Source organism: Rhinopithecus roxellana, chromosome 8, assembly GCF_007565055.1.
Source record: "Rhinopithecus roxellana isolate Shanxi Qingling chromosome 8, ASM756505v1, whole genome shotgun sequence".
NCBI lineage: Eukaryota > Metazoa > Chordata > Mammalia > Primates > Cercopithecidae > Rhinopithecus > Rhinopithecus roxellana.
The window spans coordinates 13,656,056-13,718,617 of NC_044556.1; the positions used below are offsets into that span (position 1 = coordinate 13,656,056).

The 62,562-nt window shown below is 60.1% G+C and overlaps 2 protein-coding genes across 6 annotated transcripts; one reads left to right on the top strand and one right to left on the bottom strand.

Moving 5' to 3' along the window:
* The first annotated feature begins 614 nt into the window (after positions 1-614).
* On the top strand, positions 615-31,966 carry PIAS4 (protein inhibitor of activated STAT 4). Of its 2 annotated transcripts, XM_030936388.1 has the most exons (11): positions 615-804; positions 5,465-5,891; positions 16,218-16,302; positions 20,163-20,204; positions 20,584-20,674; positions 20,793-20,921; positions 21,004-21,109; positions 25,523-25,596; positions 26,154-26,314; positions 29,906-30,036; positions 30,149-31,966. In XM_030936388.1, the coding sequence occupies exons 1-11, from the start codon at positions 778-780 to the stop codon at positions 30,406-30,408; spliced, it is 1,533 nt and encodes a 510-aa protein (XP_030792248.1). In that variant the 5' UTR covers positions 615-777; the 3' UTR covers positions 30,409-31,966. The 2 variants fall into 2 exon arrangements, with proteins under 2 accessions (XP_030792248.1, XP_030792249.1); XM_030936389.1 differs by lacking the exon at positions 20,163-20,204.
* A 3,727-nt stretch (positions 31,967-35,693) lies between these two features.
* On the bottom strand, positions 35,694-59,293 carry ZBTB7A (zinc finger and BTB domain containing 7A). 4 transcript variants are annotated; one of them, XM_030935699.1, is made up of 3 exons: positions 59,118-59,293; positions 46,041-47,317; positions 35,694-40,593 (listed from the first exon to the last, which is right to left on the bottom strand). In XM_030935699.1, exons 2-3 carry the CDS (start codon positions 47,300-47,302, stop codon positions 40,101-40,103), a joined length of 1,755 nt encoding a protein of 584 aa, XP_030791559.1. In that variant the 5' UTR covers positions 47,303-47,317; positions 59,118-59,293; the 3' UTR covers positions 35,694-40,100. The 4 variants fall into 4 exon arrangements, with proteins under 4 accessions (XP_030791559.1, XP_030791556.1, XP_030791557.1 ...); XM_030935696.1 differs by lacking the exon at positions 59,118-59,293 and adding an exon at positions 58,660-59,092; XM_030935697.1 differs by lacking the exon at positions 59,118-59,293 and adding an exon at positions 57,409-57,706.
* Between the last annotated feature and the right edge of the window lie 3,269 nt (positions 59,294-62,562).

Below are 62,562 nucleotides of genomic sequence, written 5' to 3' on the forward strand. Positions count from 1 at the left end.
ATGGGCACTAAGCCACTTGGCTCCAAAGCCAACCAAGGAGCGCTTTGGAGCAGGAGAGGTCCCAGCTGGTGCAGATCCAAGGTTTCCCATGGGTGGGGAGGCAGGATGGGAGGGTGCAAAGACGTGAGGGCTGCACGATCTCCGAAGAATTTGGGAGCAGGTGTCCCGCTTTTCTCCGACTGGCGCCCCCAGCCAACTGGGTGCCGAGCCCACGCCCCATCTGCACACCAGGACCCGGATGTGCAGCGCGCGGGGCGTCGGGGCCCGTAGAGCGTGCACCACGCGGCGCTGCAAGGCGCCGCACTGCACGCACTGGCGACTGCTGTGGCGGAGCAACCATTCCCTGCCCGACGCCGCCCGGACTCGGGACACGCACCTGGCGGCCGCCGCGCGCAGGAAGCCACGGCACCTGGTTGCATTGTTGTCACTGCCACCGCCCCCTCCAGCCCTCCCTCCTTAGAGGCAACCCAGCACCCGTCCCCACCTGCGCAGGGTTCGTACCCCTTTAAGGAGTCAGACGCCGTCAGGGGTGGGCGTGGTCGCCGCGAGCGAGAGAAGAAGGGTGGGGGGGAGGGGCCGGTGTAGGGCAGACCTGATTGGCCCGAGGCCCGGGCGGCGGCCGCGCGCGCCTGCGCAGGACGCAGCAGTGCGCACGGGCGGCGGGAGGAGCGCGCGCGGGTGCTAATTGGCCCGGGTGGCGGCCCCGCCCGCGAGTGGTGGGCGGTCACGTGACGCGACGGCTGGGGGCTCCCGGCGCGGGGGACGCTGGTGGCCAAGATGGCGGCGGAGCTGGTGGAGGCCAAAGTGAGTGAGCGGCGGCGGCACCGGCCGGGGCAAGTGGGCGAGAGGGCGGGGGCCGGGCCGCGGGTCGAGGTCTGCGCCTTCTGTCCGGGGCCCCACAGCGCGGCCGGCCCGCGGCTCGCCGTCCCGGCCCCCAGACCCCGACCCCGGGTCTCAGGGTGAGGGCGGGGGGCGGGGAGGCCGGGGGCGGGGCCCTCCTGCCTCACCCGGGTCTTCGCTCTGGGGGTCGCTTCCCTAGCTTCAGGCAGGGTTCCTCCACCCAGCCCGAGCCCTTGGAGTCCCGGTCCCTATGCGCCAGGCCGGGGCCGCGCCTCCCGGTTGAGGCACCGTTCCCCCGGGCTGCGGGACGTGTTGAGCTGCTCGTTGCTCTCGGTTCCGAGCCGGGGTCTTTGCTCTTTGGCTGGTGTGTTGGGGGAGTGTCTGCGCCTCCCTGCCCGCAGGGCTCCCAAGACTGGTATCTGGGTCTCGTCCCCGCCCAACAGGCCGGACTGGGGTTTGCGAGTCTCCTGCTTGGAAGGGTCCCCTGAGTCCCGGATAGTGTCCTGCCACAGTCCAGGTGGAGGAGTCAGGGCCCTGAGACCACTTCCAAGACACTGCACGTCCTCTTAGGGTCTGGAGTCCAGGCTCAGGCTTGAGCCCCTCTTCAGCTCCTGCACTGGTCCCAGAACCCCGCCCCCTTCCCGACACCGTCTCTCACACGCTGGAGTGGGCGCTGGGGGAAGACTGGGCCCCCCCTTTCCCTCCCCATAGGATGGAGTCCTGACCACTTTTCTTGGTCAAAGACTTTTCTTATTCTCCTTTTTTTTAATCTTAAATCTTGGACTGTGCTTTTGGTCCTACCTCATTCCTCTCGGGACAGAATCTGAGGCTACTGATTCTGCTTCAGGGGGCTCTAAACCTCACCTGTGCAGCATCAGATACTGTCTTCAAACCTTGACTGCTTCTCTTATTTTCTGCTCTTGAGCGAGTCTGCTTTTTAGGTCAGACACTCTCCCTCCCTACACAGCCCCCAGAATCTTTATGCACCCCAGCTTTGGTTTCTAAGGTCTCCTGTCTTTCTGCCTATTCTCTTATGTTGATCTCTGGAAGGTCCCCACTGGGTCCAAGATTAGCCTCTTTAGAATAAGTTCTGCTGCTGCTGTTTTATACTTCGGGTCCTGTACAGGTCCCATGTCCCATAGATACCATCTCCTAGCTTGGAACCCGTTTTAATCCTGGGATTGAGCTCAGAGTATCCGCATTCCAGGGGATGTACCTTCTTGTAGGTGCCTGCCTAAAGCTCCGAGGGTCTAAAACCCTTAGAAGTGCCCGCAAAACCACGGCTTCCAGGGAGGTTAGGGGACCTCTCCCTCCCCCCTCCCCTTCACGTCTTCCCTCCCCACAGTCCTGACCTATACGTATTTTCTTCTCAGTCCTCTCACATTACCCACTGGGATCTGAAAACACAGTGCTCAGGGCTCTGTGATTACAACATACACCTCTCTTCGCCTCCCAACCCTACCCCTCTCCTCCACCCCCCACACACTTCTGTCCCTCTCTAGAGTTTTGAAAAGTGGAGACTCGCCCTGGAGATGTGGAGGCCTAAACCCGAGGTGGCAGACTCTGGGCTTGAAGTGCCCTGGAGTCCTGAAATGTAACCTCCGTCCGGGACTTGGAGCTGTGACCCTGGACTCCCCACCCCCACCCTGGCTGAGGGCAGGGTCTGCAGTCTTTTGTACCATCCAGGCCTTGAAATATGATCTGATGAACTTTCCTTGACCCTCTGGTGACTGGGTCCCCCCAACTCAATTAAATCAAGTTGGTCCTTCTTTCAGGTTCTCTAAACCGTGAGCTTCCATTCAAGGGGGCCTGGACCCCGGGGAGCCTTCTTTCTTCTTGAGTCCATTGCTACTCCTCCAAGTACCTTAAATGTCATTGAAACATCCCCTTTTTCACAGGGGCCTTCCCCAGCCTGTCATATTCATGGCTGCAGATTCTGTCTTTTGGGGTGCATCACAGACCTGCTCGGAGGGATGAATGTTGGGGGCTTGTTGGTGAACTTTGAAATCTGAGACTCTCAGCTTGAGACCTGGAGGCAGGTTTGGGGCAGGGGTGTCTGTGAGCTCCTTGAAATAGTCCACAGCACACATCTCCACTTTCCTGGAAAGAGGCGCCTTCCTGAGCTTCCCCCAGTGCTCCGAGGGGCCTGTGCTGGAGGAAAGGTTCAGCGCAGCTGCTGTGTCTCGGCTGATGTCTCCCCACGCGACTTCCAGGCAAGCCTGGAGTTGAAACTCTGGAAGTTGCCGGGGCCTGGCGCTGTTTATAAACACGGCTCTGACGGCAGGCAGGTCAGCTCAGAGCCAGGGCAGGAAGTGATCCTGGGGCATTTGGGGCTTCTTCCTGAATGCTTGTCCCCCCCGCATTCCCTCCAGTGTCAAGGGCAGGCTCCTCTGAGGTGGCAGCTGCCGGGAAATCTGAGTCGTGAACATATGGCCGCCTAAGGGGTGTGCTCCAGGAGGTGGGAGCTGGGGTTCCACTGTCCAGCCTGGGCGGGGCGGAGGCTCCCGGGGTGCCAGGATGTCAGCAGGTTCCTGAGCCCACCTGCCTTCGGCCAGGCTGCCAGTGTGAAGTGTCCACATGACATCGTCTCTCCCTGCTAAGGCCTTGGGCCACTTCCAGAAGAAACATCTTGTCCGCAAGCCTTTTTGTTTTCTACACAAGGTAGGAAGTCAGGCCAAGGGAGGTGAGGCATTTTTGTTTTCAAAGCATCACTGACTCTGAGGCCCAGCAGACCACGCAGGTCCCCATAGCCAGTGTGCTGGTGTGTGAGGGTCCCTGGCAGCGGACGGGAACACCCTGGGGAGCCCGGGGGCCTAGGGGCTGATGCCAGTCCCATGCATGTACTAGGGAGGCTCTGGGCCAGCCACTTCTCTCTGTGAGCCTTGGTTTCCTCACCTACACGATGGGTGTGGTCATTGTGAAATTAGCGACACAGGCCTCGCTGGTGCCTGGCAGGGAGCAGACGCTGGCATCCTGGTTCTTCACAGTCATGGGGCCGTGCAGCCCTGATATGGGAAGGGGCTTCTCCCGAGGCTCTTAGGGCAGGACTGGGCCACCGGCATGTGCGTCCCTATCGTTTTGAGCCGGGACAGCCTCTCCGTCTTCAGCAGGATCCCGGCCCAGTACAGCTGGAAGGAATCAGAGTTGACAGATGAGGACCCCGCCAGCGGCCCCGGCTGCTGCAGCCTTGGTGCTGAAATGGGCGGCTAGGCTCCTGGCCTCACCCTGGGGCAGCTGGGAGCTGGAAACCCCAGCGCTTCCTGGCACGGAGGCCGCAGTGTAGACTCTCCAGTGGGACTGCCTCTGGTGACCCTCAGGGTCTTTCGAGTGGAGTTTGAGTGATTTATCGGTTTCTTCGGGTGCCTGCCAGCTTTCCTTACCACCCTTGACACTTGAGCTTTTTCTCCATTCCTCCTGGAAGTTTCTCTTTCCCACCACATCTCATTCATCCCAGGCCAGCTTCAGGGCTGAGGGTGGGTGGCCCCAAAACCCTGCCAGCCCATCCCTCGAGGACACCTGGCTGCTACAGCCTGTTGAGCCCTCTTTCCCTTTCATGGTTCTACCCCTCGTGGAGGGGAGGCCACTGCCAGGCTACCCCACATCAAACACTAGGGTCAGCTGGGTTCTGTTGTTTGGTTTGATTTCGCTGGAGAGGCCCTGTCGGGGGATGAGGGCCAGGTCCTGCCAAGCCTCATTCGTCACTTTGGCCCAGGTCCCGCAACAGCCCCTGTGGCTGCTGCCTTCCCCTCGGACCAGTCCCCCAGGGACTCAGGGCGATGTCTGGAGATGTATTTGGTTGTCATGAACTGTGGGTGTTTAGCACCCACAGTGCCCAGGACGGCCCCAGCGTCCACAGGGCCGAGGGGACAAAACCCTGCTGGAATGATCGGTAGATGTTTCGGAGGCCCCCACAGGCCCGGCCCTGTGCTGCTGTCCGGAGGATAGTGTGGCAGCAGGGACCGCCCCTGGCTTCAGAGCCAGGTCTGGGTTTGAATCTTGGCACTGCCACCTCTGAGCCGACAGTTCCTCTTTTGTGACAGAGCTCACACACCAGCCTAGCAGGGGTGTTTTAAGGATCAGAGTTAAGTATATAATCACATGACCGACTCGGTTCCCGGCAGGTGATTAGTGCTAAGTAAACTGTGGCTACCGTTGGCGAGACCGAAGGGAAAACATATCTGTGGCTGACAAGGGTTGAGCGCCCGCCCAGCCAGTGCTTTATGTCGTTATCCTCCCGACGAAGAGACTGAGGGTCAGGGAGGCACTTGGTGTTTGCCGGCAAGGCACTGGCCGTTCACAAGTAAAGCACGATTCCCAGTTCCTGCCCTGGGGGTGCTTTGAGGCTGAAGACAGGGAAAGAGAACCTAAAATAGGAGGGGGCCTAGTCAGAGGCGCTTTTGCTGTGTTGGCGATGCTGGGGAAAGTTTGATGAAAAGGAGGGAGGGGACAGGGCTTGGCTGGGAGGGGGCACCATAGGGGCAGGGCATTCCACCAGCCCCAGCCAAGGCTGGCGCTTCCTGGCGAGTGGGTGTCTCTCACGGCCCCCGCATCAGGGCCTGGCCTCTGCGGAGTCCCCTGCCTCGCAGCTCTGCCCTCTGAGTCGTGTGTGCTTGCTCCTCCTCAGAACATGGTGATGAGTTTTCGAGTCTCCGACCTTCAGATGCTCCTGGGTTTCGTGGGCCGGAGTAAGAGCGGACTGAAGCACGAGCTCGTCACCAGGGCCCTCCAGCTGGTGCAGTTTGACTGTAGCCCCGAGCTGTTCAAAAAGATCAAGGAGCTGTACGAGACCCGCTACGCCAAGAAGAACTCGGAGCCTGCCCAACAGCCGCACCGGCCCCTGGACCCCCTGACCATGCACTCCACCTACGACCGGGTCGGCGCTGTGCCCAGGACTCCCCTGGCAGGCCCCAATATTGACTACCCCGTGCTCTACGGGAAGTACTTAAACGGACTGGGACGGTTGCCTGCCAAGACCCTTAAGCCAGAAGTCCGCCTAGTGAAGCTGCCCTTCTTTAATATGCTGGACGAGCTGCTGAAGCCCACCGAGTTAGGTGAGTGGCCGCCCCGGGGGACTGCGACGGGAGGCCTCACCTGGGCCTTGTCGCCCAGCCCAGCCACGCCGCCGACTTTGAGTTGATGTTCTCTGGTGCAGCCAGGGCGGGGAGCCACGGTGGCCAGGGCTGTCCTTCCCTGGAAGCAAAGGGACCATCTTTGATATTGGTCACCCCTTGTTGTGTTACAAGTTACCCTGAAATGGAGCAGTGGGCGTCCGTTAGCTCTCAGGAACCCATGAGCCGTGTTGCGGGGCGTTGGGGCTCGGGGGCTCTCATGAGGCTCAGTCAGGTCGGAGCCACCTCATCCGGAGGCTCGACTGGGGCTGGAGCAGCCACTTCCTCGTGTGGTGGCTGGCAGGCCACAGCTCCTCACCGGCTTTTGGCTGTAGTCCCCAGGTCCTCACCGTGCGGCCTCCTGCATGGGCTGCCTGGGCTTCCTCAGCCTGGTGGCTCCCTCACCCTAGGGTAGCGAGCGTGTACGTCCAAGCTGGGAGCTGGAGCCCTTTTTATGACCCAACCTCGGACACGCCTTGCCATCTCCCCCATGGAGTCCATTGCTCACAGACTCTGTGGCGCAGGCAGGGCCCACACCAGGCTGTGACTGCCAGGGCCAAGGGTGACCAGGGTCACCTGGGAACCTGGTTTCCCTGCTTATTCCCCATGGAAAGGGGGCTGGCCAGTGGCATCGGCCTTCCCTCCTTCCCCCAGGCTCTGGTTCCTCGCTGGCAGCCTGCAGGTATGGCCTTGGTCAGCGCGCTCAGGTCACTGCCAGGCTGTGCGCACCAGGCGTGCTGGGTGCTCCGGGCGATCCCAGGCAGAGGAGAGGTGCTGGGCTCCACGCTTCTCTCTCTCGTGTCTTTGTCTGCCAGCGCTGACTGAGCAGGAACTGTGTGTCAGGACCTCGCAGCCCGCAGCAGTGTGGACAGGCCCCTGGCGCCTCCCCAGCTGCCGTGACCATTCAGGCTGCAGGTGGGTATCAAGCCCGGTCTCTGCCTCAACCATAGCCCTGAGCTCAGGGCCAGGGAGGCCAGAGCAGCCCCAGCCCCCAGGGCAGGGAGAGTGTGCAGCCTCTGGGACTCCCAGTTAGGGAGCCGAACATCCTGGGCCTTTTGCGGACCTGCGCCTTGAGGCGCTCAGATTTTACCAGGTCCTCTGTGTGCCTGGAGGTCTCTTCTTCCTGCCTCCCTTCCCCTGCCCCCACTCTTTCCTTCGCAGTAAACGTCGGAGCGCGGTAAACGTGGGAGTGCCTGCTGGGTGGGTGCGTGATGGGCACCAGGCATGGGCATGCAGCAGGGACTAGGACCAAGGCCGCGAGGTTCCGGAAGCCTCTGCACACCCCTCCCACCCTTCTGACCCAGCGACCTGCCTGGTCCCTGCTGTGGCCTGAGGGCTCCTCTCCGGCACGCTTCAGTCCACTGGGTGCCAGCTGGCCCCCTTCCCCTGCCCGGGGGTGTGGGGAAGGGGCACTGGCCGCCTTTCCCCTCCCACCTACAGCCCTGGGACTTTGTGAGGTTAGGTTGGAGGGCTGTGCTTCCAAGTGAGGATGGAGGAGGTGGAGGAGGTAGGAAGATGCTGCCCCGGTTCCTGAGGCAGCCGAGGCTCCTCCCTCCAGCCTGAGGCTCCGCCTTGCAAGTGAGGCTCCGCCTCCATCTTTTTTCTTTTGCAGGAGGTGTCTAGCGGCAGCCTCCTGGGGAGCAGGTTGGCCCAGCAGCACCTGTCCTGGGGGACTCGGGGCCTTGGCCTGACTTTCCTGGCCTTTGCTGCCTCATGAGGGAAGCGGTTCCCCCGGCGGGTTCTTGGGCAGAGCTGGCTGTCTCTGAAGCTTGGGCCTTGGGAAGGACCTGCATCACAGGGAGGCTGGGCTTTCCCGGGAGCGGCAGGGCAGGCTTGGTCCAGGGCGGGGGACGGGGCTGACCGTCTTCCTTCCTGCACGGGGACCAGTAGCTCCATCCCACAGTGCATCGCTGTGCCCTGAGCCCCCAGGGACCCCGGTCACCTGATCTCCGGGAGAGCCAGCTCCCCTGTCTACACCAGTATGACTCTGATGGCGGCTCAGAACAAAGAGGCCAACCCCACCCTGCCTCTCCTTCCCACTGGCTCCCTCTCCATCCTAGGCCCCCAGGTGAACCCCTTTCTTGGATTCCCGTGCTCTTGGGGGACCCCCCGGTTAATGCCTGGGTCCTCAGAGGTTTCCTGGAGCATAGAACCTGGCCCCAAAGCCGTGCTTGCCTTGGTTTCAGGGCCTGAGATGCCATCCCTCCACCCCGACCCTGGGCTGTGTCCCTCCCCAGGGTGCGCTCTGTGGTGTTGGCCTTGCGGGGGGGCTGCCTCAGGAGGACCCAGTTCCACCGGCTTCCCCCTCGCCCCCGCCTCTGGCTGTGACCCACCGGCCAGCGTGAGGCCCACTGCTCTGGTCTGTTTCCCCGGAATAGCCGCCGGCCGGCTCCAGGATGGAGACTGCGCCAGGCGGACAGGAGCCATAAATCACGTGGCGCGGAATGCTGGGCTGGGGGAGGGGGTGACAGAGCTGCAGAGCAGGCTGCGGGGGCCTCGGGCCACAGATGATCGGCTCCAGTGGGAGGTGCCATGTGTGGGGACGGGGCTGGTGCCCAGAACAGTGCGGAGAATGGCCCAAGGTCACACAGCGGCATGCCTTCCCTTATTCTGAGCTGACTGAGTCCTACCTCTGAGCGGAGGCTCTGGCCTGGACCTTGTGAAGGCTGGGGACCCTGTCCTGCCTCTCAGCAAGGAAGCCCGCCCCACCCTTTCCCAGCCTGCACCACCTGGGGAGTCCGGCTAGGGGTCCTGACTCTCCTGTCAGGGTACATGGGAAGAGAGGCTGTCAGGAGATGTTGGGCGGAAGGAAGGACACACGCTGGCCGGGCGCAGAGCTGCCCCTCCAGGGCCTCGGCCCACAGCGGGCACCCCGAGGAATCTGCCTGCTTGCCCGCCTGCTGTGCAGAGTGGAGCCCCTGTCGCCACGGCTTCAGACGTCCCCAGAGCAGGTAGCCCTGGCACTAGCCAAGAGCCGCCGGTCGGGCATGTGCTGTGCTGTGTGCCCTTCAGTCTCTGAAGCCCTTGGGCTAGCATTGCCCAGGTCACAGCATGGTCCCTGCTCAGGTGCAGCACAGAAGTGCCCGGTGAGAAGCGTCTCGTGGCAGACAGAGGGCTTTCAGGGGCAGCTGTCAGTAGCAGGAGCCATTCACTCTACATCTGTGAGGAGGTGGCAGTCAGGAAGGCTTCCTGGAGGCAGCAGCTTCCAGTCCAGACCTGAGGGTGACTCCCAAGAAGCCAGGCAGAGAGGAGGGGGCAGGGGAGTGTACTCCAGGCAGAGATGGGGGGCAGGGGAGTGTACTCCAGGCAGAGATGGGGGGCAGGGGAGTGTACTCCAGGCAGAGGGCAGCGAGGGCAGAGGCCGATGGCCAGAGAGGGCTCATTCACAGGGCTGAATGGAGTCCATTGTGGCCAGAGTGTGGTGTGCCCAGGAGGAGGGACGCAGCAGCCTGGGCGCAGGCGGCAGAGGCTGGAACCCGAGAATGGTGGGCCCAGGGAACGTTGGAAGCTACCCTCCTTTCCCCGAGGGCTGCAGCGCCCCTGAGGTTCTGGTATGATTTTGGGGGTCAGTGAGGAAACTGAGAGGTGCAGGAGGCAAGTGGCCACCAGCCTTCCACAGCCAGGCCTGCTGCCCACCCAGGCCCACCATCTGTCCGTCTGCACACTGGGAGCCTGGGGGGGCACGGGGCATCCTGTGTCACTGTCCCGTGTGGGGTAGTCTGTCCCACTCGGCCCGCTGGCACTTACCATGCCTATGATTGGGGAACAAGGGGACTCCACCAGCTCTGCCCCAGGTCCTGGCCTTCTGGTTGAGGAGGAGGGATGGGCCCACTGCTACCAGCTGGGGGACTGCTGGCAGCCACCCCCACTTCCCACTGGTCCTTCTCCTATCCCCTGTGGCCCCCTGCCCAGCCCAGTTCCCCTGCCGGCCACAGCCTCCTGCTCTGCTTCCTGCCCACGGGTCCCCGTCCCATGGCAGCCTGTGAATGTTCTCGCTGATGGGTAGAGCTGTCAGCACCGCCCCCTGTGCCTAGCCAGGGGCACCTATTCCCCACCCCTCCAGGACAGTGCCCCCTGTGTCCCTCATATCTGACTACGCTGCCTCTATTCTTGATCTGGGGGACCTGAGGTGGGGAATTGGTGCTGGTAGCTCTTAGCTGGACAGGGTGGGGCTGGGAGTTAGAGAACTTGTATGTGCTGGGGAGGGGACAGCCTGGAGGAGGGGGCCAGCACATGGGCCAGCTGGAGGCGGAATGGTCCCATCCGATCAGCTTTTTTTTATTTTATTGTTTTATTTTTGAGATGGAGTCTCGCTCTGTCGCCCAGGCTGGAGTGCAGTGGCATGATCTCGGCTCACTGCAAGCTCCGCCTCCCGGGTTCACGCCATTCTCCTGCCTCAGCCTCCTGAGTAGCTGGGACTACAGGCACCCACCACTGTGCCCGGCTAGTTTTTTGTATTTTTCAGTAGAGACGGGGTTTCACTGTGTTAGCCAGGATGGTCTCGATCTCCTGACCTCGTGATCCACCAGCCTTGGCCTCCCAGAAGTGCTGGGATTACAGGCGTGAGCCACCGCGCCCGGCCCCGATCAGCCTTTTAAAATCTCCGTGTTTCATTTCTGTTTACACTTGCACAATGATGCGCCTGTCCTAGAAAACTGGAGTCAACAGCAGAGCAGCCCGGCTGGCGCCCTGCTGCCCGGGTGGGCCGCCTCGGCGCAGCGGGCCGTGCTTGCCGCCTTCCCCCTTTGCCTGTGTGATTGTAGGAGCGTGTGGCTGTCCTGGCTGCTGTTTTATAACCACCCCCATGCTGTGAGCATCTGCTCCTGGCATTAAATATTCATGTCAGCAGCATCTCGCGAGGCTCACTGGCAGCCTTGGGTGGAGCCAGCGGCTGGCCCTTGTTGGGCTCTCGGGATTGGGCCCGTGGGCTGCTTTGCACGCCCGGGCTGGAGGGCCTGGCTGAGCACCTCATCCCAGAACCGGCTCTGCCTGGCAGGGCCCAGCCTTGCACCTGGCCGCCAAGGTGCATCTGGTTCAGCGGCACCTGTGCCTTGGTCCTGTGGCCCATGGGTGCCGGGCAGCCCACGAAACCATCTCCCCCTTGGAGAACTTCATGCTTCAGTGGCCCGACAAGAAGGAGCAGCAGAGTGATGCAGGGAAACTGAGTCGATCCTTGGAGGGAGGTTTGGAGAAAAGCGGGGCGGGGGGGTGCAGTTTGTCAATGATGTGTTCAGGGAATCCTTTCCTTCTGGTTACGTTTGTGCAAAGACAAATAGAGGGCCATGAGGCTGGTCGGGAGAGGAAGGTTCCAGAAGAGGGAATGGCGTGTGCAGAGTCCCTGAGGCAGCATGGCTGGTAGGGCCCAAGCAGGAGGCCAGGGTGGTGGCCATGTGTGTGCCAGGGTGGGTGTGGCCCTGAACAGGGGTGCCGAGGGCCAGGGGTCTCCTGCAGAGCCAGCCCAGGGATCAGGCTCTGGCTGCTGAGACCAGCAGAGCTGGGGGCAGGTGTCCACATCGGGTGGCATTTGAAAGCAGAACTGACAGGACCGGCTGGGGGAGTGGATGTTTCCAGGACAGCAGAGACAGGGGCTGCGTGGATGCCACCTGGGTTTCTGGCCCCAAACAGCTGACTCCGAGGGCAGAAGAGAAGGTTTGCATTAGCCCCCTCTTCCTGAGGGCCAGCCATAGCCCCTTCCCCAGCAGAGGGGGGCCAGGTGTTTGGGGGGATCCGTGAGCGGCCTGGGGCGAGTGGCACAGCAGAGCAGTCAGAGCACAGGGCATCTCCTGGGCCCCCAGCAGAGAAGCACAGCCCGGCCTCCCCCAGAGGGAGCCCTCCCAGGGCAGGGACCCCAGAGTTTTGGTCTTCAGTGACTGGGCCCTTTCTGCCCCGGGCATGGGCTTGCTGCCTACTGGGGACCCACCCTCCTCCCCTCATTCCTCCTGAGACACTGAGGGGTGGAGTGTCCGTGTTTTCACCTCTGACCCAGCCTGGAAGCTCAAGGCCCAGCTCCGGTGTCGGCTCCTGGGAGGCCTCCCTGCCCGGAACCATTGCTCCCCAGCACTTGGGGCAGATCTGGGCGCGTCTACAGGTGGCCTGTGTGCCCCACCCTCCCAATTAGGCGGCCTTCCTCAGGGGCCCAGCTGGGCATCCACAGCCCATCACCTCTGCAGAGACTGGCTGTGCCCTCAGCACATAAACGGGAACAGGCTGTGGCACTGTGGCCCTTGTGGCGACGCCAATGCTGCAGTAGCCCCCTCTTCCTGAGGGCCAGCCACAGACCCGGCACCGGTCCCCGAAGAAACGGGTCAGCATGGGCCGGACATGCAGGCTCGGGCCACAGAGGCCCTGGCGGGGTTGGGATCCGAGCCCAGGCAGTCTGGCTTTTTTTTGTTTTTTGAGACAGAGTCTCGCTCTGTGGCCCAGGCTGGAGTGCAGTGGTACAACCTCGGCTCACTGCAAGCTCTGCCTCCTGGGTTCACGCCATTCTGCCTTAGCTTCCCGAGTAGATGGGCTTCCCGTGAGCCACCCATGAGCCACCACGCCCAGCCGGCAGTCTGAGCTTCTGAGCCTAAAGCAGATGTACTTTTTACATCGTTATCTCTTCTCATGGGTTTTAATTGAGAAAGTTCCAAGACGGTGCTGGCAGTTGAGGTCCGATCCCACGGCTCCGGTTCTTGTAAAGGCCCTGTCATAGGTGCAGGCCACACCGCTGTGTGCACTGCCATCCTGGGAGCACCTTTCTAGGACCAGGCAGTCTCCTGCTCATAACACAGTATGGCCTACGAAGCTGATGAACTCCAGCCTTTATCGGGCAGTTCACCATCCTTGTTCTAAAGGGCTTGCCCGTCATCTTGTCTCCCGGCCACTCCAAGGCTGCCATTGTGGCCAGATTCTCTCTCCCCCATGCTCCTCCGATACTTGTTTACACTTACAGACAAATAGACGTTTACTCAGATTCCTTCCCTCTGTTTTCATTACACCAGCGATGGCAGGGCATGCATGCTGCTGAGCGTTTTTGATTTACGTCTAAATGTATTTTTTAACGTAGACACAGTCTTGCTGTGTTGCCCAGGCTGGTCTCGAACTTCTGAGCCCAAGCAATCCTCCCGCCTCAGCCTCCTGCGTAGCAGGGATGGCAGCTGCACACCAGCACACCTGGCTCAGGCTCATTTAAAAACGGATTTTTAGAGACAAGGTCTCACTATGTTACCCAGGCTGGTCTCCAACTACTGTGCTAAAACGATCCTCCTACCCTGGCCTCCTAAAGTGCTAGGATTACAGGCATGAGCCGCCGTACCCGGCCTGCAAGTCTCTGAATGCATGTTTCCATTTATTGAAAGAAAATACTTTGGAGTGGGATTCCTGGGTGCTAGGTTAGGTCTGTGCTTACCTTTTAAGGGCAGTTTCCCAAAGTGATTGTACTGTCTTATAACCCCACCAGCAGAGAGTTTGCTCTACACCCTCGCCACCTTGTAGAGTTGCCAGTCTTTTCATTTTAGCCATGCTAGTGGATGTGTAGAGAGGTATTTTACTTTATTTTACCTAATTTTATTTTATTGATACGGAGCCTCACTCTCACCCAGGCTGGAGTGCAGTGACCCAGTCTTGGTTCACTGCAACCTCTGCCTGCTGTGTTTAAGCGATTCTCCTTAGCCTCCCCAGTAGCTGGAATTACAGGCGTATGTCACCATGCTTGGCTAATTTTTGTATTTTTGGTAGAGATGGGGTTACCTTGGCCGGGCGCGGTGGCTCAAGCCTGTAATCCCAGCACTTTGGGAGGCCGAGGCGGGCGGATCACGAGGTCAGGAGATCGAGACCATCCTGGCTAACACGGTGAAACCCCGTCTCTACTAAAAAAAATACAAAAAACTAGCCGGGCGAGGTGGCGGGCGCCTGTAGTCCCAGCTACTCGGGAGGCTGAGGCAGGAGAATGGCGTAAACCCGGGAGGCGGAGTTTGCAGTGAGCTGAGATCTGGCCACTGCACTCCAGCCTGGGCGACAGAGCAAGACTCCGTCTCAAAAAAAAAAAAAAAAAGAGATGGGGTTACCGTATTGTCCAGGCTGGTCTTGAACTCCTGACCTCAAGCGATCCACCCGCCTTGGCCTCCACAGTGCTGAGATTCCAGGCATGAGCTACCACACCTGGCCTGGGTGTGTAGAGAGGATTTATACCGGTCTTAGATTTCTCACACAAATCGCAGGGGCCTGAAATCACTGGCTGATATTTTGTGGAGGATTTTATATCTGTGTTCGTGAGGGGCATTTATGAATTCACCAATATGGACCTGCAGTTTTCTTTTTCCTTTTTTTTTTTTTTTTTTTTTTTGAGATGGGGTCTGGTTCTGTTGCCCAGGCTGGAGTGCAGTGGTGCGATCATGGCTCACTGCAGCCTCCACTTCCTGGGCTCAAGCGATCCTCCTGCCTCAGCCTCCAAGGTAGCTGGGACTACAGGTGGTGCGCGCCTCCACACCTGGCTAATTTAAAAAATTTTTGTAGAGACAGGGTCTCACTATGTTGCCCAGGCTAGCCTCAAACTCCTGGGCTCAAGAGATCCGCCCACCTCAGCCCCCAAAGTGCCGGGATTACATGCGTGAGCCACCATGCCCGACCTGGACCTGCAGTTTTCAGAAAAGGTTTTAATTATGGATCCAAATTCCTTAACAGGTAACGAACTTTTCAAACTTCCTGTATCTTTTGGTACCCGTTTTGGTAATGTGCATCTTTGGAAGAATTTGTCACTGAGCTGTCAGATTCATTGGCATGAAGGTGCACCTTTTACTCCCCTATTGGACCAAGAAGCGGTAGGGTCCGTACTGTGCTGCTCCTTTTGTCTCTGGTATGGGCAGTTTGTGTTCTCGCTGTCTTTTTGGTGTTCAGCTAGAGTTCTGTTCGTTTGTTTTTGTTTTTGTGTTTTGGGGGTTTTTTTGGAAACAGCCTCACTCTGTTTCCCAAGCAGTGGTGTGATCTCCACTCACTGCAGCCTCTGCCTCCCAGCTTCAAGCAGTTCTCCTGCCTCAGCCTCCCAAATAGCTGGGATTACAGGTGCCTGAACCACGCCTGGCTAATTTTTTTTTTTTTTTTTTTTTGAGACGCCACACCATACTGTTTTTAAGAGATGGGGCAGCCAGATGCAGTGGCTCATGCCTGTAGTCCCAGCACTTTGGGAGCCCAAGGCGGGCGGATCACCTGAGGTTGGGAGTTGAAGACCAGCCTGACCAACATGGAGAAACCCTATCTCTACTAAAAACACAAAATTAGCTAGGCGTGGTGGCTCATGCCTGTAATCCCAGCTACTTTGGGAGGCTGAGGCAGGAGGATCGCTTGAACCTGCGAGGCGGAGGTTGCAGTGAGCCGAGATGGTGCCATTGCATTCCAGCCTGGGCGATAAGAGTGAAACAAAGCCTCCAAAAAAAAAAAAAAAAAAATGGAGTTGGCTGGGCGCAGTGCCTCACGTCTATAATCCCAGCATTTTGAGAGGTTGAGGTGGGCAGATCACCTGAGGTCACGAGTTTGAAATGAGCCTGGCCAACATGGTGAAATCCCATCTCTTCTAAAAATACAAAAATTAGCCAGGCGTGGTGGCTATTCGGGAGGCTGAGGCAGGAGAATTGCTTGAACCTGGGAGGCGGAGGTTGCAGTGAGCCGAGATCATGCCATTGCACTCCAGCCTGGGCGACAGGGTAAGACTCCATCTCAAAACAAAACAAACAAAAAAAACAATGTTTTCTGACTGCGCCGCTGCTTGTCAGTCCAGTTGTAAGTAATAGGGTAGGGCCCAGGCTTGTGAGCACCATGGCCTTCATCCCGTCAGTACCTCCGGCGCTACCTCTGTCCGGGTGATGTGGCCACCCTGCAGGCACGAGGAGGGCAAGGGCCGGGTCCAGTTTGTACTCAGGAGGGAGGAGGGATGGCAGTGTCCTGCAGGCCTGGCTGGGTCCAGCTCTCCCCCCACGCAGCTGGGCACTTTGCAGCCTTCCTAAATAGATGCCTGCATCCCACAGGCTGCGAAGGGCACCAGCTCTCTGAGTGGCCCTCAACAGGACACAGGCCGTGGTGAGCGGCCCCGAGAAGGGGATGGGCGGGAGTCCTCCCTCATCCTCCTCCCTCATCCTCCTCCCTGGGCGGCCCCCACCTCTGCCCCACATATCTGTCCAGCCAGCTTCCCATTTCCTGTTTCCTAATCTGAAGAGGCGAAGGCCCGGAAAAGCAACTGGGCTCGGGGGACCTGCCAGGGACCAGACATGCCCGTGACCCCGTGTTTGTCTTCAGTCCCACAGAACAACGAGAAGCTTCAGGAGAGCCCGTGCATCTTCGCGTTGACGCCAAGACAAGTGGAGTTGATCCGGAACTCCAGGTGCGCGGCCCCTCCCGCAGCCCAGTGCCCTGCTGCCCGCCCACTTTCTCCTGGGCTCACTGGACGAGCCGGCAGCCACGTCCACCGCGGGCCTCGCTCGGGCTCAGCCCAGAACCGTGCTGCAAGGCAGTGGCTGGGTTCGCTTCCTTCCAGAAAACCCCGTCCTGAGTCTCCACTTGCTGGGCTGTGTGCCCACTGCCTGTACCCTGCAGCCCGCTAGAGAGAGGCGGACTGACTGTCCCCTTTTAACACGGTCTTGCCCTCTGCATGTGGGACCATCCTGGGCGCTGCAGGGTGCTGAGTATCATTCCTCGCCTCCATCCACTCCATGCCAAGAACACACCCATGTTGTGACAGCCACAGATGTCCCCAGACGTTGTCCAGTGTCCCCTGGGGCAGGATAACATGGGAGAGACCTCCCTGGGTTATTGGATTTCACGTACCCCCAAGAGACTCTGCGTCCCATAATCCTCTGCCCTGCTGAGGTCCCAGGAGGCCGCACACGTTGAAATCCACACGCTGAGTTGGAGGGGGAGAGGGGAGGTGAATCCCGGGAGCTGGGGTCCCTGGTTTACACCGCCCGCCTTCTCAGGAATTTATTCTGGTGTCCAGCATGAGCAGGAAGTTAGGTGTTTTTTTTCGTTTGTTTGTTTGTTTTTGAGACTGAGTTTCACTCTTGTTGCCCAGGCTGGAGTGCGGTGGCACGATCTTGGCTTCCTGCAACTTTCACCTCCCGTATTCAAGCGGTTCTCCTGCCTCAACCTCCCAAGTAGCTGGGATTACAGGCGCCCACTACCACGCCCGGCTAATCTTGTATTTTTAGTACAAATGGGGTTTTGCCATGTTGGTCAGGCTGGTCTCGAACTCCTGACTCAGGTGATCCACCACGTCAGCCTTCCAGAGTGCTGGGATTACAGGCGTGAACCACCGCGCCCAGCCAAAGTCAGGTTTTTTCCCAGATAATGAGCACAGGGTTTACCCCTCTGCACCGTGGATAGTGAGGTGGGATCGTTCCCTCGGATGTCCCCAGAGACTGCCCGGTGTCCCCGCCCTCAGATGAGGACGGTTGAACTCTAGCAGGTGAGGGGCCAGTGTGGCTGCCCTGTGCTCTGCTCCTCCCTCAGTCTCCCTGAGGCTGTCCTGCCTCCAGCTGAGACAGATCCTCCCGGGGCAGCCTCATGGTGGGTGCTGGGCCCTCAGGACAGGGGAGGCCATTTGCCCAGATCACCCGTGTCCGTGGCAGGGCTGGGCTGGGCGCCCCCATTTGATGCCCGGCTTCTCGTGCCCAGCCGCTTCAGACCCACTGCCCCCACCTGCTGTGGGGCCGGGTTCCTGGGGCCTCCAAGCCTGGCCTTCACACCTAGTAAGGCTTCAGAACCAGCTGAGCCAGGCTTGGCCACGGAGGCCTCTCTGCCTGGGTGACCCAAGGTGGTCACGTCGCCTTCCTCCTCTTCCTTATCTGTGAACCTGGGTCCGCACAGCTCCACCTGCACTGCGTCCCTGCTGTGGGGTGCTTGAGCCAGCCACACAGTATAAAAAAATCAGTTTGGGTTTCTCCTCAGAAAGCTTCTGGACATTTCCTTTTTTTTTTTTTTTTTTTTTTTTTTGAGATGGAGCTGCTCTGTTGCCAGGCTGGAGTGCAGTGGCGCGATCTCGGCTCACAGCAAGCTCCGCCTCCCAAGTTCAAGTGATATTCTCCTGACTCAGCCTCGCGAGTAGCTGGGACTACAGCCATGCGCCACCATGCCTGGCTTATTTTTGTATTTTTAGTAGAGACGGGGTTTCACCATGTTGGCCAGGATGATCTCGATCTCTTTTTTTTTTTTTTTTTCTTTTTTTTTGAGACGGAGTCTCGCTCTGTCGCCCAGGCTGGAGTGCAGTGGCCAGATCTCAGCTCACTGCAAGCTCTGCCTCCCGGGTTTACACCATTCTCCTGCCTCAGCCTCCTGAGTAGCTGGGACTACAGGCGCCCGCCACCTCGCCCGGCTAGTTTTTTGTGTTTTTTAGTAGAGACAGGGTTTCACCGTGTTAGCCAGGATGGTCTCGATCTCTTGACCTCGTGATCCACCTGCCTCTGCCTCCCAAAGTGCTGGGATTACAGGCATGGGCCACCGCGCCCGGCCCACATTTCTATTTCTTATGTTGAGATATGATTTGCATACCATAGAATACACAGTTTTTAAGTGTGTCATTGAGTGGGTTCTCGTGGATCAATAGGCAGTGTAGCTCCCACCACTGCCTAGTCTCGGAGCAATTGTGTCCATCCCCATCAGTCACCACCCTTCATCCGCTGGCCCCCACGCATCCCCTCCTGTCTCTGTAAGTGGGCCTGTCCTGGACATTTCGTAGAACTGGAATCACACACTGTGGCTTTTGTAAATATTATTTGAGGCCGGGTGCGGTGGCTCACGCCTGTAATTGCAGCACTTTGGGAGGCCGAGGCGGGGGGATCACAAGGTCAGGAGATTGAGACCATCCTGGCAAACAGGGTGAAACCCCATCTCTACTAAAAATACAAAAAAGCCGGGCGTGGTGGCGGGCGCCTGTAGTCCCAGAGGCTGAGGCAGCAGAATGGCGTGAACCCGGAAGGCAGAGCTTGCAGTGAGCCGAGGTCACGCCACTGCACTCCAGCCTGGGCGACACAGCGAGACTCCGTCTCAAAAAATAAAATGAAAAAAAAAAAAAAAAGATTATTATTTGAGACGGAGTCTCACTCTGTTGTCCAGGCTGGAGTGCAGTGTCGTGATCTCAGCTCACTGCAACCTCCGCCTCCCAGGTTCAAGTGATTCTCTTGCCTCAGACTCCTGAGTAGCTAGGATTACAGGCACGTACCACCACACTCAGCTAATTTTTGTATTTTTAGTAGAGACGAGGTTTCACCATGTTGCCCAGGTTGGTCTGGAACCCCTGACCTCAGGTGACCCACCCACCTCCGCCTCCCAAAGTGTTGGGGTTACTGGTGTGAGCCACCTGCCCTGTGTGTTCTTTTGTGTCTGGCATCTCTCACTGGACAGGACGTCCTCACGGTGCACCTATGCTGAGGCCTGGGTCAGCCTGGCTCCTTTCCGTGGCTGGGTCACGTCCCGTGTGTGTTGGTCCTTCGGTCTGTGGAAGGACACTCAGGCTGCCGCTACTTTGTGGCTGTCGTGGTCAGTTCTGCTGTGAACATCCACGGAAGCGTCTTTGGGTAGAGAGATTTTTTCCTCTTCTTCTGGGGATGTTTCTTACTAAAGTTTATCCTCAAGTGTTACTGTTTTTTTGTCTTTTGGTTTTTTTTTAATTTGGAGAGTGTTTCTTTTTGTTACCCAGGCTGGCGTGCAGTGGTGCAATCATAGCTCACTGCGGCCTCTGCCTCCATGGGTTCAGACGATCCTCCTGCCTCAGCCTCCAAGCAGCCGGGACCACAGGTGTGCACCAGCACGCCCGGATAATTTTTGTATTTTTTGTAGAGACAGTTTCACCATGTTGCCCAGGCTGGTCTCAAATTCCTGGGCTCAAGAGCTCCGCCGGCCTCAGCCTCACAGACTGGGTGTTTTCTTGCCGTTGTGAGCTGGCTGCTGGATTCCAGCGTGCACATTTTAGCTGTGTTTCCTCGCAGTGAGAGGCACCTGACTGCCCTCTCTGGTTCAGGGTTTTGCGGTCGATTCTCTTGCATTTTCCAGGGAGGCCAGCCCCTCTCCTGACCCCACAGCCACTCCTGTTTCACCCGGCCTGCACACAAGAGTCCTGGGCCTCCGTTTCCCAGCTCTAGGGGAGGGAGCCTTGTGGGGTGGCGGTCTCCACCTTGTGGGGCAGGCTGAGGTTGCGCCTTCCTCACTCAGCTCTCCTTTCCTTTCCTCTGGTTTGCTCCACACCCACAGAGAACTGCAGCCCGGAGTTAAAGCCGTGCAGGTCGTCCTGAGGTATGCCCAGGTGTGCCCACGACCCCAGGGCTGGACCCTCGGCCACCTGCCCCTCCTCCCCCCCGCCCCCCAGTCCTGGTCCAGGCTCTTCTCAGTCTCCCCTGCTAACAGCAGAGCCCAGCTCCCCTCCGCCTGCCATCTGTCCCTGTCTGGGGATACACCACCATCCCACCACCTGCTCAGGCCACACCTGGGGGCCCTGATACCCCCGTGTCACCTTCTCCAGTGCCCCCATCACCGCCACTTGACTCACACTTGCGTACCCCCGCAGCGGCGCAGCCCCTCCTGTGCCCCTCATGGTCCCCATTGTTCCCCACAGCGGCCTAGCCCCTCCTGTGCGCCCACTCCTGCCGCCCCATGGTCCCTGTTGTCGTTGCAGAATCTGTTACTCAGACACCAGCTGCCCTCAGGAGGACCAGTACCCGCCCAACATCGCTGTGAAGGTCAACCACAGCTACTGCTCAGTCCCGGTGAGCACGGCCCACCCCGCGTCTGCTACATGGGTTTGGGGGCCGTGGAGGGAGGGTGGGGGCCGTTGGATTTTCCAGCCATTCTTGGCTCGAGGCTGAGCGGCCTGTCTGCTTGCAGGGCTACTACCCCTCCAACAAGCCTGGGGTGGAGCCCAAGAGGCCGTGCCGCCCCATCAACCTCACCCACCTCATGTACCTGTCCTCGGCCACCAACCGCATCACCGTCACCTGGGGCAACTACGGCAAGGTGAGTGCATGCCCCGGTGCCCACCCTGCCCCCCTGCCCCGGCCCCGCCCTGCCAGCCCTGACCCCGCCCCTCTGTTCCCAGAGCTACTCTGTGGCCCTGTACCTGGTACGGCAGTTGACCTCGTCAGAGCTGCTGCAGAGGCTGAAGACCATTGGGGTGAAGCACCCGGAGCTGTGCAAGGCGCTGGGTGAGCAGCTCAGGGCCACCTCGGCCGAGGGGCGGGCCGAGTCCCCCCCGGAAACCTTCCCTGTACTGGGCGAGGGTGGGGGGCCTGCACCCGCAGGAGATGGGTCAGGGGCTGCCTGTCACTCTGGGGGTCCATGGCCTCCCCGCTGTGGCTGAGGTCGTCTCTGGAGGATACGGGTGGCAGAGGGGGCACTTGGCAGTGGGACCTGCTGTGCAGAAGCCTGTGGGGTCACACCCCATGTTGCTGGCCCCAGGCGCCCCAGCCTACAGGGGTCCAAGCAGCAGAAGAGCTGGGGCCTCGTTCCGGGACAGCACAGAGGCTGGGAGGGGTGAGAGGAGTCCAGAGGGAGCTGCGCTCTAAGCAGGCCCTTCTGGTTGCCTCAGCGGGGCCAAGGGTGCTGCGGGGCCTGGCGGGGCACGGACAGCGATGGCCGTGGAGGCAGTTGCTATGGGAGGAAGATGAACAGCGGCGGTCTGACCTCACGTGGTGAGGCCCCATTTTGTCTTTTTTTTTTTTTTTTTTTAAAAGAGAGAGTTTCCAGAAGGTGGAGGTTGCAGTGAGCTGAGATTGCACTGCTGGACTCCAGCCTGGGCTGCAGAGCGAGATTCCACCTCAAAAAAAAAGAAAAAAAGAGGATCTCACTGTATCACTCAGGCTGCAATGCAATGGTGCACTCATGGCTCACTTCAGCCTCTAACTCAGGCTCAAGCCATCCTCCTGCCTCAGCCTCCTGAGTAGCTTGGGACCACGTGTTTACCACCACACCCAACTAATTTTTTTTTTTTTTTTTTTTTGTGAGACAGAGTCTCACTCTGTCATCCAGGCTGAAGTGCAATGGCACGAGCTCGGCTCACTGCAACCTCCGCTTCTTGGGTTCAAGCAATTCTCCTGCCTCAGCCTCCCAAGTAGCTAGGACTACAGGCACCCGCCACCACACCCGGCTAATTTTTTGTATTTTTAGTAGAGACGGGGTTTCACCGTGTTAACCAGGATAGTCTCGAACTCCTGACCTCGTGATCCGCCCACCTCCACTTCCCACAGTGCTGGGATTACAGGCGTGAGCCTCCGCACCCGGCCCCAACTAATTTTTTAATGTGTCGTAGAGACAGGTTCTTACTGTGTTGCCCAGGCTGGTCTTAAACTCCTGGGTTCAAGCGGTGCACCTGCCTCAACCTTCCAAAGTGCTGGGATTACAGTCTTGGCCTCTTTTGCAGCTGTTTTCTTTTGTACTTATGACAATGAAAACAATTTTTTTTAAGTGACACGCAGAGCAATTTTAAAAGAAAGTCTACTGGCCAGGCGCAGTGGCTCACACCTGTAATCCCAGCCCTTTGGGAGGCTGAGGTGGGCGGATCACGAGGTCAGGAGATCGAGACCATCCTGGATAACACGGTGAAACCCCATCTCTGCTAAAAATACAAAAAACTAGCCGGGCATGGTGGCGGGCGCCTGTAGTCCCAGCTACTTGGGAGGCTGAGGGAGGAGAATGACGTGAACCTGGGAGGTGGAGCTTACAGTGAGCCGAGATCGCGCCACTGCACTCCAGCCTGGGAGAGTGAGACTCCATCTCAAAAAAAAAAAAAAAAAAAAGCCTGCCAAGATGGGCAGGTGAATCAGTGGCCCCCGTGCAGCCGCGCAGCTCAAAGCCAGCATACAGTTAGCCCTGCTTGGTGGCTGTGTGGCCTCAGAAAGTCACTGGCTTTCTCTGGTGGCCACTGTCTTAAGGAGAATAGATCTGAGCCATCTTGAGGGCACCTGGGCCTCTCTCTGGACCCCACATGCTTGGGGCTCGGGCCTCAGTGGGCTCCACAGGCCTGTTCTATGGAGACGCTAGGCCTAACCTGGAGTCCTTTGGAGCTGGGAGTGGGAGTTGGGCAGGTGAGCGAGGACTGGGACCACCTGCCGGACTGAGAAGTGGGTGGTTCTGGGCCAGCCGGGTTTACTCATGCCCCCTTCCTGAATGCTCGCTGTTTTCAGGTGGAATCTGGGCACCACCCCAGCCCCTTGGCAGAATGTGGGCCAGAGGGCCTCCCAGCTGCCCCTTCTAGCTGCCCAGGGCTCCTGTGCCCAGGCCTGAGAGTTCCCCATGAGCACTGCCCTCCTGGCACAGCCAGGCCTGGGCCTCTGGCCCCTGTTCCTGACCACCAAAGGGCACCTACTAGCCTGGGTGTCCAGAAGCCTGGAGCAGTGCTGGCACTGCCAGGGGCCTGCGAGCCCCGTCGTGTTGAAGCGTCCTGCGCACTCCAGTCGCCTAAGTCAGGAAAGATAGCCGGCAGCACCCCCTCTGCAGAGCAGGATGTGGAGGGATGAGGGTTCCCACCGCAGAGTCCCCCATCCCCGGCCAGCCTCCTCCAGGCTCGGGAAGGGGGGAGCCTGGCGATATCCCCATGGGACCAGTGGGGACACAGGCACAGAGTGGCAAAGTTAGGGTTCTGTGACGTGGGTTTCCCCGCTCCGCCTCCCTCTTCCCTCAAAGGGCCCTTTCTTCAACCCCCCCCAACCTTCCTTGCCTTTGGGGACAATGGCCAACTTAACTTGAGGGAGGAGGCTGGGGCTGGGCAGGCCTCTTCTAGGCCCATGGCGTGGGGGCCGTGCTTAACTCCTCGGTGACCAGAGTGCTGGGGGCTGCGGGGTCAGATTTCCTCTCTGAAGGGGTCTCCTGTCGCTTCCCACAGCCGGCCCCAGGCTCACCCTCTTTGTCACTGGATTTCTTTCTTGTTGCACCTAGGAAGTCCTCACGTTTGCCTCACTTGAACCCTTCGTGCTGCACATGTCTTTCTGTACATGGAGAAGGGAGAGCTTGCTTTGAAATCAGATGGGCACCTGCATCCCCTCCTAGCTGCCCAGGGCCCCTTTGCCAGTCGTGAGGGTCCACGTGGGCACCGGGTAGCCAGAGCTGGGTCCCAGGGGTGGAAACTCAGCCAAGGAGTGGGCGACTAGGGCAGCCTTGGCTCAAGCAGGAGAGCTGCTGGGAGCCTGCGAGGGTGCCAGATCATGTTGGCCAGCTTGTGGCTGCCACTGCGTCCCTACGGGAGAAGGAGGAGCCCACTGCTCCACACACAGGCCGGGGGGCTGGGTGGGGGTCAGGAAGGAGGAAGTGGCTTCCAAGCGGCCAGAGATAAGTGGTGTTTCAGGCCGATAAGGGGTCGTAGGAGCAGTTCCAGACAGAGAGACGTCAGGACAGCTGGGGGAAGGGGGAAGACAGGCTGGCACCATCACTCTGAACCCCAAGTCAGTTGGGCAGGTGGCTTCCTAGAGGAAGCAAAACTGGTCCACCAGGCAGCTGAGGGCCGGGTGGTGGATGGAGAGGCCCTGTGGACTGTGGGCCAGGCTGGTCTGCACTGCAGGGCCCAGGGCTGGGGGCTGTCCTGAGCTAGCTGAGGATGGAGTTTAGCCGCATCCCGGAAGTGTCAGGAGGGCAGCCGGGGTCCCCGCGTGAGTTTCCTTCTGGCTGTGGGCCTGCTGCCTGTGGAGGGGAGGGCGGTGCCTGCCGCATGCCTTCATCTTTCACATGTGTTTCCCCGTGTTCCGTGCAGCTTGCTGGCGGGCACCGTCTTTTCCTTTAAAGAAGCAGCTACGTTCCTGGGTGTGCGGGCTGCCTCGGCGCGGTGTCCGGGGCTGGGCAGCATCCTGGGTGTGCGGGCTGCCTCGGCGCGGTGTCCGGGGCTGGGCGGCATCCTGGGTGTGCGGGCTGCCTCGGCGCGGTGTGCGGGGCTGGGCGGCATCCTGGGTGTGCGGGCTGCCTCGGCGCGGTGTGCGGGGCTGGGCGGCATCCTGGGTGTGCGGGCTGCCTCGGCGCGGTGTCCGGGGCTGGGCGGCATCCTGGGTGTGCGGGCTGCCTCGGCGCGGTGTCCGGGGCTGGGCGGCATCCTGGGTGTGCGGGCTGCCTCGGCGCGGTGTGCGGGGCTGGGCGGCATCCTGGGTGTGCGGGCTGCCTCGGCGCGGTGTGCGGGGCTGGGCGGCAGCCGCTTCCTGGTTCACAGCCAGGAGGCCCCGGGGTCCATCTCCCAAAGGAATCCCTGCCTCACTCCCCACTGTGGCCTTGGGGATGGTGTGTCGGGGACAGAATTGTGTCACAGCAATGACGCCGTCGATGGCTGTGTTGTATGAAACTTTCCAGAAAAGTCCGGTGGGTCCTAGCCCACGTGAGCTGGGGGAGGCCACATAGGCCACCTGCGTGTGGGGGCTTTGGCTGGGTCTGTGGTGTGCCCAGGTTGTGGTCAAATCTAATGGTGGTCGCCGCCTGACTTTCTCTGGTCCCTCGTGGCCCTGAGCCACACAGTGAAGCTCAGGGCTCGTTTTTGGGGCACCTGTTCTGGGAGGTGGTCATGGGTGCTGGAGAGAACCCAAATCCCAGCCCCGTGCCCCACTGTGCCCACCTGTCTGACGGTGTCCTCCGTTCCCTCCCCACAGTCAAGGAGAAGCTGCGCCTCGATCCCGACAGCGAGATCGCCACCACAGGTGTGCGGGTGTCCCTCATCTGCCCGGTGAGTTGGGGGCAGCCCCCTCCTTGGGGCCTCTCCTGCTGCTGTACTTCCTCCCTGGTGGCCCTGGGCCCAGGGCGGCTTGGCTGGGCCGTGAGCCTGCGGGGGCAAGGCTGGTCTTGGTCCCCGCCATGTTCCCGAGGCACGAGCGATTAGAACAAGCCACAGGCCGGGTGCGGTGGCTCAAGCCTGTAATCCCAGCACTTTGGGAGGCCGAGACGGGCGGATCACGAGGTCAGGAGATCGAGACCATCCTGGCTGATACGGTGAAACCCCGTCTCTACTAAAAATACAAAAAACTAGCCGGGCGACGAGGCGGGCGCCTGTAGTCCCAGCTACTCGGGAGGCTGAGACAGGAGAATGGCGTGAACCCGGGAGGCGGAGCTTGCAGTGAGCTGAGATCCGGCCACTGCACTCCAGCCTGGGCGGCAGAGCAAGACTCCGTCTCAAAAAAAAAAAAAAAAAAAAAAACAAGCCACAGGATGGAGCTGGGGGTGAGGGATGCCGGGTGGGCGGGCACAGCAGATGGGTGCCATGCTCACGCAGCCCCTCCCCCGCAGCTGGTGAAGATGCGACTCTCTGTGCCCTGCCGGGCAGAGACGTGCGCCCACCTGCAGTGCTTCGACGCCGTCTTCTACCTGCAGATGAATGAGAAGAAGCCCACCTGGATGTGCCCCGTGTGCGACAAGCCAGCCCCCTACGACCAGCTCATCATCGATGGGTGAGCCTGGGGCCCCGGGGAGGGCGGCCGGAGCCGGACGGCCGTGGAGATCTTGGTGGCACCCCGCTTCCTGCAGACCCCGTGCTGCCCCAGCAAGACACAGCAGTGGAGACACATGGTCCCGGAGCTTTGGAAGCCCCGGGCTGTGAGAAGAGCCCGTTTCTTCCTCGCGGAACTTGTCAGAGCCTTTGCTGTGCAGGCAACAGCCATGTAGCTTAGGCTGCAGAAGGCGGGTTCGGGTCCACCCCGCTCCCACATGACCTCAGGCAGGTGTGACCTTGAGCTCCAGGAGTGTGGTTTTTGCCACAAAAAACCAAGCCGGACTTTGCTTTCACACGGCGTTCACCCCAGGACGTGCAGCCGTGGGGGTCACCTCCTCACAGAGAGGCAAAGGAGGTGGTGCCTCCTGGAGCGCTCTGGCCACGCCATACCCTTCCCTTCCTGGGTGGCACAGCTGTAGCCAGGCATTCCCCAGGCCACAGGGGACAGGAGGACAGGACCTTTCTCCCTGGAGGGAGGCTCTGCCCAGGGCTTAAGTTTCCAGAAACTGAGCCCTGTTGTCTATGGCACCTGATGCGGCTCCTGCCCGGCGCCGGTCACGCCCATCTCTCGTCCCCAGAGCCTCTGGCAGGGCATGAGGCCACAGCGGCACGAGCTGGTGCCCTCACAGGCGGGAGCAGGCCCTGCCTGGGGGGGTGAGCTGGGCTCCCAGCCCTCGGGGGCACGGCCTCAGTGGACCGTGCAGGTGAAGGCAGGGCTGGCCTGCCTCTGGGCTCATAGATTTAGTCCCCAAGTGGACCGCTGGTTTGTGCACTTGTCCCCATCCTGGGAGGCAGACCTGTGAGCGTCCCCATTTTACAGATGAGGAAACAGGCTCAGAGGAAGCAGCCAGCAGCTGGAGCACCCCTCGGCTCACAGCGGGCCAGACTGGGACTTGAACCTGGCCTGAGTCTGGGTCCCCTCTGTAGACGGCTGGGTGGCCACCCCCTTGCATCCCAGCTTTGGGTAGAGAGAGGAGACCCTGGGGCCGGGCACGTGAACTGCCTGAATGGCTGCTCTGTTCCCAGCTTGACAGCTGTGCAGCCGGGTGCCCGCCTTCCCCCACAGGCCCGGAGTGGGGCTTGGGCTTGGGGTGGCGGCAGCTCTTACAGCTCTCCCAGCTCCAGGGCCACCAGGGCTGGGGCAGGCAGCTGTATCCCACACAGGCCTCGGCCTCAGCAGCCCATGAGACTCAGTGTAGCCAGGGAGGCTTCCCGGAGGAGAGGTCCTTGGTTCATACTTAACAAAGTATGAGCCCTGTCATCTCTCTGTCCCTGGTTCTGAGCTGGGTGACCCCAGGGTCCCCAAAAGAGTCTTGTTCCAGACCCTGCCTTCAGGGAGCCTTGTTCTTGGCAGGGGGAGCGGATAGAGGAGCAGAGCCAGACATAAACTGCTGTGTCTGTCTTGGAGAGGAGGAAGAGAAGCTGTGGGGTGGGGCTTTGGAGGGTGAGAAGGAGTTTTGCAAGCAGGGCAGTGAGCAGGCAGAGCTGTGCTATGCCTGGGGTGGCCCCCCGGCACAGGGGGCTCTGAGCATTGCCTCAGAGAGACCTCGGTGGGGCAGGCCGGGGGGCTGGCCTGGGTGAGAGGAGTCCCATCAGCCTCAGAAACTGTCTCCCAGAAGGCCAGGTATGGTGGCTCACGCCTGTAATCCCAGCACTTTGGGAGGCCGAGGCAGGTGGATCACGAGGTCAGGAGATCAAGACCACAGTGAAACCCCGTCTCTACTAAAAATACAAAAAATTAGCTGGGCGAGGTGGCGGGCGCCTGTAGTCCCAGCTACTCGGGAGGCTGAGGCAGGAGAATGGCGTGAACCCGGGAGGCGGAGCTTGCAGTGAGCCGAGATCTCGCCACTGCACTCCAGCCTGGGTGATAGAGCGAGACTCCGTCTCAAAAAAAAAAAAAAGAGGCCGGGCGTGGTGGCTCAAGCCTGTAATCCCAGCACTTTGGGAGGCCGAGACAGGCAGATCATGAGGTCAGGAGATCGAGACCATCCTGGCTAACATGGTGAAACCCCGTCTCTACTAAAAAAAATACAAAAAACTAGCTGGGTGAGGTGGTGGGTGCCTGTAGTCTCAGCTACTCGGGAGGCTGAGGCAGGAGAATAGCGTGAACCCGGGAGGCGGAGCTTGCAGTGAGCTGAGATCCGGCCACTGCCCTCCAACCTGGGCGACAGAGCGAGACTCCGTCTCAAAAAAAAAAAAAAAAGAAAATGATGCCCAGAGCGGGACGAGGGCTCTCCTGTGTGATGAGAACGACGCCACTCCAGGCGCCTGGGAGCAACTGTAGCCTTGACAGTAACAGGCCAGCCTGGGCCCTGCATGGACCCATGAGGCACGGGGCCTCTCCCCAGACGCCCCACAGCCACTGCGCCCTTCCCATCCTGCGAGTGGGGAGACCGAGGCCCTTTGGCCAGGACAGGGTCGGAGAGCAGAACCAGTACCTGCCTCCAGTTGACCTTGTGGCCTCAGGGAACTCATCCCCTTCCTAAGCCTCTCTTTCGGCATTTGTGAAATGGGGCTGGTAGGACCTCCAAGTAAGAAGGCAGTACACAGCGGGGGCGCTCTGGAGAGGCTGTGGCTGGGATGGGCGTGGGGAGCCCCCACTCTGCTTCCAGTGCTACTCTCACATTTTCTGCAGGGGCTTTGAGCAGCCTTCACTGCAGGCTGTTTCCTGATCTGGGGGGCACACAGTGCAGTGTGAAAGCAGATGTGGGCGCACACCCGCATGCCCACACATCGATATGGTCCGCACCATCTCACCCCCACACCCATACAGTCCACACCGTAACCCACACCTACATACCCACATCCATACAGTCCACACCGTCACACACCCCCACACACATCCATACAGTCCACACCATCACACATAAACTTATACAGTCCACACATACACAATCTATACAGTCCACATCACACATACACCTATACAGTCCACACCGTCACACATACACACGTCCATACAGTCCACACCATCATATACACACACATCCATACAGTCCACACTATCGCACACACACCTATACGGTCCACACCATCACACATACACACACACATCCATACAGTCCACATTCACGTATGCCCACATACATCCACACATGGATGCACACATACACCCACGTGCGCACTTGATGTACACATGCATACATGCACACGTGTGCACACATGCTCACACATGCACAGATACACTGTCACATCCCCACACAAACATGCGTGCACACCTGGAGATGCCCAGGGGGCAGGGAGGGCGGGACCCCTGCAGCCCCCACAGCCCCTGCTCTTGTGGGTAGTTGGGGGCCACTGGTTTTGTGCATCCTTGCCCCACCACCCCTGGCAGTGCTGTGCGCACGACCTGCCTGGGGCTCAGCACCTGCAGGAGCCTGAGGCCAGGGGAGGGAACTCAGGGCCCCTGGACCCCTGTAGTCGGGGCGGTGAAGCTGCTCTTGCAGGGAGAAGGGGAAGTGCTTGGCTGCATCCAGGAGGGATGGAGGGCTGGGGAGTTGGGGGGGTGGGGCACCCCCAGCTGCGTCATCAGCTGTCTGCCTCACCCCAGGCTCCTCTCGAAGATCCTGAGCGAGTGTGAGGACGCTGACGAGATCGAATACCTGGTGGACGGTTCGTGGTGCCCGATCCGCGCCGAAAAGGAGCGCAGCTGCAGCCCGCAGGGCGCCATCCTCGTGCTGGGTGAGTGCCTCGCCACCACCAACCGCGCAGTCCCCAGCCAGGGCCGCCTCAGTTTCCCCATTTATCAGTGGTTGCATCCTAAGTACCTGCACCCTGTCCCTGCCCCCTGCAGGCCCCTCGGATGCCAACGGGCTCCTGCCTGCCCCCAGCGTCAACGGGAGCAGTGCCCTGGGCAGCACGGGTGGCGGCGGCCCGGTGGGCGGCGTGGAGAATGGAAAGCCGGGCGCCGACGTGGTGGACCTCACGCTGGACAGCTCATCGTCCTCAGAGGATGAGGAGGAAGAGGAGGAGGAGGAGGAGGAGGAGGACGAAGAGGGCCCCCGGCCCAAGCGCCGCTGCCCCTTTCAGAAGGGCCTGGTGCCGGCCTGCTGACCCCGGCCGCACACTCGACTTTCCTGGTGCTCACCACGCAGAGGGCGCGGGCCAGCCTCAGGCGCAGAGGGAGGAGTGACCTTTCTTTTTCTTTTTCTTGTCGTTCCTTTTGTTTTTCCACCCCTTTGCCCGGCTCCTGGCACCTGTACCTCTGGACTCTCCTATGGGGGATTAAAAAAAAAGTAAAATGACAAAAAAAGATACAAAAAGAAAAATGAAAGAAAAAAGTCAAGCTCTTAAAAGCAAGGCGGCCGCCCACAGCCGCCCCCGCTGGAGCCCGAGCCGGGAGGGTAGTGGCGGGAGGGACCAGGACGCGGCCCCGCCCCACAGCCGCCCCAGCTGGAGCCCGAGCCGGGAGGGTAGTGGCGGGAGGGAGCAGGACGCGGCCCCGCGCCCCCCTCCGGATGCCCAGCTGCCCGCCGCCCTCTTCCCACCACCGTTCCAGCCGGTGCGCAGGGCCCGGGCGGTGGGCGGCGGGGCACAGCCCCTCTCTGGCGACCACTTTGACGTGTGTCTCTTCCTTTGCTTTTTCTCTGCAAACACATCCTCTCCCAGAGACCCTCACGCGCCGAGCAACGAGCGTTTTAGCCAAGAAGCCATGGAGTGGGTTGGGGCAGGGAGGGGCAATGGGGTGGGGGGATGGGCGGGCAGGATTGGGGGACGGTGGGCGGCTGGGGAGGGTTTAGCCACAGATGTGTTGTATTTTTTTGAAAGTGCAATAATTTGGTATTTTGAAGACCCGGCGTGTGGCCAGGAAGCCCCGGGGAAGGCGGGGGCCCAGGGTGCGGCACCGTGTGGCGTGGGGGGGTCTCAGTTTTCTAGCCAGCTACCTCGGTAACTCCAATTCAGGTTAACTTCCCTACGGAACAGCACAGATGTCCACAGATGTCCACAGCTGCCGTCGCCGCCACCATACCCCAGTCCTTGGGGCATGGGGGGCGGTCGCTTCCCAAGGGGCAGCAGGGACTCCGGCCACCCCAGCTCTTGTTTGGGTTGATTCCTCTCCTTTTTGCTCTTGGTTTTCCGACGGGTACGAGGCTGGCCTGGCACCCTGTCCCCCGGGAGCCTTGCTTTTCCAGCAGGACCAGACCAGGGGCCTCCCTCCTGTCCCCAGGGGTTCCCGGCCCCTCACAGGCCCCACCCATGCCCTTGGCCTCAGGGTCCAACAACTGGGGGTGCTTCCGGGGCTCTGCCTCCAGGATCCCGCAGCTGGGCACCCGCCTCGCCCCCCAGGAGACCGGGGCACAGGCAGAGCACCGGCCTCACCTGGTTCTCCAAACCTGCTGCCTGCGGTCTATTTTGCTTTTGTCCTCCCCAGCCCAGAATTTTCCTTTGTATAAACAGAACTCCTAGTCAGGAAGCAATATCATTTCAGGTCTAAAGAAAGGGACGTGCATCTGGCCGAGGGCAGTTCAGTCTCGCTGCAGAGCCCGCAGCCCGCTGCGCAGCTCGGCCCCTCCCGCCCGCACGGGCAGCTGAAGGCCGCTGTTTTCTAATATTTGTATTCTAATTTAATTGTTTTTAAAAAATGCAAATAAAAAAGGTCGAGGTGAAGCCACCCAGGCGTCCGCTTTTCTATCCCCTGTGTCTTTCAGTGTGTACCCTGTAGTGGGGGGCGGGGTTGTGGGAAGGACAGAAACAGCCCCACCCACATCTCTCTGTCCTGGTTATTGCCGAGTTTCAGAATTCAAAAGGTGCTGCTCATGGTCAAATGAGGCAGATTTTTATTATTTATTTTTAATAGACACGGGGGTGTCTCGCTATGTTGCCCAGGCTGGTCTTGAACTCTGGGCCTCAAGTGATCCTCCTTCCTCAGCCTCCCAAAGTGCTAGGATTACAGGCATGAGCCACCATGCCCGACCTGAATGAGGCCAGTTTTACTGTGTATTGTACTGCCTGGGCCCGGTGTCCACCATGCTGGGAGACTGGGTGAAGGGGCTTGGGCCATACACGGAATTCAGGTCCCAGGATCATCCATGTCTCTCTGGGTGGCCAAGAAGGTACACAAACATTTTGCTTTTGTCAGGGAAAAACAGGCCAGGCGCAGTGGCTCACGCCTGTAATCCCAGCACTTTGGGAGGCCAGGGCGGGCAGATCACCTGAGGTCAGGAGATCGAGACCATCCTGGCTAACACAGTGAAACCCCATCTCTAGTAAAAATACAAAAAGCTGGGCATGGTGGTGGGCCCCTGTAGTTTCAGCTACTGGGGAGACTGAGGCAGGAGAATCGCTTGAACCCAGGAGGTGGAGCTTGCAGTGAGCCAAGATCACGCCACTGCACTCCAGCCTGGGTGACAGAGCGAGACTCCATCTCAAAAATAAAAAAAAAAGACAACTATGGAGCACATGAGATGTTAGGGATGTGAGATGCCTGTCACCCCCACCAGGACAGCTAGCACCACAGACAGCAGCAAGGGTCGGGGAAGCTGCAGTCCACACAGCTGGAGAGGACAGCATGGTGCAGCCCCTTGGAAACAGTTGGACAGTTGTTCAAAAGGCTAAATGTGGAGTTAGCGTGGGACCTGCAACGCCAGACCCAGACATGGCCCCGAGGTAAGTGAACACATCCGTCCACATTGAAACGTGTTCGTGGATATGCACAGCAGCCAAATGTGGCCACGACCCTTGTCCAACCAGGGAGTGAATCAGCGCAGTGTGGCCATCCACACCGCGGTATGACAGCCATGGAAAGGAGCAAGGCTCTGACACAGGCCCCAGCACAGACGAACCCTGAGGATGCCACGCTTAGTGAGAGACGCCAAAGGACACGTGGTATGTGATCCCATTTCTATGAAATGTCCAGGACAGGCCAATCCACAGAGACAGGAAGGGGATTCACGGGTGCTGGAAGGTAGAGAAGGGCATGGAGAGTGATCACAAATGGATATGGGGCATCCTTTGGGCTGGATAGAATGTTCTGGAATTAGTGGTGATGGGTGCATAATTTTTTGAAGGAATTTTTTTTTTTTTTTTTTGGACAGAGTCTCATTCTGTCGCCCAGGCTGGAGTGCAGTGGCCGAATCTCAGCTCACTGCAAGCTCCGCCTCCTGGGTTCATGCCGTTCTCCGGCCTCAGCCTCCCTAGTAGCTGGGATTACAGGCACCCATCAACACGCCCGGCTAGTTTTTTTGTATTTTTAGTAGAGACGGGGTTTCACCGTGTTAGCCAGGATGGTCTTGATCTCCTGACCTCGTGATTCACCCGCCTCAGCCTCCCAAAGTGTTGGGATTACTGGCGTGAGCCACTGCACCTGGCCTAATTTTTTGTATTTTTAGTAGAGACAAGGTTTCACTGTGTTAGCCAGGATGGTCTCAATCTCCTGACCTCGTGATCTGCTTGCCTTGGCCTCCCAAAGTGTTGGGATTACAGGCGTGAGCCACCGCGCCCAGCCTTTTTTTTTTTTTTTTTTTGACACGGCATCTTGCTCTGTCGCCCAGGCTGGAGTGCAATGGCACCATCTCGGCTCACTGCAACCTTCACCTCCCAGGTTCAAGTGATTCTCCTGCCACAGCTTCCTGAGACTACAGGCATGTGCCACCACGCTTGGCTAATTTTTGTATTTTTACTAGACATGCTGTTTCGCCATGTTGGCCAGGATGGTCTCAATCTCCTGACCTCGTGATCCATCTGCCTTGGCCTCCTAAAATGCTGGGATTTTAGGCACGAGCCGCCACACCTGGCTTTGAAGGAAATTTATGTGGTGTGTGAATTACATTTATTTTTATTTTTGACAAAGGGTCTCACTCTGTCACCCAGGCTGGAGTGCAGCAGTGCAATCATAGCTCACTGCAGCCTCGACCTCCTGGGCTCAAGCAATACTTCCGCCTCAGCCTCCAGAGTAGCTGGGACCACAGGTGTGCACCACCACACCCAGCTAATTTTTGTATTTTTTGCATAGACGTGGTTTCACCTTGTTTTTCTGGCTGGTTTCGAACTTCTGGGCTCCAGCGATCCTCCCTCCTCAGCCTCCCAAAGTGCTGGGATTACAGGCATGAGCCACCACGCCTGGCCATCTCTGAAGCACAGAGGTTAGGAAGCACCTAACCCTGGCTTGTGGTCCTGAGGCTGCGGCTCCTTCAGCTTCCCGACGCTGTGGGACCTCTAAGCCCCCTGAGGCTCCAGGGCGCAGGGGGCTCAGGATACGGCTGTAGAACCACTGACCCCCCACCCTGCTCCAGCCCGTGCTGGGGACTTGGGCACGAATCCTGGCTGCAGCAGGTTCAGGGGCGGCCTCGCACCCGTATGGGGCTTCGCCATGGGGTCCACACAAGGACCCGGAGGCCCTCAGGCTTCGTGCTGTGGCCTCTGTGGTGTTTCCTGGCAAGGGCTGGGCCAGGCTTTGTTGACTTCCTGTGGCTACTAGGAAGAGCTCAATCCACAAAGGAGGAGCTGGGGGTCTGAGTGGACCCAGTGCCCGGCTCAGTGCGGCCACCAGTGCCTCACTGTACCATCTGCTTCCATGAGTGCCTCATCCATCCCTTGGGGCCGGCCCCATCCCCACCCTTACTGGCCTGGACAGATTCCTTGGACTTGGGCCGAGTCTGGTTGGAGGACAGGAGGGAGGAGGAGGCTCTCCCTCAAAGACCCTACCCAGAGGTAGGGGCTGCAGCTAGCTGAGGTTTCCAGCTCCAGATCCTGGCTCCTGGCCCTGGGGCCCGGCATGGGGCAGCACCCTGGGGTCCTCTAGCAGAGTCGGTGGCCCCCAGGTGAGGCCACCCCCTGGGGCCTTGGGGAAGCCTGGAATCTTCTGCTGACAACCCGCCCGGCTGGGTCTCCCTGCTGCCCCTCTGGCCTTATCCTGTGCCAGCTGCCTGCCCGCGCCAGGGGCTGTGGGTCACCTTCCTCGCAAGAGGGGCCTCTGGGCCTGAGCACTCTTCGGACACTCACCCCTCACTCTGGTGCTCTGGCTCACTGTCCACACCCGGCCTCCCCGCCATGCAACAGATGGACCCCAGAGAGATGGGCCTGGCTTCCGAGGCCGGACAGGAAGAGCAGGAAGGGTCGGGGACCTGGGGCTTCTCTCCTTGAGACCCAGGATCCAGTCACCCTGGGTCCAAAGGTGTGGTGTGGACGAGGCGCTCAACCCACCCAGTCTCTTCAGGGCCAAAAGCGGGAAAAGGGGACCCCCCAAGCCCCCCATGCCCACTCCCCAGCCTCCCCCAACAAAACACAGAGAACATCAAATGAGGCGACTGAGGCGGCAGCGGTCGTAACAGGCTGCATTTAGTGGTTTTTTTTTTTTTATGTACAAGAAAAATGAATTTTTTTGTTTTTTTCATCTTTTGTGTTTTTGTGTTTATTACTTTTAAAGCTTCTCCCTCCCCACTCCCAAAAAGTGCATTTTTATCAGTTTTTTTTGTTTTGTTTTAAATCTCCCACACTTTATAAAGACTCTCACATACAGTCTCTGGAATGTCTATCTGTGCTTTGTATCCTGAGGGCGCCGCCCCGCCCCCCATTCAACCAGGCCTGGCCCCTCCAAAGTCCAAGGCACCTCGATTCTGGGCCTGGGGTGGGGTGGGGGGCGGGACCTGGGCATCAGACCCTCGTCCACAGCCTCCAGGCAGCCCCGGCGAGGAATGGGGGTCTCCCCAGCCCCCTCCACCTCCTGGCCCCAGTCCCCCCATCCCCCCATTGTAAATCTATGTATTTAATGCGAGCTAGTCTTAACTCTGAGGTTGTAGCTCCTGGGGCACCCCCCAGCCTCCAGGCCCCTGACCCTGTCCTGCGCCAGCCACCCACCCCCCCCCCCACCTCCGGGAAGGCTACTTCAACTTAAATAACTTTTTAAAATAAAACTGCAAATATAAATATCTTTCTTTCTCAAAAAATAGGATTTTTGCTTTTTTTTGTTGATTTTTAATGTTTTTTTTTTCTTCTGTTTTTCCTTTCATTCTATCTCACCTCCAACCATTCTGGCTGCCTGGACTGTCCCCATCCAGGGAGGGGGCACCCTGAGACCCCTGCCTCAGTGTCACCGCCTGTGAGATGACCGCTCCTGCCACGGCCCCGGGGACTGAATTGTGCAAAGAACCCCGTGCCCCACCTTCCCCACAGCCGTCCACTTCCAGGGGAAGACCCTGGAAGAGGCTGGGGGACCCCCTTTGGAAGGAAGCGAGAAGACAGTGACAGGCCTCCATGGCCACAATGGTGGGGGGTCTCCTGAGCAGACCACCCAGTGGGGGCAGACTTTGGTATCGCCCGCTTGAGTCTGGCTGGCCGCAGGCCCACACCCGTGCCAGGCTGGGCCTGCTCTGGCATTTTACATTCACTGGTTTATCATTTTTTTTTTCATTTTTAAAAATTTTTTTGCCTTTTTTTTTTTTTTTTTTTTTTCCTTAATCTCAAAAGGCAGGGGGGCGTCGTGGGGCAGAGGCAGGTAGCAGCAACAGCTAGTAGCAAAGATGCTTCTCTCTCTCTCTCCTGGGCCCGGCAGGCTGGGGGCCACTGCAGACGGGGGCTCCAGCCCGGCCCCTCCCCGGCCCCCCAGGCGCCCCCGCCTGAAGCCCCGCCCCCAGCCTGGACCTCACTCCCGCTCTCTTGCACACACGCACACACACGTCCACGCAACTTCACCATGAGAATGGAAATAACAATTTCGCATTGTTTTTCTTTTTTTTCTTTTTTTTTTTTTTTTGTACCAGGCAGTTAAAAAAAAAAACACCCCAAAAAAAGAAAACACAAAAAAACCCCAAACAACCAAACAAAAAGCTTTTAGCTGTGTCTTTTCTTATGGAGTCAACACGACCCTCCTCAAATATCATTATTTTTTGTTTGTTTGTTTCCTGAAACGCGAGAATTCAGCAGGTATCTTTGGCAACACTTTATCACGACCTTAATTTAAAGAATAAAAATAAAATCGATTCACGTCTATATACAGTATGTGATTGCGCGGAGTCTGGGGAGGGCGGGGCGGGGCGGGGCTGGGCTGGGGGGGTCCCGGCTCTGGGCCCATGCAGAGGCTGTGGCCCCCAGGACGGGCGGGCAGTTAAGGCAAAGTGGGCGGGCAGGACAGGCAAAGCTGAGTGCGGAGCTAGGAACGAGGGTTTAGTGCAATCCCCGAGGTCTGTGTAAGTGTCGCGGTGGGCCGCAGCCCTTGTTCCTACGGAAGTCCCAGAGGGTTCCACCCCCCAAGTCCGGTCGCCCCCACTGGCCAGGACGACAGCTGTGATTTTAGAGTTGGTTTTATTGCGAGGGGGGGCATGGATGGGTAAAGTGGAAAGAGGGCTCCCCGCTCAGGGGGCCTCTCTGGGAGCTGGGGAGGGGTGTCCCTGGCCTGGGTGTTCAAGCTCCCTGCTCAGCCACGACAGATGGTTTTCTCTCCAGAACAGCTCGCCCTGTGACACTGGGGTGTGAACGCAGCCGGGGTGCTGTCACCCAGCCCCAGGGGAGAGGGGGGATCCTGAGACATTTGGAGGGGGCTGACAGGCTTAAGGGGGGGTGGGAAGGGAACCAAAACCATCCTGTAGAAACAATATGAAAATTGCCTTCTTAAAAAGCTTCCCTTTAAAAATGAAAGAAAAAGAGACGAGAAGATGTGTGTGTCACAGAGAAGGGGTATGGGGAGGTGGGGGCAGGGAGACACCCCCCTTGGTTGGGCATTGACAAGAAGTCTCAGTGCAGCAGAGCGTCTATTTTCAGGGTCCCATGCTAGGCATTGCATATGCAAAAGGGGTGAGGGCATCCTGGCATCTGGCGACATAGTCTCCCCAACCCCGGCCCCTGTCCGTGGCCTGTGGCTCGGTCAACACCGGGCCTTGTAGGAGCCAGAGGTTGGGGGGAGGCAGGTCCCAGCCCCCCTGGATTACAGTCAGTGCCTTTGAGTAAAAAGAGGGGTGCCTGGGGTGGGGGGGGCGGTGGTTCTAAGGCCCTGGAGGTGGGGGGCCCCTGTCACCCACCTCTACAGGGCAGGCGCATCCAAGGTCCAGCTCCTTGGTGGCCATGTGGGAGGATAGGCGTGTTGGAGGATTGGGAGGTTGCCGGGTGGGGATCGGGGTGCTCCGGCTGGAAGGCCCATCCCTGAGCTAGGGAGGAAGAAGGAGAGACCCCGTGGACAGAGACGGCCCTTTGTAGGTCTAGCGGGCACTAAGACCTCTTCACGTCAGAACCAAAAAAGGGGACAGAAAGGGGGGGCGGGGGAAACACAGCACGGACACCCCACAGTCCTGCCTTCGAGGCTGACGTCCGGGGGTGAAGCACAAACACCTCGGGGCGTCTCCCAGGTCCCCTGCGATGGCTTCCTCCTGAACCCCCCTTCTCGCTTTTTGGGGAACAGAAGTGGATTCTACGTTTGTGGTGGGTTTTTTTTTTTATTATTTTGTACAAAAATAAATCGACTTTTAGGAATTTCTTCTGCTCTCGCTCTCTCTCGCTCTCTCTCGCTCTTTTTTTTTTTGTCTTTTCAACTTTTCATAGAAGTTGGTTGTAACTTGTAAACATGTTTTTAAATTAAGAATTAAGATAAAGTGTAGTACCCGTTCCGTTACAAAGTGCCAAGACTTCTAATGTGGTTGGTTGCCTTTTTTTTCCTTCCTTTCGTTTTGTAAAATCTTTTTTTTTTCTAGTTTGTTTTATTGCTTTTGTGACATTGGAATTTGTGGATTTTCTCTCTCTCCCCCTGTCCCTGCCATCACCAGACCCTGGGGTTCCTCTGATCATAACTCTGTTTATCCCACACTGTTGCCTGCTCCTCTGAGGAAAAGTATATTATTTATATATATATATATCTCTCTATATATAAATTTTGTTTTTAAGGAGGAAAGAGAAAAAAAAATCTAAAAAGTGCTTTAAAAATTTGGGAGAGGGGGCTTGGGGGAGAGGACGAAGACAGAAGTTTTCAATCTCCAAACGTGGGGGTCTAGGTGGACCAGGCTGGGGTGGGGGGCGCCCTGAGGGGTGGTCCCTGAGGGTCCCGCCGGTTGTAAGTGCCGTGAAGGAAGGCGGCGGGAGCCCCCCCAGGAGCCATCCTGGTGCCCCACCAGGAACCCCAGTCCGATCTCCTTTCTCCAGGCCTAGAAATAAATAGGTTTGTGTCTCAGTGGCCAGGAGATGTGGGGCGGGCAGGGGGCCGCAGGCAGGGTTGGAGGCAGGGAGGCCATTGGGGAGATGGAGAGGGAGACCCCTCCCTTAGTAAGTGCCCTGAGGAAGGAGGGTGCGGATTGGGGACGGGGGCCCATTTTAACGTCCGCTCAGAGCAGACAGAAATCATTTAAGGTCTTGTCTGAAAGACTCATAGAAACCAGCGAGGGGAGGAAATTAAAAGCCCACCCCAGTACCCCCCCCAGCCCCCCCCACGTCTACCCTCACCCCAGCCCAGGGCCTCGGATCGGGCCCCAGGCCCCATGCCGGGTGCCCAGGGGGCTGTGCGGGGTCTCGGATTCCTTGTGTCCTACAAAAAACCCCAAACCAAGCCCCGAAACCCAGCGATGGGGTGGTGGGGGGAAGGGGAGCCAGGGAGGGCTGGGGCCCCTGTGGAGGGAGAAAAACGTCAGAAAGGAGGGAAATCTGAGAAAGCGCTACCCTAGATTCTGTGACGCGTCATATATATATATCTGTATATATATATATAGATATAGATATCTGTATATAGATAGATTTTCTTTTTTTGTGTTTTTGGGGGGGTGGTGGGTGATTTTTTTTCTCTCTCTCTGTCTCTCTCTCTCTCTCGGGTTTCTGTTTTCTCTTTTTGGTTTTTAGGCGAGTCCGGCTGTGAAGTTACCGTCGGTGGCGGCCCCGGGGCCACCTCCGCTGTCACCTCCTCCACCGGCGCCCGCTACATTCAACCGGCCCAAGCCGTCGGGGCTGGCCACGTCCTCGTCCTCGTCCTCGTCCTTAAAGTGCTTCTCCTGGCCGTTGCGCCGGGCGTCGGGGGAGCTGGGCTGGGCGGGGGCGCCAGGGGTCGCGGTGGCCCCCGGGCTGGGGTCGGGCCCCCCGCCCCGGACGCGGGGCTTGCGGCCGCGGCGCGAGGGGACGCCGTTGCAGCCGTCTTTCTTGAGGTGTCTGTGCAGGTGGTCGGAGCGGACGAAGGTCTTGCAGCAGCTGTCGCACTGGTAGGGGCGCAGGCCGGTGTGCACGCGCATGTGGTTCTTCAGGTCGTAGTTGTGGGCAAAGGCGGCGCCGCACTGCTGGCACAGGTAGGGCTTCTCGCCCGTGTGCTTCCGCATGTGCACCTTCAGCTTGTCCTGCCTGTGGACGGGGCACGGGGCGGGCACGGTCAGCGGGGCCGGGGACCCCCGATCCCCGCCCAGGGACCCACACGGACGCGGCAGGCCCCGGACCGCCCTGGCAGAACACGGACCGTGCACCAGAGGTTTCGGCGCCCCGATGGGGACGGTCCCTTGAAAAACGGAACGAATGGGGGCGACTTCGCATTCTGAACATCTGAAGAGGGGCTTGGACCCCACGTGCTGTGCGGCCTTGGGAAAATGCTAAGCCTCTCTGAACCCAGTTTCCTTTCCTTTTTTAACTTTTTAAGAGACAAGGTCTAGGCCAGGCATGGTGGCTCATGCCTGTAATCCCAGCACTTTGGGAGGCCGAGGAAGGCGGATCACTTGAGGCCAGGAGTTTGAGACCAGCCTGATCAACATGGTGAAACCCCGTCTCCACTAAAAAAAAAAAAAAAAAAAAAAAATTAGCCGGGCATGGTGGCAGGCGCCCGTAATCCCAGCTATTAGGAAAGCTGAGGCAGGAGGATCACTTGAACCTGGGAGGTAGAGGTTGCAGCAGTAAGAGCAAAACTCCGTCTCAAAAAACAAATTTGCCAGGCGTGGTGGTGCAGGCCTATAATCCCAGCTACTTGGGAGGTGGAGGCTGCAGTGAGCCAAGATCATGCCACTGCCTTCCAGCCTCGGTGACAGAACGAGACTGTCTCCAAAAAAAAAAAAAAGAGAGAGAGAGACAGGGTCTGGCTTTGTCCCCCAGGCTGGAGGAGGGCAGTGGTGTGATCACGGTTCCCTGAAGACTCGAACTCCTGGGCTCAAACTATCTCATATATATATATATGTAAGTCTGAGAGATGGGGGTCGAGCTATGTTGCCCAGGCTAATCTCAAACTCCTGGGCTCAAGCGATCCTCTCGCCTCAGCCTCCCAAAGCTCTGGGATTACAGGTGTGAGCCACCGTGCCCGTCCTGAACCCCCTTCCCTACCACAGAAGGAGACAGCGGGCTTCTGCCACTCCATCCTGCCCCTACCCGAGGTAGGACGAAGCCAGCCAGTGCCTGGTGCCTTCATTCATGCCACAGACCTTTGCCGAGTGCCTGCTGAGGGCCAGGCCCTGTTCCAGGTGCTGAAAACACCGCGGGGAACGAGACAGGCAAACATCCCTGCTCTCTTGGGGCTGGCGGTGGCCGAGGTGTTTGGTGACAGATAGGGTGACCAACTGTTCTGGTTTTAGCACTACAAGTCCTGCATCCTGGGAAACCCCCCTCTGTCTGGGACAAAGTGGGGCAGTTGGTCACCCTAGTAACCGAGTCCCCACCCCATGGCACCCAGGACTGCACACTCTCCCCTCACTTCAGCGTCACTCCCCTATCTGGGCTCCACCCTGACATGCAAAGCGTAAGCTACCCGGGGCCTTTGCAGGTGCTATTCCCACTGTCTGGGGCACTTTCTTTTATCCTGCTGGATCTTCACAGTCAAATTTGGGCTCAAATGTCACCTCCTTCCCTAGCCCTGTCTCTATCCTCCTGCCATCATCATCTGACTCTTTTTTTTGAGACTGAGTCTCGCTCTATCTTCCAGGCTGGAGCGCAGTGGCGTGATCTCGGCTCACTGCAACCTCCGTGTCTCGGGTTCAAGCAATTCTCTTGCCTAGCCAGGATTACAGGCCCCTGCCACCACACCTGGCTCATTTTTGTATTTTTAGTAGAGATGGGGTTTCACCATGTTGGCCGGTCTGGTCTTGAACTTCTGACCTCAGGTGATCCACCCGCCTTGGCCTCCCAAAATGCTGGGATTACAGGCGTGTACCATCACACCTGGCTGATTTTTCTATTTTTAATAGAGACAGGGTTTTCACCATGTTGGCTGGGCTAGTCTTGAACTCCTGACCACAAGTGATCCGCCTGCCATGGCTTCTCAAAGTGCTGGGATTACAGGCATGAGCCCCCACACCTGGCTAGTCTCTCTTCCTTCTATTGATTTCCTTATTTCTCCTCTGTCTTCCTGACTGGACCATGAGCCCGGAGATAGCAGGGGTTGGCTGTGACTCGAGGGCCCCTCCCTACCCATCTCGCCCCACAGGGGCAGTGTGGACCCAGCTCAGCCTGGCGCCTTTAGCCTACAAAGGCAGTCACCATATCAGCCCTGGGGTGCCTGTGGCCTAGGTGGCTCCTGAACCCTTGGAATGTGGCCACTCTGAACTGATGTGTGCTGGAAGTGCCAAAGGCACCCCAGCTTTTGAAGACTTGATATGCAAAAGGTGATGTAAAATTGCTCACTGAGGATCCTGCATATTGACTACACATGGAAATGCATCTACTGGGTTAGGTAAAATGTTTCAAGTCACTTTTACCAACTCCCTTTGACTTTTTTTTGAACGGGGTTGTCAGAAAATGTAAAAATATGTAGGTGGCTTGCTGGCCAGGCGTGGTGTCTCATGCCTATAACCCCAGCACTTTGGGAGGCTGAGGCAGGCAGATCATCTGAGGTCAGGAGTTCGAGACCAGCCTGGCCAACATGGTGAAACCCCGTCTCTACTAAAAATACAAAAAAAAAAAAAAATTAGCTGGGCGTGGTGGTGGGCACCTGTAATCCCAGCTACTTGGGAGGATGAGGCAAGAGAATCACTTGAACCTGGGAGGTGGAGGTTGCAGTGAGCTGAGATCGCGCCACTGCACTCCAGCCTGTGCGACAGAGCAAGACTCATCTCAAAAAAAAAAAAAGTAGGTGTCTTGCCTATTCCCATTGCGTGATGCCAATCCATAATAATAAAGTGTACTCTTTCCTGGGATCCAGAGGGCAGGAGGGAGCCCTGGGTCTTAAGAGCCCTGGCTAGAATCTGACCTGTTCCTTGCTGCTGCCTATTGCGCCCCACATCTGAGCTACTTTTGAAAAAAGCTACTTTCTTCCTTGTCACACTCAACAGACTGAGGACTTTTTTAGTGTGGGGACTGGCAAACTCCTATTCATCCCTCAAAGCCCTACCTTGAATGCCCCTCTATCTTTCCTAATTCCCAAAGACCTGGCTCCCCTCTGGGTTCCTCCAGCCCTAAGTCCCTTCCTCTGGGACCAGCTACAGAGCTGGTGTCCCTAACTTTAACCCCTCCTTGGCTCTGTTGCCCTGAGGGTCAAGGCCTGGCTCTGCAACCAGATCCCTACCTTATCTCTAGCCTTGCTGCCCCACTGAAACCAACAGAACATGGTAACTTGCTAACAGAACCCTGGCCTAACAGGTCTGTTACCAACCTCCAGGCCTCTGGTTTACTGATCACCTTCTGCAAAGCCCACGGAGAGGTCTCCAGGCTGCCCCGCCCAGATCTGGCACAGGGCTGGGGTCACAGAGGGGATGGCAGCCACGAGGTTTTTCTAGAACTGTGCAGACTCCCCAGATGAGCCTGGGAGGCCCAGAGAGAGGAAGGGACTTGCCTGGGGCTGCACAGCAGGCTAGAGGGCCACACAGAGGTGGGGTGGGGGCGGAGGTATCCCTAGTTTCATCACCCCGAGCCCCAGCCTGGGTAATTATAGCCCCAGCCACCACAGGCCCCACTTACTCAACGCCCTGCTGTGACTCAGAGGGGCCTCGGGCTCCCAGGCTTTTGGAGGGTGGGGGTGCTGGTGCCCTGGGGAGGGGGGATCCGGGCACGGGGTGGGGGAAAAGAGGAAGCAGGTGGGTCTAAATTGGGGTGGGAGGAAGAGGCCTCAACAATTGTCCCTCTCTAAGCCTCAGTTTCCCTGACTGAGGGGATCAGCCCTGGGTCGGGTGGGATAGCCAGCAGTGCCCGAGTCAGAATGAAACCAGGTCTGTGGCCTGTGGCCTGTGGCCAGGGAGGCAGGGAGGGGGTCACCACCTTCGCTCAGCCCGGTCCCCTCTGCAGACCCCGGTTCTCTGCACCTCACCAAGCTGCTCTTCCTGAGCTCAGAAACGAACCCACAGTGAACCCTGCCTGGAGGAAGAGGAGTCACCCCAAGACCTCCAGTACCCCAACCTCACCAAGGAGGGGCAAGCCACCAGCTACACTGCCTGCCTCCCAAAGTGCCCTTTGCCCCCTGCCTGGCACTCCTGGGTGCCGGAGTCCAGGCCGCACCCTCCTCTCCTGGCCTGCTGGGGAGGGGGCCGAGGTGCTGGGGAGGGGTCAGTCCCAGTTCCTGTACCCATGGGGTGCGGCTGGGAAGCTGGGACAATGGCCTCTTTCTTCAGCCTCGGTGGGCGTGGCTGGGGGAACCCCAGGGCGGGCGGGGGGCAGGGGGTGGTGCTGAGTCACCCGGCCTGGCCAGGTCCCTGCCTGTCAGCCCCCTGCCCCCACCGCTACAGCCGTGGGGATCTACGAGGCCTAGCCAGCCACCTCTGGACTCCTGAGACCACATCGCAAACTGCCCCGACCTGGCCTTGAACTCCTGCTGTTTAGGAACCAAGCCCTGTGGCTCCCACAGGGGCAAGGTGATCTTTCAAGCTGAGCTGGCCTCACTGGCTGTTCCCTCTGCCTGGAACGCCCTTTCCTACAGCTCCTTCGGGTTCCAGCAAGGCCTGTCCCCGGCGCCTAGAACAGGCCTGGCACCAGCAGATGCTTCATAAATGTTGGCTGATTGAAGCAAATTACCCAGGCTCAAGGGAAACTCAGAAACCGCTCAACAGCCTGGGCTCTCCCTCCCTAAGCCTGAGGTTCTATCACCCTCTCCCAAAGCAGAAAAAGAAAAAAATCCAAAAGCGCAGAAGAGAAGAACCAGCCTTCCAGGGAGGAAGAGCGACTGTACCTTCCCGCCCACCTCCCACAGCTCAACCCTGTCCGGCACGCTTTGCATATGACGTGGCTGTCATTTTATGTCTGGCCTGCGCTGTCACCCACCGGGATGTCCACACACAAGGGCAGGGCCTGGTCTAGGTTGTTCTTAACAGGCACGTGGGTTAGGGAAGCGGTGGCTTTGGGCCCAAGAGGTGGGGTGTGTCTGTGTGCGTGCATGTGCATGTATGTCTGTGGGTGCATGTTTGCAATGTCTGCACATATGTGTGTGTATGTCTGTGCATGTACATGTCTGTGTGCATGTGTCTGCGTGCATGCTTCTATGTGCGAGTGGTGTGCATGTGTCTGTGTAGCATGTGTACGCATGTGCGTCTGTGCATGTGTGCGTGTGCACGTGTAGTGCATGTGTGCGTGTGCGTCTGTGCATGTGCAAGTGGCATGCATGTGCGTGTGCATGTGTATGTGCGTGTGTGTGGATGTGTACCTGGCATGCATGTGTCCGCGTGCGTGTCTGCGTGTGCACATGTCTGTGTGTATGTGCATATATGTATCTGCATGTCTGCGTGTCTTGTGTGCGTCTGTGTACGTGGCACGCGTGTCTGTGTGCGTGTGTGTGTCTGTGCGTCTGCGTGCATGTGTGCGTGCGGTGCAGGGAGAGAGGCGCGGAGGGGACTGCGAGTGGCCGATGCCGGGGCAGGGAGCAGGGCGGCGCCTCCCCGCGGCGGGCAGCTCACCTGGTGAAGCGGACCTTGCAGATGTTGCACTCGTAGGGCTTCTCGCCCGTGTGGGTGCGGATGTGCCGCGGCAGCTTGCCGGCGCCCTGGATGACCTTCTCGCAGATGGGGCACTTCTGGAAGGCCTTGGCTCGAATCTTCTTCTCCACCTTCTGCGACCAGGCCGGGTAGACGTCGCCGTCGTGGGCGCCGCTGAAGTACTTCAGGTAGTAGTCCATGACGCCCTTGTCGTCAGCCCGCGACTCGTCGTCGCTGTCCCCCGCCGCGGCCCCCGCCCGGCCCACCGAGGACATCATCTGCTGCAGCAGCGTGCTGGCCGCCAGCCCGTCCACATCGGGCCCGTCCCCGTCCTCGCCCTCGGCTGCTCCCGACAGGAAGCCCGGAGAGTCGCCCGGCTCGGGGGCCGCCTCCGACAGCGAGGCAGCCTCCTCCTCTCCGCCGCGGCCGTAGTGGCCGTTCTGCGTGGCGGCCGGCGGGGCCACCGGCGGCGGAAAGAGACCCCCGGCGGGGGCGTCCTCATCCCGCTCCGGCCACAGACCCGGGTTGCTGTCGCCCTCGTCCCCGTCCCCCGTCGGGGGTCGCTCGGCCGGGGGGCCCGGCCCATAGAAGTCTAAGCCGTTGCAATCGCCCGCGGCCACGGCGGCCACAGCGGCGGCCACGGCCTCCTTGGTGGCATCCAGGTCATCATCGGACGCCCCGAAGGCAGACCACGGGAAGCTGGCGGCGGCGGCGGCGGCTGCGGGGGGCAGGCTGTTCATGGGGTTGCTCTGGAAGAACTCGAGGTACTCCTTGGCGCGGAGGAGGTTGCGCTGATCAATTTGATCTACAAGGTCCAGCTGCCCGGCGTCGGCGCCCGCGTCGGCCGCCAGGATCTGCCGGTCCAGGAGGTCGGCGCACACGTGGCTCACGGCGGGGATCTCCAGCAGGCGGGCGGCGCTGAGGATGTCACCCACGTTGGCCGTGCTGACGGTGAGCGTGGCCGTGTAGGCGAAGTCCATGAGCGCGGTGAGCGCCTCGGCGCTGACGAAGTCGATCTCGTACACGTTCTGCTGGTCCACCACCGCGCCCGACGTGAACAGCTTCTTGAAGTACTGGCTGCAGGCGGCCAGCACCGAGCGGTGCGTGGGGAACTCGCGGCCCTCCACCAGGATCACCACGTCGCACAGCAGGCCCTGCGTCCGCTGCTCGTTCAGCCCACTCAGGATGTCGCTGCTGTGGTCGGGGAACGGGATCCCGATGGGGCCGTCCACGCCGCCGGCCATCTTCCGCGCCGAGACCTGCAGCAGTGGAGGAAGAGGGCGCTCGTGAGTAGGGGTGCGGGGGTTCCTGTGCCCACTGACGAGGGCCCGAGGCCCTTGAGAAGCAGCGCTCCACCCTGCTTCCCCACCCTCGGATTCCCACCTGCACGTAAAGGCGGTCAGATGTCACGCCTTTCCAGCCCAAGCTTCCCCAGCTGTGCACCAAAGCGATACGTGTCCTGCCTCCAGCCTCTTTTCTTTTTTGGTGTGTCTTTAGTAGAGAAGAGCTTTCATCATGTTGGCCAGGCTGGTCTCAAAACCCTGGCCTCGGCCTGGCGCGGTGGCTCACGCCTGTAATCCCAGCACTTTGGGAGGCCGAGACGGGTGGATCACGAGGTCAGGAGATCGAGACCATCCTGGCTAACACGGTGAAACCCCGTCTCTACTAAAAATACAAAAAATTAGCCGGGTGTGGTGGTGCGTGCCTGTAGTCCCAGCTACACGGAGGCTGAGGCAGGAGAATGGCGTGAACCCAGGAGGCAGAGCTTGCAGTGAGCCGAGATGGTGCCACTGCACTCCAGCCTGGGCGACAAAGCGAGACTCCGTCTCAAAATAAAAAAGAAAAACAAAACAAAACAAAACAAAAAACGCTCAAATATCCAACCGCCCCTGCCTCCCAAGGTGCTAAGATTCCAGGCATGAGTCACTGCGCCCGGCCAAGACTCAGTTTTTCATCTGTGCATGAAGATAGCCAGATGTCCTGGCTCCCCAGCCTCAGTTTACCCAGCAGTTCCCAAGGGCAGTCAAATGTCCTATTCTCTAGCCTCAGTTTCCCCAGATGTGCATGAGAATGGTCAGATGTCCTGCCTCCCCCAGCCTGTCTCCCCCGCTGTGCACAAAAGCAATCAGATGTCCTGTCTCCAGCCTCAGTTTCCCCAGCTGTACAGGAAGGCAATCAGGTGTCCCACTCCCAGCCTGTTTCCCATCTGTACACAAAGGCGGCCAGATGTCCTGCCTCTAGCCTCAATTTCCCCAGCTGTGCATGAGGACAGTCAGGTGTCCTGCCCCCCACCAGCCTCAGTTTCCCCAGCTGTGCCCAAGAGCAGTCAGATGCCCTGTTCTGTCTCATCAGCGTGAGATTATACCGGCAAAACCCACACTGGGCGCTTAAGTGTCACAGGCACACTGGCACCACCCCTCCCAGGAAGACCCCCGGGAATGCCTGTTGAAAGGGGACTTTGAGGCCGGGCTCGGTGCTCACACCTGTAATTCCAGCATTTCTGGGAAGGTGAGGTGGGCAGATCACTTGAGGTCAGGAGTTCAAGACCAGCAAACAGCCTGGCCAACATGGTGAAACCCTGTCTCTAATAAAAATACAAAAATTAGGCTGGGTGCGGTGGCTCACACCTGTAATCCCAGCACTTTGGGAGGCCGATGCGGGCGGATCACCAGGTCAGGAGATCAAGACCATCCTGGCTAACATAGTGAAACCCCATCTCTACTAAAAATACAAAAATAGATGGGCATGGTGGCACACGCCTGTAATCCCAGCTACTCAGGAGGCTGAGGCGGGAGAATCGCTTGAACCCGGGGAGATGGAGGGTGCAGTAAGCCAAGACTGTACCACTGCACTCCTGCCTGGGCCACACAGCGAGACTCCGTCTTAAAAAAAGAAAAAAAAAAATCAGCTAGGCGTGGTGGCGCGTGCCTGTAATGCCAGCTACTCGAGTAGGAGGCTGAGGCAGAAGAATCACTTGAACCCGGGAGGCAGAGGTTGCGGTGAGCCTGGATGGAGCCACTGCACTCCAGCCTGGACAACAGAGCAAGACTCCATCTCAAAAAAAATAAAAATAAATAAATAAAAAAAAGGACTGGGCGCTGTGGCTCACACCTGTAATCCCAGCACTTTGTGAGGCCAAGGTGGGCGGATCACATAAGGTCAGGAGTTCAAGACCAGCCTGACCAACATGGGGAAACCTCGTCTCTACTAAAAATACTAAATTAGCCGGGCGTGGTGGCACATGCCTGCAGTCCCAGCTACTTGGGAGGCTGAGGCAGGAGAATCGCTTGAACCTGGGAGGCGGAGGTTGCGCGCCATTGTACTCCAGCCTGGACAACAAGAGTGAAACTCCTTCTTGGATAAATAAATAAATAAATAAGGAAAGGGCACTCCGAGGTGCCACAGGAGCACACAGTAGGTGCTACAGGAGCACACAGTATGTGCTCGAGAAAAGTGCCCTGATTTGAGCCATTTTCCTATTGGTCTGAGCATGGGCTTTGGCCGATACAGAGGGGAGGCCATGCAGTGACCTTTACAAAACACCTACTTTGGCCGGACGCCGTGGTTCACACTTGTGATCCCAGCACTTTGAGAGGCCAAGGCGGGTGGATCACAAGCTCAAGAGATCGAGACCATCCTGGGCAATATGGTGAAACCCCATCTCTAACAAAAAATTAGCTGGGCGTGGTGGCTCACGCCTATAGTCCCAACTACTTGGGAGGCTGAGGCAGGAAAATCACTTGAACCCGGGAGGTAGAGGCTGCAGTGAGCCACCTAGATTGCGCCACAGCACTCCAGTCTAGTGACAGAGCGAGACTCCGTCTCAAAAACAAAAAAACCCACAACAACAACAACAACAACACATAACACCTACTTCCCACCAGTTCCACCCAAACCCCACCAGCAACACCCACTCCATCGTGGGCTGAGGCCACTTGCCCGAAGCCCCCCACCATGAGGACACAGTTGCATCCGAACTCAAACCGGGAGTGGACCTAAGAGCCGACCCCTTGGCCTCCCCAACCCTGACTCCTGCCTCCTGGTGGGGCCTGGTTCTTTTCAGGGGGCTCTGAGTCAGCAGGAAGGGGTGTGGCAGCCCAGGCATAGGGACCCAGTGCCGAAACCCAGACGAGGTCAAGGCCATCGTGGGTGTGCCCCGTCCGGGCAGGGCCAGTGGCTCTGCAGGCTAAACCCCTTCCTGCCCCTCAGATCCCCCAGCACAGGGCTCAGCCCTAGCTGTAACAGAGACCAGGCTGTAGCCCCGGAAGAGCAGGGAGCTGGGGGAACCCCTATCCACCTCCTGCCTGCCCACAGGCCTGCCTGGCAGCCCCTCCTCAACTCTCAGCCACCCCAGCTGAGCTGTTCAGTCTCAGGTAAGGCCTTGGCCCTCTCTGGGCCTCAGTCTCCCTATCTGTCAAATGGGCAGAGGTTTCGGGCAGCGCCGGGCCCTGGGGGGACTGTGTCTGTCCCACCCCTTTCTCCCCCTCCCTTTTTTCCGCCTTCCCCTCGGCTGTGACTCATCCACCCACTCAGAGCTTGTGCAACCCTCTGGCCCCTGTCCCCACCCCTCCGCCCTCTCCTGGGAGCCCCCGGCTGCCCCGAGTCACCCAGCACAGCTCACATTCCTCCAGGCCGGCCGGTGGCTCTCGGGCCAGAGCCTCTGGGCAAGGCCCCTGGGGAGAGGGCCTGAGCCGGGCCTTTCACAGCCTCCTCCAGGCCACCGGACCCTCCTGTCCCCCAGCCCGGCAGCCCAGGCAGGCTCTGACGCTGACGGGCTTGAGCCAGGCCCCACGAGGGAGGCACGGTGTCGGTCCAGCCGGACCCAAAGCCCGGGGCCCTCAGCGTGAGGCCTGAGCTGCCGGGCGACACAGAGGCCTTTGTGAGCTTACTCAGTGCCACCACGCTCCCCAGGCCCCTCCACCCGCCTTCCTTCCCTCCTTCCAGCCTCGGCCCAGGGCCCAGCTGCTCAGCGCCCCCGTCCACTCCGAGGCCTGTGGTGGGGCGGTGGGCTCAGATGTGGCTGCTGGGAGCAGGGAGGGCAGGAGGGGGGCGACCCCACCCAAGGCTCAGTCCTAGGAAGCCTCTGAGGAGCCCCCTTCGGTGGTGTCCACCCCCTGCCACCATCTGCCGTCTGGCCCCGGGCCGCGGGGAGCGCGTGAGCAGATGGAGCTCCGGATCAGACGGGCCCGGGCCCTCCTGCCCACCCCTGCATGGGGCAGACCTCTGACCCAGGCCACCAACGCCCCAAGATGGCCACCCCAGGTCTGCTGGGCCACTCTTCCCCTCAGGTGACCAAGGCCCCCGCTGTGGAGTGGCTGGGAGGTATCTTTTCCTGGGTCCTGGAGGATGGGCCCAAAATAATCCAGGTGGCTGAGCCACCTCCCGGAGACCCCACCAGTGTGAAGACTCCATCTCCAGGTTGGGTCCGGGGGTCCCAGTCTCTGCCCTCTCCAGCCTGGGACCCTGTCTTGGGCCCCTATCCCCCCCTATATATCACTGAGGCCCTCTCTCAAAGCAGTCAGGCCCCGGGTGATGTCAGCCAAGGAAAGCCCCCATGAGAGGACCATGGCCACGTTTTACAGATGAGAACGCCGGGGCCCAGAGAGGCCTGCAGCCTAAGGATGCCTGGCAGGGCTGACTCCCAGGGGCTGGGGGCCAGAAAATGATGGAGGGGCCGGCCCCCCACCCACTCAGGCCCTGCCCTTACCCTGGAAACTAAACTCACTCTGAGACAACTGACCCACACCCTCATTCAAGGAACACAAGCCACCTGCTGGCCACGCCCTGCGCCACTGCCCCCACCTGGGCCTCCTGGAGGCCTCCCCTAAGGAAAAGGCCAAAGACCTTCCCTCCGTGACGAGAAAGGGGGAGGCCGGGCCCAGGCAGAGCACCCTCAGGGGGGCTGCAAAGTCTTGGCAATAGAAAGTCCCCAAGTGCTGAAGCCCCACTGTGCGCCCGACACACGGTACACGCCTCCGGAGGTGGCGGTTTCATCCCCTCCTCTGGGAAGCCCCGGCCGCATGCCAGCCAGGTTCCCACCCCTGCCGGCCAGGGTCCCCTGGGCTCGGCCCACACCCACCCGGGGCCCCATCTTTCATCACAACTCCTCCCCCGCGCTGGCCTCCGTGGGATTTCCGGGGCTGCTCGGTGCTGACTCGGCGGCCGAGGGGCAGGCCCTGGCAGGCCCCTCCTGGGCTGGAGGTGGGGCGCCCTCCTCCCGCTGGGCCACTCCCAGGGAGGGCGGCGCACAGTAGGGGCGCAGCAAACTGCTGGATAAACCAGAGACAGCCCACGCCCGGGCCCGCCCAGCTGGCTGCAGGGCATACTCAGAACTAGGGGGCGGTGCAGCCTACCAGTCCCACCTCCCACCTAACCTAAGGGTCACTTGCTGTAGTGTCTGTCAAGAGCCACGACACCCAGGCCGCATTTTGGCCTCCTCTGTGCTCCCAAACTAACTGGGCACCTTCACTTCGTCTTCCCAGGTCCCTGAGAGGCTCAGAGAGGTGAGGTGGTCCAGTCGAGGTCACACAGCAGCCCTCTGACCTGGGCGGCTGCCACTCCCAGCTCTGCTGGGGATGTGCCGTGAGCGCGGAAGCTCCCTGACATGGCTCAGGGAGTAGCAGGTGTCGCCCAGGAAGGACCCCGGCATCCCGAGACGGGCATCCCAGCACAGGGAGCATCAGGAACTGAGGCCTGGAGGTGGGCGACAGGGGAAGGGGGACCGGCTGAGAGGAGGCTGCATCGCTAGTGCAGGGTGTGGGAGCCAGGGGCCTCCCCAAGGTCACATGACAAGGTGAGGGCTAGGCAGGTAACTGCCACCCGCCACCTTCCCCAAGGCCACTTCCTGGAGCAGGGGGCTGTCTAATGAGGGGCCCAGGGCCCCCACCCAACCCTCTGCCCAGGGAGAGCAGAGAACGAGGCCAAAGGGACCTCTCACCCCTCCTACGTGCTGCACAGAACAGCTCGGGTTCAAGCCTCGGCTCCCCCACCTCCACGCTGTGTGACCTTGGGCAAGATGCGAGACCTCTCTGAGCCTCTCTCCTGGGGGATGGGGGTCGTGACAGTGGAAAGGGGCCCCCCACTGTGGTCAGGGTCCCCGCTCACATCCATTCAGCAAACTTAGCCCAGGGACCTACTGCGCGCCAGAGCCAGTCCCCAAAACACATCGCCAGGCTGTTCACTGCCCCTCACGGATGGGAACTTTGCTCCTGAATGCTATTCCGGGAATTCAGTCCCCTCCTCACCTACCAAGGGAGTGAGTGGTGGGGTCTGAGGAGGAAGCTGGAAGGGGAAACCAGGCTCAGAGAGGGTGGGCGGCCAGCCCAAGGTCACATTGCAGGCCTGGTGTGCAGGTGCGGCTGCCAGGCCCGCACCCGGCAGCCCCCGCCCCCTCCCCGCCCAGAAGCCTGTGTTGCAAGGTTAGTCCCGACGGGTAACCCCGCCCTGACCTGGTGCCAAGCCCCGCCTGGCCCAGTCCTCGGCCTGGGTTTAATGGGACAGGAATGCAGTGTCCCGATCGGGGGGCACCAACGGCCTGGGGTGGCTGCCAGCTGCCAGCCCGCCCCCTGCCCGCCTGCCCTCGCCCGCAAGCCTCCCTCTGGGCCAGACATGGAGCAAACAGGCCCTCGGCCATTTTACGTATCCATTTATTGCCCTAAATGGGGAGGGGCTTCCTGCCCGGGACTTAAAGGGCCAGAGGCAGGAAGGCGGCGGGGGCCCAGTGGGAAGTGTGACGGCGGGGATGGGGGCAGCGATGAGGAGGCCAGAGGGATCCTATCTGACGCCCAACTCATGGGTGGGACTGAGGCCCACCCTGTTCCCACACTCTGAGGTGTCATGGGCCAGGAAGCCCAGACTGCAGCCCGAGCCCAGGTTCCAAGAGAAAGCTTCACAACTTGACAGTGGAGGGGCTGAGCTTCCCGTCACTGGGGGCAAGCAAGGCCAGACTTTCAGAAGCCCATCCTTGTCCACCCTGCCATCAGCCCAGGCTGCACCTGCTTAGCCGAGATGCCTGTGAGAGGCCGGGGTGACCTCTCTCTCCCTCCCCTGAGGGAGGCCTGCTTGTCACCTGGAGATACCTGCCCCACCCCCACCCTCTCCTGAGCAGGTGGAAGGCTCAGCCTGGGAGGCCGGCGGCCTGCAGAATCCGGCCGGATCCTTCTCTCAGGCATCCTGATAGGTGGGATGGGCCTTGTTTTCCAGTCAAACCAGAAAGGCGTGGGTGGCGACACTTCCACTGAGTGGCCGTCCACAGCCTGCTGGGGGGACAGATGGAGGGGCCGGTCCTTTGGCCACGCTCCTCCCGAGCGCCGGATTCTCTGAGGGGCGCCTTCTGCGCTTTGGGGCTCTGGATTCGGTGCTGGGGGCCCAAGGGCCAGAGCCGCGCCTCCGAGTACCTGGGGGAGGCTGGGCCTCGATAATCTCCCCAGAGACCCACGGTATGCGCCGGCACCCACAGCGCTGGAAGGCAGGATCTGTGTCCGTGCCCCATTTTGCAGATGGGGAATGGGATCAGAGAGGGGGAGCAGCTTGGCCAGGGTCACACAGCAGAACTGGAATTTGAGGCCGTCCGTCTGGCTCCGGCCTGCCTGACTAGTCCTCCCACAGCTCCTTTCATCCCCTTTCCTGGCCCCCGGATACCAGCAGGAGATGAAATCCCCCTACCCTGGGGGCTGAGAGGAAGGACGGCTTATTCTCATACCCTCAGAGTCGCCTTGCAAGGGAGCCCGGGGCAGGGCTGGAGTCCAGCTGACATGGGCCGCACAGGGAGGGGCCTCTGCCCCTGCAGCTCTCACGACAGCTCCCCATGGGCCTGACATAGTTTATAGCAGTCGCTCAACAAACATTCCCAAGGACCCAGTAAGCGAACCCTCTAGGGCTGACGACCATCTCCCCACTGTACCAATGGGAAGACTGAGGCTGGCAGAGAGGGGGTGACTGCCCGGGGTAGGCCCAAGGGCTGGGCTGGGATTGGACCATGCTCACCCCCACCCAAGCTCGTTCCTCTGGTCCTTGCTGCCCAGGGCTACTGCAGGGCGGTTTATGGTCTGGCAGGTGACAGGTAAGGGGGCAGGTGTCTCACGCAGCTCTGACCCACACCCCACACTCAGGTCTCCGCCATGCCCTGAGCTGACCTGGGAGTTTCCGCCACAGAGGAGAAAAGACAACACGGGTGACTTTGCAGGCACCAGCTGGGGGACCCTCCTCAGTCCCATGCACACAGTGCACCCAGGCTGCAGGGGTCACGGGGCTCGTCCAATGTCGCAGAGCAAGTGTGCCGGCATTCCAACCCCAGGAGCCCTCCTTGGAGCATCTGGGCTGCGGAGGGCCGGCTCTGGTGAGGTGACCTCGGTCTCCTCTGGTCGTAAAACCCAGAGCCCTGCTCGGCAGGATTGGAGAGGGGCCTCGTACGCACGTGTGCCAGCAAGGGCCTGCCTGGTGATGCAGGGAGGCGAGAGGGCTGTGGCTCGTGCTGTGTGACCTTGGGAGCCATGCTGGCCCTCTCTGAGCCTCAATGTCATCTTCGGACACAGGGTTTAATAAGCCTGTGTCGGTGACGCTCCATTTGCAGGCAGGTGCCTGCAGTTGAGCCTCTACTGCCAACCTCTGGCCCTGCTCAAAGACAGGTGGGCAGGCGCCCCTCCGCCACCACACGGAGGGAGGAGACTTTGGACAGGCCCCGAGCTGGAAGGATGGTGCACAGGGGGCAGCTCTGACTCCACCTGGGTGACCTTGGGCCGCTCTCTGCTTCCCCTTACACCTCAGTCTCCCCTGCCCAGCACCAGCACCTGCTCCGAGGCTTGCTCTAACCTCCGGAGTTTCCAAGCTCACATGCGACCTCCCCTCCTGGCCTCAGTTTCCTCCTCCTATGGCAATGGGGATCTGCCACCAGGTGGACCCAGCTATAGGTCAGAGGGACTCAAGGGAAGAAAACAAACAAACAAACCCAGCAGGGACTGTGATCACCCCAGGAACCTTCCCCACCAGGCCCCAGACTGTGCTCTGCCTCGGCCAGGCCTCAGTCTCCCGCACAGAGCAAAGGACCCATCCACCGCCTGCGGCCGCCCGCGGGCCTCTGCCGATGCGTGGCTGCCCGCCCGGGCCCGGGTGCTGACTGGCCGTCACGCAGCCAATCGGAACTGAATAATAAATACCCCCCGGACCGACCCACGGATTAAAATGTCACTGTCCCGGTTGGCTCTTCTTTCCTTCCTTAGACTTCGCTTTTACAGCGGCCGGCTCCTGCCCCCCCTTCTCCCCCAGGCTCTGTCTCCACAGCGATGGCTGGTGGTAAACAGAGGCCCCGGCCTCGCCGATAGGTGCTCTCGGGGCCCCGTGGGGGGTGGCCCTCGGGGACAAACGCCCCCGGCCTGAAGCCCTCAGGCTCCCGCAGCAGCAGGGCTGGGCCTAGGCCTGGCCTGGCCTGGGCCCCTGCCCCAGCCTGGCCTCCCCGGGACCTCTCCCAGACCAGCTTGCCAATAGGAAGTGATCGGCCGGTGGTGGGGAGGCACCCACAGTGTGGGAGCGGCACGCTCAGGGTTACGCCCTGGTCCAGTTCTGGGGTTGGGGTGGGGGGGCTGACACGGAATCCCGACGCCCTCTCCGGAGGCAGCTGGCAGGGAGGTGGGGGGGCCCAACGAGCTCGCCACCCATGGGTGAGCCAGGTGGGTACCGCGGGTGGCAGGGGCACCAGCACCTCTGTGACTTCCGCCGCCTGGCTAGGGGGGAGAGGAGTTGCTGCCTCCCCCCGCCTCGCCGCCAACTCCTGGCTGCATTCCGCCAATATTTAGTGGGCGCCGACTGGGTGCCCGGGCCCCGGTGGACAGCACCCTCCCGCCGCGGCCCACCGTGCGCCCCCGCCAGCCAGCCCGGGCAGCGCCTCCCAGAACCCGCAGAGGCCCGGGCCCTGGGGGGGCACCCGCTCCTGCGCTCGGCGCAGCCCCCGGCCAGGCTCCCAGGCCCGGGGGGACTGGGTCTCCCGCCCGGGAGGTAGGGAGCGGGAGGGAGGGGGCCGGATCCCACCAGCTCCCCCCTCCCCTGCCCAGGCTCAGGCTTCGCACGTGGTGGTGGCGTCAAGGGGAAGGAGGGGGGGTCTGGGCCAGAGGAGACGGGGTCACGCGCTTTGGGGGCGCGGACGGGGGGGACTGGGGTGCTCTCTCCGCCCCCTCCCACGGGTCGGAGCCGGACGGCCGTCCGGGCAGGGCGAGGGGCCAGGCCGGGCCCCCCACCCGGGGCTGAGTCAGGCCCGGGCGGGGGCAGGAAGCGGCCCCCTCCCCCGCCCTGGCCGCAGCGCGCGGCCCCCGCTCGGCCCGCGGGCCCCCGCCGCCTCGCCCGCGCGGGGGGCTCCTACCTCCTTCCCGGGGCAGCGGCGAGGGGGCCCGGCCCCGGCGGCGGCGGTGGCGGCGGCTGCGGCTGGGCTGGCTCCCTCCGAGGGGCCGGGAGGCGGCAGTGAGCCTGGCCCCGCGCCACCCCCCGCCGCCGGCGGCCAATCCCCACCCGGGCTGGGGGGAGGGCGATGCAAATTACCCCGGATCTGGGTCCGCCCGCCCGCCTCCCCCACGCCCGGGCCCGGCCTGCGCTAGGCCGCGCATCCCCGGGCTCGCCTGCACCGCGCGGCCGCCCGGGCCGCCGCCCTCCCCGGGGAGCGCGGGGAGGGTGACCCCCCCCACGGACGGGGGGCCGAGGGGAGGGGGGCTGGGGACGGTTACACAACCAGGCGGGGAGGGGCCCCGGGGCGGGGAGGGGGCCGGCCCGCGGGCCGCGCAGCCGGAAGCCGGGACCGCCACCGGCCCCCGGCGAGGGGAGCCCGGCTCCAGGCCCCGCCCCCGGGCCGGCTGGCCCCGCCCCAGCGCCGCGCCGCGCGATTGGCCCTCGCCCATTGGCTCTCCGGCCTGCCGCTCACCGCCCCTCCTCCGCACCGCCCCTACCCGCGGGCCGCGGCGGGCTGCCGGCGCGGGGCACCCTGGGACTTGTAGTCCAAGCCGCTTGCCTCCTGCCGGCTGCAAACGGCGAGGGGACTACGACGCCCAGAGGTCCCCGCGGTCTCGCCCGCCCACCCGAACACCCCACCCCTTCCCCCTCCTTTCCAAAGCCCCCCTCCCTGTTTTTTCAGCCCCCTCCCCCCCATCCCCCATGGAGCTCAATCCTGGCCAAGTCCAACGTATGCACGCAGCACCGAATAGGCCCCCGGGGGGCGAGAGCGCCCCTCGTCTTCAGCTGGAAACTTAGCAGGCGACGCGCCCCCCTATGTCCCCACGCCGGCTCCCCCCACCCTCAATGCAGCCCTGCTTCCCCTCCCCCGCTCCCCGCGCGCCTGGGAGCCCCGAAAAGCCATGCACCCGGGTTGGGGGGGGGCTGGCGCACAAGCCCATGCACTTAGCCCCCAATCTCCCCTTCCCGGGCGGCACCCCCTCCCCGCGCTCGGGATCCAGGGCGCCTCCAGCCTCCGGGCAGCTGCCAACCACCCCTTCCTCTGAAACTTGGGGGAACGTCCCCGGCCCCCTGGATCTCCCCTTCCCGAGGGGGCAGCGGTGGGCGCAGCGACCCCCGCTCGTCCCCGCCCTGCACTCCGTGCCGCGGGCCGCGCCGGGCGCTGACTTACCTCGCGGGGCCGGGCCGGGGCGCGCGGGGCCGGGGCCCGGAGTTGGGACTGGGCTCCCTCGGCCGCTCGCCTCCGGGGTCCGCGGCGCTCGCTCTGCCCGCGTCGCGCTGCCCTGGTCGCTCCCTCGCGCGGCGGCGGCGGCGTCACTGCCCCTACAGTAACTGTACAGTACAGCCAAAGCCCCGTATGATGCTCGCGACTCCCTTCCTGGTTTCTCCGAGGGCAAGAGGGGTCCTCCCTTGTCTTAAAGGTGCCGCAGCCGCCGGCCCCCCCACGCCCAGCCCGCCCCCCCCCCAGCCCGGCCTCGGAGGCCAGAACAGGCTCGGCAGGTCCCCTCTTGCCACGTCTCTGCCCTCCCGTGGGGCTTCGCCCGCTGCGCCGGGGAGACCGGGCTGTTATTAGGTTTTGTCAAGTGGGGGGGGGTCCGGCCCGCCCCGGCGCGCCCCCCCGCCTCTGACCTCTCCGCCCCGCCGCGCGGCGCCGTGCCAGCTTGCCAGCTTATCTGGCCCCAGAGCTCCCCGGGGCGCGGGGGGAGCGGGCCCCCCGGGGTGGAGGGGGGTAGGGGCCTCCAGATAAACAGGCCCCCAGCCTCTGCGCAGGGGCGGGGTGCGGGGGGGCGCGGGCTGTGCCCCCGACGCCCGGGGCGTGGCAGGATGGCAGCGGGGGCGGGGAGCGCGGTGCGCACAGCGAGGAGCGACGCGGGCGTGTGGGTCGCGCGGCCCGGGCTGCCGGGGGTGGGTGGGGGGCGAGGCGGTGGGCCCCCCCGCAGGCCAGATGCTGGGCCTCCCCGGGCCTCAGTGGGACTTGCCGCGCCGGGGACCCCGGGGGGTGGCCTTGCCAAGGACGGCTCGGGTCCGCGGGGCTCCCGGGTCCCTAAATGAAACCACCAACCTGCCCTCCCGCGATTATATAAAGGAGTCGCCTCCACCCCGCTGCGCTAGGGGCGTCAGCGGGGGAAGGGGTTGGCGAGGGGCGGGGAGGGCGGTTGTTTTCCCGGCTTCGCGAGTTCCCCCACCCGGCTGCGGGCCGCGGGGCGGGACGGGGACCGGACCCTGGACGCCTGGGTCCGCGCGGGCTGCTCCTTGGCACAAGGGGGTCTGCATGACTCGCGAGGGGCGGAGGTGGGAAGTGGGGAGGCGTCGGCCCAGCTCTTGCTTTTTTTTTCCCCTGTCCGTTTCTCCCACTTCCTCCCCGGTCGTGGGAGAGGTCCGGCGGGGGACGGGGAAGGGGGAGGAGGGCACGAGTGGCGAGAACGTCCTGGCCCGGCCCGGGGAGGGCTGGCTGGTGCGACCAGGCGCCTGGGGGGCTCCGGGACTCAGTTTCCCCTTCCTCATTCCTCCGGACCGGGAGTGCTGACAGTTGCTTTAGCTGCCGTTTACTGAGCACTTATCCAGTGGGTGACCCTGTTCCGGTGCTCACTGTGCCTTCATTCTAACCTAATCCCAGGGTCATTATTATGTTTTATTAGTATTTGTCATTCTTAGTACCAACACCACCTGACAGCGGGAACTACCACCGGTCTGGGTGTAGTGTACCCAGCCTGTCCTCTGACTTCAAAGCCTCTCCTGCGCGAGACACAGTTTATAACTTCTTCGCACAATTTATTAAAAGCGCCTTTCAACACCCAAACGGGTTGAATTGGCTTTTGTAATAATCTGGCTACGAGGGGAAACCCGGGAGGGCCCCCCGGAGGGGAAGTGGACTGTCTCAGGACTCGCAGCCTGAAACCAGCCGAGTAGGTGGGAAGGGACCCAGGGAGGGGTCGCGTGGATCTAGGGTGAGGGTGTCACCCGGGGACTTTGCTCCAAGGACCCTGCCTTGGATAGAAGCCCTTCTTCCTTCAACCACCAGCCATCAGCCTGGGGACCAGGAGGCCACGCTGAAGCACGGATTCTTCCCAGATCCCACTGTTGTGTTTGGATTTCTGCAAATGATGCCCGGGCCTTTTTTTTTTTTTAAGGCAGACTTGTTCTGTTGCCCAGCCTGGAGTGCAATGGCACGATCTTGGCTCACTGCAACCTCCGCCTCCCCGGTTCAAGCAATTCCCCTGCCTCAGCCTCCTGAGTAGCTGGGATTACAGGCACCTGCCACCACGCCCAGCTAATTTGTGTGTGTGTGTGTGTGTGTGTGTTTAGAAGAGACAGGGTTTTGCCATGTTGGCCAGCCTGGTGTCCAACTCCTGACTTCAGGCAATCCACCTGCCTTGGCCTCCCAAAGTGCTGGGATTACAGGTGTGGGCCACCGTGCCTGGCCTTTTTTTTTTTTTTTTTAAATAGAGATTTGGTGGGGCGGTGGGGGGGGGGCGGTCTTGCTGTTTCCCAGGTCTCAAACTCCTGGGCTTCAGTGATCCTCCCACCTGAGCCTCCCACAGTGCTGAGATGACAGGCATGAACCATCGTGCCAGCAAGACGCCCAGGCTCTAAGCTCTACATGGTCTAACCTCCCCCACACCAGGAGCAGCAGGTGACTCAGTTTCCCCTCCTGTACCGCCAGCCTCAGATCGGATCCTGCAGGAAAAGGATAGAGAAAGCCCCACACAGATTCTCCACGGTGAGAAGCTGACTCAGAAGGGACGGGGACTTCTGTGTAAGACAGGCATTTACCCTAATCCTCATCGCAGCCTTGAGAAAAAGCAGAGACCACAATTTCCATCATACAGTTGATGGAATTGAGGCCCAGAGATGGACAAGGAGCAAGGATGTTAAATCCAGCATTCACATGTCTCTGGACACTGCCGGGGGACCGAAGGGAGGTCCTTCAATAAGTGCCAGGATGTGGCACACCCCAAACCACGCCCCCCACCCCTGTCATGCAAACAGAACGAAGGGGACCCAAAGCTTCCTCCTGACCTCTGCCCTTCACTTCCTTTTTCCTCCCCCCAACCAAAAAAAAAAAAAAAAAAACCGAGTTGATACTATTTGAAAACTTAATAAAGTATAAAAGATTGATTTGCTGTGTGACCTTGGGAAGGTTGCTTAACCTCTCTGATCCTTGGACTTCTTTGGAGAGAAGAATCAATGCAACTTCCTAGGGTTGTGACAAGGGAGAAATGAGACGGTGCATGGAACGCTGAGACAGCACAACCCCTGCACCAGGGAGGTCTTCAATACATGATAGGTGTGATTATATTATTAATGTTTAGGCCACGCCTATTATTTTTGTCTCTCTGTAGCCAGGGGTTTTCTGTTTGTTTGTTTGTGAGATGAAATTTCACTCTCATTGCCCAGGCTGGAGTGTAATGGCACAATCTTGGCTTATCACAGCCTCTACCTCCCAGGTTCAAGCGATTTTCCTGCCTCAGCCTCCTGAGTAGCTGGGATTACAGGCATGTGCCACTACTCCCGGCTATTTTTTTTGTTTTGTTTTGTTTTGTTTTTGAGACGAAATCTCTCTCTCTATTGCCCAGGCTGGAGCGCAATGGCGCGATCTCGGCTCACTGCAACTTCTGCCTCCTGGGTTCAAGCGATTCTGCTGCCTCGGCCTCCTGAGTAGCTGGGATTACAGGCGTGCACCACCAAGCCCGGCTAAGTTTAAATTTCTAGTAGAGATGGGGTTTCACCATGTGGGCAAGGCTAGTCTCGAACTCCTGACTTCGTGATCTGCCCGCCTTGACCTCCCAAAATGCTGGGATTACAGGCATAAGCCATTGTGCCCGGCCTCTAATTTTGTACTTTTAGTAGAGACGGGATTTCTCCATGTTATTCAGGCTGGTCTTGAACTCCCAACCTCAGGTGATCTGCCTGCCTCGGCCTCCCAAAGTGCTGGGATTACAGGCATAAGCCACTGCACCCGGCCATAGCCAGGGTTATTATCCTTGGTGGGTAGATGTAGACAGGGGACCAGGGAGGAGGAGTAACTTATCAAAGACACATAGGGAGTGATTGGGGGGACTTGAATTTCAGT

Excerpts from the sequence above, each read along its gene's own strand:
- PIAS4 (XM_030936388.1), top strand. The coding sequence starts at position 778 with ATGGCGGCGGAGCTGGTGGAGGCCAAA. Across the intron at positions 20,675-20,792 it reads ACAGCTACTGCTCAGTCCCG|GGCTACTACCCCTCCAACAA; the intron begins GTGAGCACGGCC and ends GTCTGCTTGCAG. Across the intron at positions 21,110-25,522 it reads GGAGCTGTGCAAGGCGCTGG|TCAAGGAGAAGCTGCGCCTC; the intron begins GTGAGCAGCTCA and ends CCCTCCCCACAG.
- ZBTB7A (XM_030935699.1), bottom strand. The coding sequence starts at position 47,302 with ATGGCCGGCGGCGTGGACGGCCCCATCGGGATCCCGTTCCCCGACCAC. Across the intron at positions 40,594-46,040 it reads TGCAAGGTCCGCTTCACCAG|GCAGGACAAGCTGAAGGTGC; the intron begins GTGAGCTGCCCG and ends CCCCGTCCACAG.